General features: G+C 45.4%; 1 protein-coding gene across 2 annotated transcripts; it reads right to left on the reverse strand.

The window, feature by feature from the left end:
- Positions 1-2,849: 2,849 nt before the first annotated feature.
- POMGNT2 (protein O-linked mannose N-acetylglucosaminyltransferase 2 (beta 1,4-)) lies at positions 2,850-39,922 on the reverse strand. 2 transcript variants are annotated; one of them, XM_043966936.1, is made up of 2 exons: positions 39,794-39,922; positions 2,850-5,167 (listed from the first exon to the last, which is right to left on the reverse strand). In XM_043966936.1, the coding sequence occupies exon 2, from the start codon at positions 5,130-5,132 to the stop codon at positions 3,312-3,314; it is 1,821 nt and encodes a 606-aa protein (XP_043822871.1). In that variant the 5' UTR covers positions 5,133-5,167; positions 39,794-39,922; the 3' UTR covers positions 2,850-3,311. The 2 variants fall into 2 exon arrangements, with proteins under 2 accessions (XP_043822871.1, XP_043822872.1); XM_043966937.1 differs by lacking the exon at positions 39,794-39,922 and adding an exon at positions 12,853-12,957.
- Between the last annotated feature and the right edge of the window lie 32,167 nt (positions 39,923-72,089).

Consider the following 72,089-nt stretch of genomic DNA (forward strand, 5'->3'; position numbering starts at 1 on the left):
GAGGAAAAGAAGAGAAATCAGACTATGCGGAGGAAAGGAAGGTGTAAGAAGACTGGGGTGGTGGGAAGGGACCTGGTGACAAAGGACATTAAAAGCCAAAAAGAGAATTTTATATCTGATGCTGGAGACAACAGAACAGCCGGGATGTTTTGAATGGGGGCGGGGGGAGGAGAAGTCACAGGGTCAGACTTGAACTTCAGGAAATCACCTTGTTGGCTGGGTGGGGGGTGGATTGGAACAGAGAGAAGAGGCAGGGGCGCCAACCATCAAGCCATCATACCGATGAGCCGCGGGCATTGAGGCTGATTTCCAAGGATGATGGGCTCCCGGCGGGGTGACTGCGTCCAGTCCGAAGGAGAGCAGCTGGGTAGGAAAGCAGGAGGTACCAGAAAAGGCCGTTCAACAGTGCTTTTTATGTCTATTATCTGACTCGACCCTGACCCTGTGAGGTAGGTGGTGTCATTATCTTCCCATTACCAATGAGCAAACAGGCCCGGCAAGGGGACATGATTTCCTGACAGTGTCAGGATTCAAACTCGGGTCTTCTTGACTCCAAGCCCAACACCACGAGGCTACCTGTGCCTGACCCACAGCTTCTTGCTTCCACTGTCTCAGGTTGTATCACTGAGCAGGCTAGAGCTGCGGGCAGAGGACTCTGACCCCAGGCTGAAGCCTGCATGGGCACGGGGAAGACACAGCCTTAATTATTATGGCCAGGGCCCAGCTGGAGCTGTCGCCTGCATCTAATCTCCAGAATTAACCAAGTAGAAAATATCTCATGGCTCAGGAATCAGCGAGCCAAGGGATTCTCCCAGATATTGGAAATCAGCTCAAGCATAAAACTTCTGCTGAGAGCGCTCTCTGAGCAGCCGCCCATCTCCCTCTGCCTCGGTGGGGCCAGGCTGTCAGGAGGCGTCTGCTGCCCTCTCTCCAGTCACCCTCGGAAATCCCAGCTTGGGGCCATCCCTAACCCCCGCCCCTGCCCTCCAGCTCCCATTCTGGGTAAGAGAGCGGTGAATGAGACGGCTGCTGGGGACCAACAGAACCCACTCTGGGCCGGGAGTCTGAAGGCCTGGATTGATTCTGACACTTGCCAGCTGCCCACTCCCCTGGACAGGCCCCATACTGTGAGCCCCCAGACTCATTGCACATAAACAGGCTACGTTCCAAAGGTTCTTTTTAACTTGTAGCAAAGCTAAAGTGCCAGCTACCATTAATATTAACTCATAACAGATCCTAAGGATCCTCGCGGCTGAGGGGCATGTTCTAGGAAGTACGCCCATAAAGGATGGGGAAGGGTCTTGAGATTGTGTCAGATGAGGCCAAAGGACCAGGGAGCTTTATCCTGGTGAGCACAAGACTCGGGGGTGAAATGTTAGCTTCAAAAATACAAGGATTAGACTGTTCTGCTGGACAAGGTGTCCTGGGCGGAAGCTGCCGAGAGGGAGACTGTGGCTTGATGTCAGGAAAGGCTCCCCAGTTCTGGAGCAGAGGGGACAGCTTCCCTCTCCCTGAGGGTCACGGGCAGAAGCCGGATGGCCACTTATCAGGGATGTTGTAGAAAAGGGGAGTCTTGTTCGGGGATGGGTTTGACGAGGTGGCCTCTCACCTCCTTCCATCCTGAAATTCCCTCATGGCATGGAGGGGACTCAGCTCTTCAAGTTATTTAGGGGAACATGAGCCTGGATGAGCCAGACCTCCCACCCTCAAGGTCCAGTGACTACAAACTGGCTTCCCACGATCAGCCCCATGAAATACTCGACTCTGGTGGGGAGGGTTAGGATGGAGAGTCCGTGACCCCTCAGAACGCCTGAAGCATCGGGCTCATTTAGCCCTTGCAATAGTTGTCAGAGGAAAGAATTCTGGCTTTGGAGTCGGGGTTCCTGGGTTCAAACCCTGGCTCCACCATGTGTCCCTGTATGACTCTGGACAAGTCGCTTAAGCACCGTGGGCCTTGGTTTCCTCATGTGTAAAAGGGGTAGGATTAGGGGCCGCTCTAGCTCCAATCTATGGTCCTACTGCCAACAGGGGAAGGGCACCGTCCCCTCTACCTGTGCTGAGCTTCTCGTCCCATTCCTGGGCACGAAAGCCTTTGGCCCTGGAGGGACTGGCTCCGGTTCCCAGGCTCCCCACATGTGAGCTCTAAGAACCAGCACTGGTTCTGACAAAGCCCGCTTCCCAGACTCCTCCTCGGCTGTTCCCGAGGGACTCACAGCCCAGCTAGCAAAAGAAAGCCACTTCAATGAGGAAGGAAGACCGCCCGCCCCCTCGGGTGACAGCTCATCTCTAGGCACCACAGCCATGCAAGGGGCCGGCCGGGGAGGAAAAGGAGGCCTGATAGAAAAAGCCTCTGAGGCAAGACTGATACTGGGTCTCCTGTCCCTGAGGCCCGCAGCCTCCCCACTACGCCGCGCTCCAATGAGGAAAACAGGATCCTTCTTCCTGGGCTTCTGAGACCCCCGATGCTCTTGTCAAAGTTCCCTCCAAAGCTTGGCTCTAACGCCACCTCCTCCACGAAGCCTTTCTTGATGCCCTCCCCCAATGACTACCTTGTATGGACTCATGAATGTGCATGATGTCCCCCCCTCCACCCCCCAATGTGGACTGTCCAGTCGCTGGGGCAGGGATGATTTCATTTTTTTTTTTTTAGCAACCCTGGTGCCTGGCACTTAATCAATGCTGCTGATTGGAGGCAGTGTGGTTCAATGACTTTGGAGCCAAATCCCCCTCTGGGACTCGGGACAAAGGTCTGTGACTGCACCCGTCATCCCGGGGTGACCCAGCCGTAACCACTGGACATGGACGCACCGGCTTCCCTCCCAAGACCCCCAAAGCAAGGGACTCGTCGATGATGCTCACAACCATTTATTAACGTCTCAACAACATATCCTTGAAGTAGGATTTGGGTAAGTTTCACAATGAAGAAGCTAATGAAATATTCCACGTAACCACCCACAGTCCCCATAAACCTATGCAGGGCTTGAGCCCACCTACTCAATTCACAGTCACTTTTCCAGGACTACAGATACTCAATGGCAACGGTGGAGGGGACAGTCCGGGCTGGAAGGAGGGCTGGGGCGGGCTTGTTGCTGCTGAAAAGGTGGAGGGGCGGGCTGAGAGGAGGAGTATTGTCACAGTCAAGAATACACACACAGGAAATGCAATAAACAACCACTGAGGCACTAGTGGGGGTGGGAGTGGGCGGGCGGGGCTCGTTCTCTTCCACCTTCTCAATAAATACGAGATTCTCTGGACCGTCCTGGAAGGAAGTGAAGTGGACAGGCCTCCTCCTGCTGACTGTGCCCGCGGGGCTACGTGCTACACACGAGCACATCTGCAAAAGGTCCGAGGAGGCTTTTGCCAAAGATGCAGCGGATCCAGACCAGGTAGGTGGTGAAGGGCTTGATGTTCTCAGCGAACGTGTGGTTCTGGAGGGTCAGGATGTAGGGCGTGTACGCGTTCTCCCCCTGCTCCTGGATCCACACTTCGTACTTCACTTCCCTCACCTTCAGAAACCTGAGATTCCAGGGAATCTGCCAGGACACACTCAGCCGGGCCTCGGCGGCGCCCTGGACGGAGGCTTGACACTTGGCCCCTCTCACCTTGCTCGGGTACAGCCCGTTTGCCCGCTTCTGCCCGCCAAGCCCCAGGTTGGCTCTCACCACCCCTCGGATGGCCCGGAGGAGGGACGGGACGTCCACCTTGGTGTCCTGATAGATGCGGAACAGCCACTCGGGGTTGCGGCAGCACAGGTGCCTGGGGACCTCGCGGCTCTGCAGGATGCGCTCTTGCTCTGCCCGGTCCAGGTGGGCGATGCCGCCCTGGTCCCAGGGCCGGTCGGGGTAGGTGACCGTGTTCTCCTGCTTGGTGTTCTGCCACGCCACGTACCGCAGGTCCATGTTGGGCAGGTTGGCCAGCGTCTTGTAGGGGGTGTAATGGTCGGGGTTGACAGCGTAGGGGAAGAGCTCCACCACCACGGCGCCCCGGGGCAGGAAGAGGGCGGTGACCAGCTGGGCCCCGTGCATGCTGACCAGCATGGAGGCGTTGCTGACCAGCCGCACCACGTCCGAGAAGGCGTGATCCTCCAGCGACACGGTGACGGTCTTCATCTGGAACTCCTGGGCGAGAGCCAGCAGCAGCTCCGCCTCATTCAAGATGAGTCTGTTGAGGGTGCGGCTGAAGACCACGATGTACTCCTCCCCGGCGGGGCCCCGGCCCCCCGGCCCGCTGGCATTCAGCCTCTCCGTGAAGAAGCGCGTAAACCGCCGGATCTCGTCGCCCGACACTAGGATGTTGGCCTTGGGCCCCTGGGGCTGCACGAAGCCGTACTGGTACCAGGTGGTGACCTTGGAGAGCCCCACGTAGGCCTGCGAGAAGCACAGGAGGCTGCCCAGGCTCTTCAGCTGCTCGCGCACCAGGGGCACCTTGTGGCTGAGCAGCTGGTAGAGGTCGAAGTGCAGCCCGGGCCCCCAGCCCTCCATGAAGACGAGCCGGGCCTCCTGGTCGAGGTCGGGGAACTGCTGCATGGTGTAGAACATGGGCAGCAGGTCATCGTGGAAGATGTGCATGAGGTTGTCGGGGTTGAAGCGGTTGGCGATCAGCACCACCTCGGGCATGAAGAGTGGTGCGGGCAGGGAGCGCAGGGCGCTGGTGGGCAGCTCCACGAAGTTGAAGTACTGGGTGTTGTGGTCCTCCACGGAGGACAGGTCCAGGAGCGCAGGCTGGAAGCGGCGGGGGCCCAGGTTGGGCAGCATGAGCGAGGCGTTGCTGTGGAAGAAGATGAACTCCTCGGCCTCCACGGAGTAGCAGAGCTCCCGGAAGCGGCACACGCGGTCGGTGTGGGTGCGGCCCGTGCACACCATGCGCGTGCCCTCTTCCAGGAGGGTCTGCAGGGCCGCCTGGTAGTCGACGGTGGCCTGGGGGAACGCCTGGGCCTGGCGGCTGAGCGCCAGCTCCTCCTCCAGTGTGGACGCGTGCTCCCGGAGCCGGACATGCTTCCACAACACAGCCGCGAGGATGGACACCAGCAGGGCGTTGAATACAGCCGCGATGTTCATCCTGCCGCAGCCAGCTCCCGGGTTTCTAGTAAGACGGTGGGCACAGGGTGGAGCCGGGCAGTGGTGGGGCACCATCCATCTCCTCAGGCATGGCAAGAAGAAGCAGAGACCTGCGAGGGGAGACAAAGAAGAAAAACAAACAGGTTCAGAAACCCGATGTGGTCCTCGCCAGGCAGGGCGTCGAGGGCCCCGGGTCTGACGCCTGCCTTAGTGGGTGACCCTCGCTAAGTCACTACACTTTCCTCATCCGCAAAACAAGACAGCTGGCCGTGACGACGGCCCCTGCCAGCTCTGGGTCCATAATGCCACACGAGACAGTGCCAGCCACTGTTCTGCTGATTCTGGGCTGCCTGGGAAACCGCAATAAACAGACCTGACCTGACCCACCAGCCTCTAACACCGCCCAGGTGGGATGTTACACATGAAGTGTCCTCTCCGCCAGTCTCAGAAAGGGATCTGATTCCCAATCAGCAACGCCCGGCAGCTCTGACTCAGTGGTCAAGAAAGCGCCGTGTTCAGCGGCCTCGCCCCCAGGAGTCTGTTAACAAGAGAGGGAGGCACTTTATGCAGACATGCCAGAACCAGACTTTCAATCGGGGAAATGTATTCCAACCCACTCCAATAAATGGGAAGGATAATTTTTAACAACCCCCGAAAGAAACAGATATGCAAGTACCAGGTTCCTGAAAAGAAGGTGGAATTGGGTTATAAACCAGTCCTCTCTCCCAGGGCCCTGCACGGCTAACTCTGGAATGATGGAGAGGGAGAGGGGGAGAGGGGAGCCAGTGTGAGCACAGTGGGAGAGGTGTTGGGGGGGAGGGAAGCTGTGACCCGGCTTATGTTCAATACACACTGGCAACATCTGATTCTGGTGGGAGCTTTTGGGGGAAGAAAGGCAGGGCCTGGGCCTGGTGAGCTTTTGCCCTTGAAGAGTGGCTGGAAATGACCGGGGGGCCAGTCAGTGATGTCAGGGAATCTTCCTAGGTTCGGGGTCTATGGAGAGAAGTAACTGGACAAACTCCAGAGTCAGACTATGTTGGGAGTGCCCCTGCTTTTCACCATCTGAAGGAAAAGTCAGGGCCCATCTCATCCAAGAAAACACTTGTTCTGGAAGCAGCTTCTCCCCACCAAGTCTAACCAACCCTCTCACTAGACCATTGTCTGTAGGCAAAATGCAATGGGACGTTTGAAGCCCCCACCAATGGCTACTCCCGGGAAGCCGTTCCCATCTGTGTCGTTCTTTGGCTGCCTGTCCTCGATCCCAGCCTAGCAGAAAATCCCTGGGGCTGTGTTAGCCAACCTTCCTCCCCCGCGCCCAAACACTGGTCTTGTTCCCACTGTTGCTAGAAAAATATTTTGATGACAGTATGTCAAAATAACTGATTTCCTTTGTAATCTGTTGTGTTTTATTTTAGGCATTTAAAGACATGATTATGAGAAGGGGTCCATGGGCTTCCCCCAACTGCCAAAGGGCATGACAGCAAAAAGGTTCAGAACCGCCGGTTGGCAGAACTGGCCCAGGAAATGGCCTGTGACCAGTGACCGGGAAGGGCATTTACGAGCCCCATCAGCAGAGAGAATATTTATCTGCCACATAGACGCTGGGCTCCTCAACTGGATCTTCAGAGCTTCTCCCAACAACTACCTTCTGGCCCCATGCCAGGCCCAGACTCTCCCCTCATCCCAGAAGTGCCACACAGGGTGACAGATGCCCGGGAGTGGCTGGGCCTCCAGAAGCAACAAGCCTTGATTTCAACATGACAGGGAATCCTACATTTTAGAAGTGGAAGGGATCATGGGCCGATGGAGCTGGAGCTTTCCCCATCCCCCTTAATCCTGGTGCCTTCCCTCGGTTAATTATTCCCCATTTATCCTTCCTAGAACTTGCTTTGTCTGTATCTGTTTGCATGCTGTCTGCCCCTGAGACTGTGTCCTGGAGGGCGGACACCGTCTTTTGTCTCTTTTCATATTCCCAGTGTCTGGTACCCAGGAGGTGTTTGAGAAATCTTTGCTGAATGTTAGTTATCATCATTATTTCTTATTGACCATTAATTGCTAATTGTTAATAAATTATTATCAAATGACCTTAAATGTCACCGAGTCCAAGCCCCTAATGTGACAGACAAACAAACGGAGGCTCCAGGGCAGTGACCCACACGGGGCCCACAGGCCTCACACACTTCATCGATGGCGAGGCTGAGAGCGTATCCTCCAAACGTATGATTTTACAGGGGAGGAAGCCGAGGCCCAGAGAGCAGAAGTAGGGCACCTGAGGTCACAGGCTGAACCCAAACAGCCCGAATCCCCGCCCACTGCTCCACCCCAAAGGTCAAGGGAGTCCAGAGGCCGCTTGAAGGAAGGGAGAAGGTCTCCCGACACTCTTTCCAACTCCACGCGGAATCTTTTCTATGTTTCTTTTTAAGAATGGGGCAGACTGTTTCAGGAGTAAACAAGTCCTTCAGCAACAGTGCAAAGCAAATGATTCACTTCAGCCCACACTTGGCACTCGGACACATGCTGGGACTACAATGGAAAAAACAAACCGTTCCTGTCCTCAAGGGGCTTCCACTCTACTGGGAGCTATAATTTGTAACCGGAGAAGTCAAGATAAGGTGACCTGAGGAAAGAAGGTGGCACAGATGGCCAGGTGAAGCAGGGCGGGTTTCCTGTAGCAGACGACATGGAGGTAAGCCTGGACAGAAGCTAGGGATTCTAAGAGCCGGAGGTGTGGAGGGTCTGGGAGGGAAACGCCTTATGTAGCACCTACTGCGTGCCAGGCCCTGTGCCAGGTGCTTTCTGTATATTAACCCATCTGATCCTCAGGACAACCTGGGGGCAAGTGCTACCATTATCCCCATTTTGCAGGTGAGGAGACAGAGGTGAATGGCAAACTAAGCTAGAATAGCAAGAGCTTGCAGGGGCACCAACACCCAACAGTCTCTTGGGGAGGGACAGCCAGGGAAGGGAAGCTGGAGAGGGGTGAGCCATGACGAGAGGTCAGCTCTGTTGATGTTAGGAGACAGGACTGAAGGGAAGAAGATGGAGTGGGAGGAGGGAAGCTCAGAAGCTGTTCAAGCAGTCTCTTGCCAAAGACTCTGCTCTGTTTTAATAGTTGGGAGGGATGGGGGGAAGTGAAGAGGCCGTGGTCTGGAGTCACTCTTGAATGACCACTGGACTGCTTTATGCCATGAACAGCAGCCATTGCTAACAGGGAGGAACCGCTGCTAGGCTTCTATCCCAAAGATGTCCCCAAAAAGAGAAAAAGACCCATTTGGACAAACATATTTCTAGCAGCTCTTTTTGTGGTGGCTGAGAATTGGAAATCAAAGGCATGCCCATCAAATGGGGAAAGGCTAAACAAGCTGTGCTACATGATGGTGATGGAATATTATGGTGCTACAAGAAATGACAAGCAGCGTGACTTCAGAAAGGCCTGGAAAGACTCGTATGAACTAATGCATAGTGAAGTGAGCAGAACCAGGAGAATGTGCACAGAGACAGCAATATCGTTTGATGAAGAGCTGTGAAAGGCTTAACTATTCTCAACAATACAATGATCCAAGACAATCCCAAGGACTAATGATGAACTATATGATCCACCTCCAAAGAAAGAACTGATATTGATGGAACACAGGCTATTTTTCACTTTCTTTCATTTTTTCTGTTATTCAAGCTTTCTTATACAAAATGACTAATGTGGTCATGTTTTACATAATTGCACATGTATAACCTATATCTGATTGCTTACTGCCTTGGGGAGGGGGGAGGGAGGGAAGGAGAGATAAAAATTGGGGCCCCAAACTATAAATAAAAATGTTTATTACTTAAAAAAACGGGGGGGGGGGGAACCTCAGCCAGGGGCTTTTTTCAGATAGTTGAGGCATAAAGGTGGCTGAACTGTTAGCAATGACATCAACCTTCACAGGTGGAAAGAAAAAGGGGAATTTTAAACAGTACCTTTACAAGGGCCTGTTCCGTGTATGCACTTCATACAGAGAACCAGAACTCCTCAACAGCCCATGTTCCAGTATCCACGAATAAATGATAAACTGAGGCAGTTAAGGGAAATCCCCAGGTGGCTTCTGGAAACACAGGAATAACTGCCACTAAGAGAGGCCTCACCTGCAGGCATCAGGAGGTACTCATCCTGCCATCTCACTGCCCTGGTGAGACCAAATCTGGACTATGGTATCAAGTCAGATGACGGGGAGCAGCAAGCTACAGTGCAATGTGCTTTGGTCTGGGAGTGAGCTGGGGCTTGAGTTAGAATCCTTCCTCCAGCACTTCCTATCTACAGGTGACCCACTACCTTGGGGAAGTTGCACAAAACTGAAATAACTGCCTCTTTCATGCTTCTGATTTTCCTTTTTAATAAAGGAAGATTGGGGGCAGCTAGGTAGCATAGTGGATAAAGCACCGGCCCTGGATTCAGGAGGACCTGAGTTCAAATTTGGCCTTAGACACTTGACACTTACTAGCTGTGTGACCCTGGGCAAGTCACTTAACCCCCATTACCCCACCAAAAAAAATTAATTAATTAAAAAATAAAATAAATAAAGGAAGATTTCATGCTTCCTTAATAACAACACAGGACAAAAGCAGCAGTCGATTCCATTAACCGCTGGATAGGAAAGCTTGAGTCTAGTCCCAAGCTTGACCATACTTTGCTGTGTAGCTTCTGGAATGTTCTTTCCATCTCTGTGCTTCCTTTACAAGCAGGGGGAGTCTTGTGCACCCATGACATGCAGAGGTCTGACTACTGCTAATGGATGACTTTTTCCTCTACCTCTCTTCGTCTCCCCAAGACATACTTCAGATTTGGACAGCATGCTCTCTTGGAGGCAGGGAACAAGCACTTTGAGAGGAACAGAGGCTACACAGAAAAGAAAACAACTTTGCGGATCATCCACGATGAGAGGAAACCACGGGACGTCAATAGTAACAGCTGAGGTCAAAATCACCATCTGATGTGGTCCCCTGGACCCCGGATTTCTGTAGGGACCAAGGCCCCTGTGTTAACCAAACCCCAGACACACACTAAGGGGCTGCTATGGGCTAGCGGTGGCTCAACGGTAGGCAGTGCTGGGCATTGTTAAAAGCCTCAATACTGGGGCCACATCTCTCTTTTTTTTTTTTGGTCGGGGCAATGGGGGTTAAGTGACTTGCCCAGGGTCACACAGCTAGTAAGTGTCAAGTGTCTGAGGCCGGATTTGAACTCAGGTACTCCTGAATCCAGGCCGGTGCTTTATCCACTGTACCACCTAGCTGCCCCCTAGGGGCCACATCTCTTAACACTGTAAGCCATCCCCCACCCCCAAGCACCTACTAGACTTTGGCCAGAGCAGTGAGCATGTATTAAGTACCTACTATGTGCCGGGCACTGGGCTAAGTTCTGGGAATACAAAGATGAGCAAAATCAGCCCCTGCCCTCAAGGATCTCCCATTCCTCCAATGAGCCAGTATGGAGAGAGCAGGCTCTGAATCCCAACCATGATGCTTCCTGGCTCTGAGCAATTCAGTGCCTCAGAGTCTTCATCTATTAAACAGGGACAATCATGATCGTAATCTCCCCTTCACAGACTTGTGGTTAGAAATGGGCTTTGCAAGCCTCAAAGTTCTAGGGAATTGTCAGTCGATAAACATTTCTTAAGTGCGTTATTATTATTATCATCATTATTATGAATTCATGGAATAAGTCCTAAAGTGGGGTTTGCTTTTCTCCCTGATGTAATCTGCATGATTCATCAATCCACTGCAACATTGTTCATTAGAGGCAGCCAGTTGGGGAATGGAAATCAGTGACAAATGAACACAAATTCCTATTGATATGAAGCCCTTTCCATTCTTGCATTTGTTTCATCTTCACCGCAGTTCTGTGCGAGTATAATTACCCCTGTTACAGATGAAGAAGTTTGGGTGCAGAGAGGAAACCCCTTGCCCATGACCACACAGCCATCAAGTAGCAGATACAAGATTCAGATTCAGATTTTCTGATTACAAATTCCCCTCCCCCTCCCAGAGAGGTCAAACTCACCACAGATATGAGAGAAGGCTACTCTGCAAGTGGGGTAAGCAGATCAGAGGATCAAGGACCTTAGGAGTCATCCAGGTTCAACCCCCTAATTTTACAGATAAAAAAATGGGACTCTGAGGGGCTTCACGACTTTCCCAAGGTGACCCAGGGACTGTCAGTCAGGATTTGAACCCAAGTCTCTCCAGGCTCCATGCCTAGCATGCTGACTCCAACACCTCCATGTCTTTTCCATATTCTCTCAGTTCCTCCTCCCCTTTTAGTTTCTAGGATCCTGAGCTCCCAAGTTGAAGTGTCAGGTGGTGAATCCATCCCAGCTGGAGGCTGACACTCACTCCACAGACCACAGACCACAGACCCCAGACCTACACAGGGGGCAGCTGCCTATAGCAAAATCTTAAGAACTCAAAGAAGGGAGAGGGATTCAGTGAGGGGCAGTGTGGAAAGACCACAAGACCTGGAGTCAGAGGGTTTGGGTTCAAATCCAGCTCTGCTCCCTCTGCAACCTCTCTGGGCCTCTGTAAGCTCAGGGTTGGGTTACATGACCCATTGGGTCCTCCCAACTCCACACGCTTGCAGTTACAGCTGGAGGCAAGGGAGGGAGAAAACAGCTACAGATTAGGAGTCTATTTTAGGAGTTTAAAAGTCTGGCTGAGGAAGATCACAGTGGGTACACCTGAGAGCAGATGGGCACAGTTGGCCTGGTACACTGCTGTGATCATAGAGAAGCAGAATAAACCTAATATTGTTTTACTAAAAGCTCAGGCTACACACACTAACACTCACTCACTCACTCTCCTCCTTCTTGCAGGAACCAGCACGGGCAGGAGACAAGACAACAGCATTCCAGCCTCCCGTACTCGGGCAAATGGTTTTGGAAATCTCTTCCAACCTTATCTTTTCTTTACCCCTTGTCATCCCTCCCTCTGCCTCCCAGTATGCCCATTGTCCAAGAAAGATTTTCAAGAAGGCTGGAGAAATCTTGTTGGTGGCTATGTCTGGGCAGGAGACCCTGTTCCCAGCCCCTGATTGGGCTGGGGCTGTGCGTTGGAAATCCTAGCAAGAGCAGAAACAAACGGGCTAATCCATGTAGCCAATGAGAAGGGCTGGGTCATCTTTTTTAGCGGCGAGCTGGGCTGTGCAGAGTAAAACTGCACAGTGTAGGGGTTGAAAAGCTGCCCCATTCATTTCACACTCACACACACACACACACACACACACACACACCCCACCATGGGCTCCTCTACTCCCATCAGCACCCCTTGTACCCAGAGTATTATGTTTCCTTCATGATAAACCCAGAGAGTTTCCTGGATTCCACTTTATTCAGGCTGCAAACACCTCTCGGGGCAGCTCACCAGAAGCTTTGTGGTGAAAGGCCAGAACTGCTAAAAACCTAGGAGCCAAATGAGCCACCCGGAGAGCTGACCCGCCCCACCTCATGGAGCTAGAAAGGAAAATGTCTCTTAAGACAGATCTTCCCGCCCCCCACCCCATTCCTTCCTCCTCTAAGAGTCCTTGATCCAGGTGTTGTGTCCTCATGCAGTCATTTAACTGAAGCGGGAGCTAGGCAAGAGGCACACTTCAGCACACCAAGCGCTGGACAGCGCCAACCAACCCTGCCCAGAGACAAGGACCAGCAGCAAGAAAAAGGGTGCTTCTTCTTTCAAGTCCTCTCCTTAAACAAGGAGGGCTCGGAGCACATGCCCTGCCACCCCCACCCCCACCCCCACCCCCACCCCCCCACGCCCCATGCCTCCTTACTCTGCCAGGCGGCCAAGAAAACCCCCCTGGGCTCATCTCTCCAACGCCTGCCGTCCCTTCAGGCTCCTCTCCTTTGCACCATCTGCAGCCCCAGATACCTTTCCGCCCCCCTCCCCTCCAGCTCTGAGCATGCTCCGTCTGGCTACTGTCCTATCGCTCCAGCTGGCTCACCTCAATTTGTTAGCCTCCCAAAGGTCAGCGAAGCATTCAGGATGATTTGCTGCAGTATTCCTGCAAATGCCCGGCGGGGCAGCCACACAGAACCGGGAGACAATCAGAGGCAATTGGGATGGAATGCTGAGTAAACAGACTGATGGACAGACGCAGGGACGGACAGACACACAGACAGAAGCTCAAAGGGTGGGGGCTTCCCTTTTTGAAAGGAGAGAAAGCAGAATCTGGGAGAACGAAAGATCAGTGTAGGGCGCCGCTTCTCCCAACACTGGCTCTTGGTGCTAAAAACAGCCACACAAAAGGCAGGGGTGGTGGTGGGGAATAAAAGGGAGGGGGGAGAGAGGAAGAAAGGGGAAGGGAGGGAGAGAAGGAGGGAGAGAGCTCGCTCAATCACCAGAAAGAGAAACATGATTGTAAATGGCTTTTGGCAAGTCCCTGGGCTCAGTGGAAAGAGATTTCATGGCCAGAGGAGAGCCTGGGCAGGGGAGTCACTACGAAGGAGTCTGACAGCTTTCCCACCCTGAAGGGGTGAAGTTTCCTTCCCTGGGGCGGTTGTGTCCACTGGGCTGGATTCTAATCTTGGTAGGAGTGCTGGAATCTTGTCCCTCTCTGTTTAGCACTGATGCTGAGAAATAATCTTGCCCTAAGAAGGATGGGTTCAAAACGCCAATTACTGGGGCAGCTAGGTGGCGCAGTGGATAGAGCACCGGCCCTGGAGTCAGGAGGACCTGAGTTCAAATCCGGCCTCAGACACTTAACACTTACTAGCTGTGTGACCCTGGGCAAGTCATTTAACCCCAATTGCCTCACTAAAAAAATAAAACAAAACGCCGATTATTTAAGCATCCCCCTCTCGGTCCCACTCGTTTGGGGGGAGGCGAGGACGGAGAACTGCAGAAGGATAATCATGTTTGTCCCCTTAAAGAGCCCAAACCATCCTCAGAACAACCCTGAGGGTGGCATTACAGCTGTCAATGGGAAATGAAGAGGGTGGGTAGATTAATTCCAAGGCCCCTTTCAGGGGCATATGATAACCCTTTGCACAGCATTGTGATTTTATTGGTATGGATAGGGGAGTTCTAGGGGAGTAACTCCCTCCTCCAATGCCACCCACTCAGACACTGACAGGGGCCACTGATGGCTTAAGTGACTTGCCTAGTGACACCTAGCCAGAATGTCAGAGGAAGGCCTTGAACCCAGTTCTTCCTGACTGAGGCTAGCTCGCTCTCCATCCACATGATATGTTGCCTCTCGACTGGAATGAAATGTTGGGGGGGGGGGATGGCAAAGACTGAGTGCCCATCTCTCTACAGCTACGGTTCCAAGGTTCCCTCCAACCGACTTCTGGCTGTTCACATGAGCCTCCAGAGCAAAGATTAAGAGAAGTCCAGTGGAAATCAAGGCAACTCTGTTGTGGAAAACCCACCGAACTGGGAGGCCAGGACTGGATTTCTGAACATGAAAGGAAACGTCCACGATTCTCGGCAATGCTGACAGACAGCAGCCACCACTTCTCCTCTTTGTGGGAAAGGTACATTCACCTGCTCTTGCTGCAAAGGGCCAGAGAAGGGAAGTCTTCCTATCGTAGCACCAAGCAGAGCAACGGGGAATGCCCGCCCATCTGCAGGAGGCAGCCGGGTGGCGCCCCTGTAACCCCACTGCTCCCCCAGACTTTGGAAAGCAGTCTGTCACCAGGTCCGTGCTCTAGCAGGGCCCAGCGGGGTCACCACAAAGAGAAGGGCTTGGGTGGAGGAAGCATCCTTCACTCCCCAAACCTCCACAAAGGCAAATAAATCTGCCCCTCAGCCTGCATCTGACCTCATCCTTCCCCTCCCGGCAAATCTCCAGCCACTTTTCCACGGCCTCTGGGACACACACAAACTCTCAGCCTGGGTTTCACACCACAGCCCCCATTTAACACGTATGGTTTTTTTTGTTTTTTTTTGCGGGGCAATCGGGGTTAAGTGACTTGCCCAGGGTCACACAGCTAGTGTTAAGTGTCTGAGGCCGGATTTGAACTCAGGTCCTCCTGACTCCAGGGCCAATGCTCTATCCACTGTACCCCCTAGCTGCCCCTCAGGTATCTTTTTTTACATCACTGCCCTTCCCGGGGTCTCCATTCTAGTCACACTGGCCCCTCCCCTGGCAAGGGTGGCCCCTCTCCATCTCCCACCTACTCTGCACTCCTCTCTTAAGATCACTTTGGATATAGCCAATGAGGCAAAGTGGGTCGAGAGTCGGCTTGGAGTCAGGGAGACCTGAGTTTGAATTTTTCCTCTGACACAGACGGGCCAAGGAATCCTGTGCAAGTGACTTGACGTCTCAATACATCAGGCAACTCCCTAAGACTAGAAGGTTGGAGCAGATGACTGCATCTGTAGAGGGGGGCATCTTTACTCCAAGGAAATCACAAGTTCACGCAGCCCCCCCTTCTCCCCCCCAAATCTCCCCTTTACATATTCCTGGTATTTACTTCTTTGTGTAAAACCTGGGCCCCCACCCCCCACAGAATATCAACTTGTTGAAGGCAGCAGAGCATGTTTACTGGCTTTGTACCCTCCCCCCAGTCCCCCACTGCATCAAACACCAGGAAGAACTGAGCAAAAGCTTGTTGAACTGAGCTGAATTGAGCATCTTTATATTTCAGACAAGCTGAAGTAGTGTTTCCACACTGCCACTGTTGGCAGCATCTCCTCAGGAGTCCTGAGAAGCCAATAGTGAAATGTGGACTCTTCCCCTTCAAACAGACCAACAGTAACACAGAGCATCTCCTTCCTCTGCCCTCTTTTCCTGCACACCCCTGGAAATGATGAGGCTCCCTGGCTGGAAGGTGGGGGAAGCTCTGTGACAACTAGAGGAGGGAGGGGGCAGTGATGCTAACCAGTCTCCTCCTTCTGCCAGGTGTGACCCCCAGGACATAGGTATTCCCACCTGCTCTCTATGGGGAGGAGGTGGGGGTGTTGTCTGCTTGGTCCCCCTGCTGCAGTTCTACCTAGAGCCTCTGAGGAAAACTGTGAGGTTTGTGGCTGAAACTCCATTTATAGGATTTCAAAGAGAAGAAACACGAAGCCCAAAGACATTGGCAGTGTGAAACCTGGGCTCTCTTAAGGTTGGGGAAGAGGCAGGACTGCTGAGGGGACAATACGAGGTTGGAGAAATAAAAAGTTGTAGATAAAGCACTGACCTGGATTCAGGAGGACCTGAGTTCAAATCTGGCCTCAGACACTTGACACTCACTAGCTGCGTGACCCTGGACAAGTCACTTAACCCTCACTGCCCCACTCAAGAAACAAAACAAAAAGTTATGGGGCCCCATTTGGGTACCAGGAAGTGCTTCCCGGACCCCACTGTCCAATGATGCCGTTCTGATCAGGGCAGAGCATGCCTGAATTGTGGGGAAGACTCCGAGGGAGCCATCCCTGCTTAACCAAGGGGCAGAGTGAGCAGCTAAGCCTGGCACTGGATTGGGAACTAGAGGACCTGGGTTCTAACCCTATGTTACTGTGTAACCTTGAGCAGACCAGCCCGGGCTTGAGGGGGCTGGCCTCGATGGCCCCTAGAGTCCCTCCCGGCTCCAGATGACTGTGGTGCGCCAGCCCTGCAAACAGCAAAGGGCTAAGCGTCAGTCACCTCGGAAACAAAGCTCCCTGGGCCCCGCCAGCCAAGACAGGGGCTCGCAGGGGCTCCCGATCTCGGTGCCTCGGTCTCCACCTCGCGGTCCCCAAATACCCCGAGCTCAGCAGGGGCCACTGAGGAGATGGGAAGCTGGGACGGGTAGCAGCAGGAACTCAAGACAATCTGTTAAAGGTTTGGCTTTTTCTTCTTCAAAAAATACACAAACCCCGCGTCTCTCAATTGGTCGCTCTGCTACCACCAGCCACGGGACCTGAAGCACATGCCGCACTCGAGGGCATCACAGACGATCATTTTTTAAAAAGCTACGTTGGCAATGGGTCCAACAAACACCAAGATGCCAGGCCAGGTCCCCAGATAGAACGGGATGCTGGGGGACGATCCTGGCCCCAGCTTCCCAAAGGAGTCCTGCTAAGGGTCCTTCAGACCAAGGTTCTGAAAATGGTTTCAGGAACCCCAAGGCAACCTAAGTTGATGGGGTGGGGATGGGGGTCTCTATTTCTTCAATCAAGCAAGGAACACGCATTTATTAGGGGCCTGCTGTAGTCAGGGCAGTGGGGGAGCTAGAGAATTTAGATAGGGCAGAGTCCCTCCCATCAGCAGCTTATTTACAGTTTAATAGATGGCCGGAGGAATATGGATTATGCAGGCTTGGGGCAGCCTGTTGTGGATGACAGGATCACAGGTTCAGAGCTGTAAGGGATAATGGAGTCTGTCTAGTCCCTCCCCGACCCATCCAACCCATTTTATAGAGAAAGAAACTGAGGCCCATAGGAAGAGATCACCCAAGTAGTAAGTAGAAGGGCGATAATTTGGACCCAGGTCTTCTGATTCCAAACACAGTGCTCTTTCCACTCTGACACTCTGCCTCCCCCAAGGGGTAGGGAGGACATTAAGGGGACTTACAACTCGTGGAATGCCTGGGCCCCAAGAAGTCATTAACGGGACAGGGGCAGTTGAAGTTGCTAACGGAGCAGATCAACCTTTTTATTAATGACTTGAAGGGAGGTGAGAATGGCAGGCCTGGCGGTTTTTCGGATGATGCAGAGTTTGGAGGGATAAATAAAAAAACTAGGTAACATTTAGGCTTAAACAAAACTCAACAGCTCTGAACTGAATAAGAGGAAATCCCCTGGTGCTCTCTATGACCACATGGACGAAATGTCTCTTCCTTACAGCTCTTCACAACCTGATCCCTTCTTAGTCTTCCTGTCTTCTTGCACATCACTCCCCTCCAGGCACTTTTGGGTACAATTCTACCGGCCAGCTTCCTGCTCCTCAAATGAAACATTTCCTTTCTTCTGGCTCTACTTTGGTGCTGACTGTCCTCTGTGCCTGAGATGAATTCCTGACTCCCCTGTGCCTCTGAAAAAATCCCTGGCTTTACTTTCTACAGGATGCTTTTCCGGATTTCCCCAGCTGCTAGTAGGCTCCCTGGCAAAACTACTTTAGTCTGTATGTATTATGTTACTCTTCTTCATTTATTTCAGCCATGGCCGACTCTTCCTGACCCCATTGGGGGTTTTCTTGGCAGAGACACTGACTGGCGTGGTTGGCCATTTCCTTCTCCAGATCATTTGACAGATGAGGGAACTGAGGCAAACAGGGTGAAGTGACTTGCCCAGGGTCACACAGCTAGCAAGTGTCTGAGGCCAGATTTGAATTTAGGACTCCAGGTCCTGCACTCTATTCACTATGGCACCACCTAGCTGCCCACATCTTCTAACATAGAAGACCCTAAAAAATAATATGGGGGACAAAGCGTGTTGCTGGTCAGGAATGAGTGGGGCCCTTCAGGTCTCCTGAAGTGGAAAGACAGACCTTACAAGGAGGGGTTTTGGCTCAACTTCCCCATTTTTTGGCTTTGTGCCTCCCCACTCTGTTGGTCTCTTCTAGCTTCCATGGCTCTCCACCTCTATGCCCTCAGCCTAGGCTCCCTCCCAGGGGACAGCAGGCACCAGACACTTCCTTGGGAAGCAATAGGCTACAAACATGAGCAATGGAAGCCCTGGCCACCCCAGCCCTGGTGGGTTTCCTTTTCAAGCAGCCCCAGGGGGACATCAAACAGCCACATAACGCATGGTCTCATGCCTGCTACGTGACAGAAAAGCATTAACAAGTCACTGAATGTCCACATCAAAAGAGAGGGAAAGAAAGGGGAATGAGGGAAAATGAAAGCAGTCCTGTGCCTTCCTATTTCATCTTGGAGAAGGGGCTGGGTGGGTGGGGAGCAGGGCAGAACATGAGAGACGACAGGTGGAAGGCGGCAGCACAGGGGTACGGGAGCCCAAAGCTCGGTGCCTCAGAAGCTTGTCATAGTCCCAGCAACCCCCAATTAGAGCAACTGCAGGTGCAAGCCCCTCCCCCTCCGGCATACAGAGAATTGGGTGGGGCACCAAGAACACAAAGTGCTTAAGGTCCTGCCCTCAGGGTGCTCACCCTCTGCTAGAGGACGCAACATGTGAACAGGCTGGCAAACACAACAGGGATGCCAGGGTAGCAGAGGCCCAGGCCACAAACAGAGGGAGCAGATGGGCAGGCAGCGGGGACCCTGCTGACTCGTCAGAGCACACGTTCAAAGTCCCAGCCCCCAGGAGAACGAGCAGGAGGGCAGAGATGGCCTCTGAAGTCCCTGGGACCCAGCTCTCTAAGCAACCTCCCGGTTCTGGACGTCCTAGGAGATGGAGACAGCTCCACGCTGACCCCTGGTGGTGACACATTCCTTTACATGCTCAAGGGGCTGGACCCACAGATGCAGCCTGAGCTGGCAGGGATGGGAGGGGATTTTAACTCTGGAGAAGTCAGGAATGAGAACAAAGAGAACAGGCCCGGGGCAGATCTTGATGGGATTCACTTCAAAAAGAGGAACAGACCGGCCTGGGCAGAGTAAAGAGAGCACCGGACAGACTGTTCTGCCCTGAACGACCCCCTGGCCATGCCCCGGGGCCAGTCACATGACCCTAATGTTTGCCTTTGTTTCACCACCTGTGAAAAGGGATGAAAATGTCCTGCCAGAGCTGATGAGAACCACCTCTCCTGCACCTCCCTACCTGCAGTATTTTCCCTTCCTATCCACCCGCCAAACCGCCGCCAAATCGTCCTGATAAGGCCCCGCTGTCTTATTCCTGTCCTTTTGGGGGGAGGGGCAACCTGTGTGAAGCTTCCCTTCCCCAAAAAGTTTCCGAGGAAGAAAGAAAAACACAACTTTTAAAATTAATGTGCAAAGTCAAGCCGAGCAAACGCCCATATTGGGGGGCAAAGGACACAAGCTTGATGGTGCCGCCGCCTTGTTTTGAAGAGCAGGTACAAAGCATCCGGTGTCCTACACAACATCACTACTGGAGGAGAGAGGGACAGAGGGACGGACCATCCGGAGGGGCTCAGCGGAGGAGGGGGCGTGACCTTAGGCTGTTTTCTGTTCAGATTCCTCATTCTACCATGCAAGCACACGTTACTAGGCTGCATCTCTCCCTCCCTTTCAGAATCCACATGAATCAAATGGAGGGCACAAGCCCTGAGAAGCACGCAGGGCTTAGAATGAACAGACCTGCCCCTGCCCCTTCCACTTGTGTGATGTGCCCTTTCTGCCTCACTCTGCCTGGCGTTTACTCCTCTGGGTGTGCGCAGTATCCTCCAGTAAAGCTCTTTCAGGGCAGCCCTCCCTACCCTGGTGTCCTCGGAGCCTAGCACACAGCCTAGCAGAAGTGGGAGGTGGGCCCCAGGGCTCTCCTTTCCTTCTGTTGTGAAATAAAGGGGACAGGGTCAATTCCCAAAGGTTTCCTCTACCCAGGACCCTGCGTGACCTCAGACCAAAGGATTCTCCTGGGGAATTCTGAGTGGGGGGGCGGTGGGGAATGACCACCTATCCTTAGAGAGGCCTGGAGTGGAGGGTAGGAAACAAGCATTTACCCAGCACCTACTAAGTGCCAGACACTGTGCTAGGTGCTTTTTACAAATATTATAACAACACTGTGAGACAGGTGGTGCCATTGGCCCCATTTTACAGTTGAGGAAACTGAGGCAAACAGAGGTTAAGTGACTAGCTCAGGATCACTGAGCTATTAAGTCTTTGCGGCTGATTTTGAACTCAGGACTCCTTGACTCCAGGCCCAGTGCTTTATCCACTGTGCCATGGGCTGTCTCTGGAAATAGGTAGGTTTTTTTTTCCCCCTCTGGTACAATAATAGTCAACCTTTCTATGAAGAAGGATAATATGGGGTTGGGACATATCAAGGAATTCGGGACTATTAAAGTTTAAACTGGTCAGCTAAACCAAAGGATGGACACACCTTGAGAAGTGAGGGAGATGAGCCCGATGGGCGGGGCTGCTGCCTGGTCAGAGCCAGGGGACAGAGAGAACTCCAGAAGTGCGGACCACCACCTCTCACTGGAGCCTTCCCTCCCCACCCAAGGGAACTGTCCATGGTTAGGGGACAATCACCCCATCGACCATCTAGAAAAGCTTCTGCCTTTCTGCCACTGGAGGAGAATCATGTCTCTGAACCATCTCCCCTCGAGAGAGAAGTCAAGATTATTTTATTCTAATTGGATTTGTGTGTGAGCAGGTGTCATTCTTTAAAGAGGAATACTTAAGGACCCCACAACCAATTTCCCCTGTGACAGAGGAAGAGTGAGGTCCTAGAGGTCAGAGGCCATGGATTTAGGCTGGCATCTAGTCCAACACCCCTCATTTTACCAATGGAGAAGCTAAAGGTCACACAATTTTGCCCCAGGTCACTGACAAAGCTGCCTCTGGGTTTCTCAACATAGGCCTCAGGCCTCCCCACTCTCCTCCCCCCAATGTCCATCAAGGTTTGTGTGAGGTAGAGCGAGTTCTCCCTGCCCCCCCCCCACTCCCAGCAGTGCTGGTATCTAAAATGGCAAGGCCTCCCCAGGGATCAAAAGCTTTCAATCCCCACCTTCTGTGCCTCAGAGGTCCCCAGGGGACCCCACAGACTGAGGCATTCGGGTTTAAGCCCAATTACAGCCCTGTTGGCTGCATCCATAGAAAGCAGAGACAAGGTCAAGGAGCCTGGACACTGGCAATCCGGCCAGGGCACCCAAGATTTAGGGCAGGGTACCTGTCCTCAGCAGCGTTCCATGGCTGGGATGAGGCTTCTCTTAACGAGCCATTTGCCCCAAGAAAGCCATGCCCAGTCAGCCATTTTACATTCTGACAAGTGTTATAGGCCACCTACAATCCCCAACTCAATTTTTTTTTTAATTTTTATCTTTTTTTTAAGCATTTATTTTTTTAATTTTATTTTTAAGTGAGGCAACTGGGGTTGTGACTTGCCCAGGGTCACACAGCTAGTAAGTGTTAAGTGTCTGAGGCCGGATTTGAACTCAGGTACTCCTGACTCCAGGGCCGGTGCTCTATCCACTGCGCCACCTAGCTGCCCCAATTTTTATCTTTTTTGCGGGGCAATGGGGGTTAAATGACTTGCCCAGGGTCACACAGCTAGTAAGTGTCCAGTGTCTGAGGCTGCATTTGAACTCAGGTCTTCCTGAATCCAGGGCCAGTGCTTTATCCACTGCGCCACCTAGCTGCCCCTCCCAACTCAATTCTTTAAAGGTCTTCCTGTCCTTGAGAGAGAGAGAGAGAGAGGGGCAGAGACAGAGAAAGGGAGAAGGTGGGGGGAGAGGTGAGTCCTGGGAAGGGGAGGGAAGGGGAGGGAGGAGAAAGAGAGGCAGAGAAGGAAGGAAAGGGAGGGAGGAGAAGGAATAGAAAGCAGTAAATGTACCTGGCAAATCAGTTGCTGCCTTTGAAGTGAAGTCCCATAAATCAAAGGATAATGTTGGGAAGGTTAACTGCCGCCCCATCTCAGATGGGGTCAACTGAGATCACCAGGAGTGATTAGCACCAGTGAGAAATGACTTGACCCAATAATTGGGCCTGAAGGCCAATAAATCCAAAGGCGTACTGACATCTGGAAGGGAACGGGCTAGGCCTCGATGCGCCCCACCTGCTTTCCAAGAAGGGGGAGATGAGCCAGAGTCTGCCCACTCCCCTTCCATCCTCGCTTTGCCCATTTGGCAGTGACCGCCCCCCCCCCCATGCCCGTCCCAAGAATGCACAGATGATGCTTGTAGGAGGTGGCCACCCTGGGGCTCTGGAGGGCTCTCTTTACCCCCAATCTCTCCCCTTCCTAGTGGGGGTCCTTGGCTCTCTGGGTGTCCTCTGCCTCATCTGTAAAATGGAGGGCCGCTAGGTGGCGCAGTGGATAGAGCACCGGCCCTGAATTCAGGAGGACCTGAGTTCAAATCCAGCCTCAGACACTTGACACTTGCTGTGTGACCCTGGGCAAGTCACTTAACCCTCACTGCCTTACAAAAAAAAAAAAAAAAGAAGGAGGGGCTGCCCTCCGTGGCCTCTGATGTCCCTTCCGGCTTTGTTCTGTGATTCTATAGGAACGCTCAGAGTCTTGGTCAAGCAAGAAGGGGCAGGGACTTGGCGCCGGCAGGAACTTCAGAGACCTTTCAGTCCAACATATCATTTTACAGATGAGGAAACTGAGGCCAGGTGACTTGTGGAAGGCCATCAGAGCCGGGATTTGCACCCTGGACCTCTGCTTCCAGTGCTCTGCTGGGCTCTGGGGCAGCTGCCGAGCATGTCCTCGTCACCCCAGCCACCCTGGATGATTCTGGCCAGCTTCCCAGGGCTCGGTCCTGTGCCCTGCCTCAACCGGCAGGAGAAGAAAAGGAAAGCCACATGTCTCTCTGGCCCTCCCGCTGATGCAGTCACCCAGGGGGTGAGCAGAGGCTCAGAGAAGGGCAGTGGTCCACCCAGACCCCATGCCGCTTTGCTGAGAGCTTTCCTCAGGCCCCTCTCCAAGCTGCCCGGAGACTCCTAATTTCTTCAGCTAACTCAAATGAAGCCCAAATCATTATCACTTACACTAACACTAATTAAAAGGAAGAAATGCACCACTCACAGGCCTGATCTCTTTCTCTTGAAGTATCAAAGCTGCGTCCCGTTAGCATCTGAAGTTAGCCAGGGATAACAATCTCCATCTGTGGGTTTGAAAAGAGGCCCCTAAAAAGTCCTAGGGATGAATTCAATAATCAGGGATGATAGATCTGGAAGGAAACCCAGAGTTCATCTGACCACAGCCCCTTTAACTCACCAAGGGGTAAACTGAGGCCCAGAAAAGGGAACTGACTTAGAGCTGTGGGGACCCTTAGATAGCATCTTGTCTAGGGGTTCTTAGTCTGGAGGCATTAACTTGTTTTTTAGACAGCCACTGATATATTTTTTTAAATAAAAGGAAAAAATAGCTTAGAACAGAAAAACGATTTTGATGACTATTTCAACAACATGGGTTTCCTCTGAAATCCTCCGTATTTTGGTTTATGTATTTAAGAATGTGATTCTAAAAAAGGGCCTACAGGTTTCACAGGACTGCAGCCAAAAGGGGGCCGTGACACTCCATAATGGTTCCCCGCTATAGTCGAAAGTTAACCCTTTCTTAGGGGTCCAGGGGCTTCACCAGCCAGCTGACATGGGCCATGATAAAAAAAGAAAAAAAAAACACTAAGACCCCCCCCCCAATCCAGGCCAACCCTCCCATTTTACAGAGAAAGAAACCGAGGCCCAAAGCTATCATGGCCAAGGTTATGCCAGCTGTGAGTGGCAAAGTCTGGATTCAAACCCAGGCCCGTGACTTCCAGCAAGGCAGGGTTCTCTCAGACACTTAACCCTAAGAGAAGGATCTGAAGAGCTGAGTCCTGGGCAGATACCTCTCTCTGACTAAAGGACCTCCTGACCCCACCCCCCCACCCCTGACTGGACTGAGTCCCGGTTCTAATGGAAACGTGCCTCTAGGACCCATCTTCTCAACCCATTAGAGTTCATCCAAGACCAGGACTTTTGCTCTGGAGTCTGAGACCGGGTTCAAATCCCACCACTGTGTGACTTAATCTCTCTGAGCCTCAGTTTCCACGTCTGAAAAGGAGCTCAGAAGTCCCTCCCGGCCCTCACTCACAATAAAGTTCTGGGCTTGAAGTCAGGTGAATCTTGTCTCAGATACTTAATAGCTGGGTGACCCTGAGTGAGTCACTTAACCTCTGAAAACCTCAGTTTCCTTATCTGTAAAAGGGGGGCAATAATAACAATTTGATCCTCACCACATCTGTTAAGAGGATTAAATAAGATAATAATCGTAAAGCACTTATACAGTGTCTGGCGCATAGTCGGTGCTATTTAAATACTATCCGTTATTATTATTACCTTAAAGTGGTATGTAACGGCTAACTAGCTACGATGATTAGGGTGCTAGGAAAGAAACTCTGGGGGAGGGGGGAGCAGCAGCAGGGCCTTGTGGGATGTGCCCAGAGAAGGCAAAACTGTGTCCTTTAAACGTAAACTCATTACAGGAGAAAGATGCTCTTCGTTAGACCTTTATGGGGCCCTGCATCATTCACTTTAATCACCCTATTTTCCCATCTTCCCTACCAAGCCAGGGAAGGAGGTGATACAGAATTATAGGCCGGCACTCCCTTCCCTCAAATTACCCGTCCCCAGACAGATAAAATCCTTGCCTCAGGTCAGCAGGCTGTTGCTCCCCCTTCCAAGAGGAGCTAACAAGGCAGTGGGGGCTGGAGATGGGGAGTGGAGGACCATGACAAACCAGGTTCAGACCATCCTCTTTCTTTTCTTTTCTTTTTTTTTTGCAGGGCAATGAGGGTTAAGTGACTTGCCCAAGGTCACACAGCTAGTAAGTGTCTGAGGCTGGCTTTGAACTCAGGTCCTCCTGAATCCAGGGCCGATGCTCTATCTACTGTGCCACCTAGCTGCCCCAGACCACCCTCTTTCAAAGCTCAGAGCCAGAAGGCCCTGAGACCAGGGCAGCCATGCCATGATATCAATGCCGGTCCTGGTGTCAGAACGTCCATCTTCCAAAAGGGACAAAGGGCCAACGATGGACCTTTAGGAGAAAAAGGCATCTTTCCAAAAGAATTAGCTGAGGAGCCTGGCTGTGCCCGTGTAATAACCTCCAAAGAAGAAAAAAAACCCAACCCTGCCTCGCTCACTAGAATCCAAGCCAAATCTGGCCTGGTTCACTTAAATCCAGGGCCCATGAATTTAGGGGAAAAAAAGGTTGCTAACGATTTCACTGATTGGTTTCTTCCTTTATGACTCTCGTGCATTTGATTTTACAAACTTCAAAATGGGTGCGTTTCACAGGTAGATGCAAATCCCTTCCCTGTGTGGAAATGCCCTCTCCCAAAGCAGGTCTGCACCTTCTGTCCAGAGTTGCCTAAAGCAGGGAGAGGTTCAATGACTCACCCAGGGTCACACAGCCAGTGTCTGGCAGTCTAAGGCAAAACTTGAACTCAGGGCATATTGCCTTAGAGGCCAGCTCTCTACCTGCTTTTCATCTCAGGTTTGATGAGACAAACATAAATCTTTTTATCCCTCTAAGGCAAAAACGGAACTTGTGCAAAATATGGGGTCTTGATTGGCTCCTGTGGGATAAGGGCCCAAGTGAGCAGAGGATTAAGAAGGTGCCTGAAAAGAAATTTGCAACAGAAAAACACAGGATAAAAATGCCCTTGGAGAGTGGAGGTGGCAGAGGCCCTGCTGTCAATATATTTCCCCAGTACGGCTTCATTCAGCTCCCTGGGCAATTAAATCTTATCCAATTCCTACAGAGTTTATGGATCTTTTCTAGGATCCCATCTGTTCCCACCAGGAGCAGCAGGAAGTAGTAAATGAAGCTGCTGCCCCCAACTGAGACCCAAATCTGAGGGCTGGGATGGCCAGGAGGCCGCAGGCAGGCTCTAGGGGTGCCATGGCTCAGTGGCTGCCTGTTGGCCCTGCTCAGGCCCTGGGGGGTGAGAGAAGCTAGGGGGCCTCAGGGCAGAGAGAACAAAGGCAAGGCCGCTGCCCCATGGGTAGGACCAGACCCTGACGGAGGCCTCCCAACAATGAATCAAGGATTTCTTTAGTACCCACTATGTGCCCGGTACAAAAGAGCTGGCCAGGAGGGGCTCCTTCCCTCAAGGAGCTTACTTCCTATCCGGAGAGATGGGATAGAGAGGAGGACCACACAGAAAACTTAATCAAGAAGTCAAGTGAGTTGGCTAGGGTCACTCAGCCAGTGAAGGTCCAAGGCAGGACTCGAACCCAGAGCTTCCTGGCTTTGACTTCTATACAGAACCATCCTTCCTCTATCCCGTCACTGCCCTGAACTCCCAGGGACAGAACAAGGGAAGGCAATCACAGTGAGGTTTCCATTGAGGAAGAGGGAGAAGGTTAAGAACCGTTCTGTGCGGCCTTTACTGCCCTTATCTTTACTGCCCCAGCTTCCAGCACAGGGCCTAGAACTTGTTTTTGTGATTTTACTGCTATGAGGAGGTCCTGGTTGGTGACCATCCCAAGCATTTGGGAGGGTCAGGAATGGCCTAACTCCTCTGTGCCTCAGTTTACCTGTGTGTAAATTGGAGACAATAATATTTCTACTATTCAACCTCTTGAGGCCCTTGAGAGACCAACTGAGAGGATCCGAACAGAATCCTAAAACACCACGTACTTATTATTGTTATTGGGAATGTGCCACGGGAGCTGCCCAGCTGGCTTCAGAAGACCAGGGTTCACATAGTTCACATGATATATTGAATATGCTCATAATAGATATAAAATACACAAATATATGCACACATCTATATATACACACAAACACACACATGCTTAAAGCCACACACAGACTTTGGGGACAACATGTATATGTATGTATATGTGTGCGTGTGTATATACTTATTCATTCATCCATCTGTTCCTCTGTCTGTCTGGTCATTAACTTGTTTGCTTGCCTCGGTTAGGTAGAGAAGTGAGTGCTAAGTTCTCTTCCAGATTTAGGATTCTCTAATTCTCCTCTTCCTAAGAGCACAGACCAGGGAGGCAGGGAACCTTGGTCTCCACAATGGGCTGGGCCCTTTAGTGGCCATGATTCAGAAAGGTCGCATTCTCCCTCTAGTCGGAAAATGAAGCCATTTGGGCCAAAGGTGAGTTGAGGCCCCACAGCTACAGAGGCTGAGAGCTGTAGAGAGGAGCAGCCTGCCAGCGCAGACCGGGGCTGAGCTCCTTCATGGGCTGACTGTGTTCATGCAGCCGCATGTAGAGGAAGGCCTCCGGGGGAGGCCACGCCAGGCGGGGGACTGCTGGGCCGGAAGGCATCCTGCCTTGTTTCTGAAGTCTAGGACACAGGGCCCTCTCCTAGGGTTCATGGACAAGGGCTCAGTGGACTCAATCTCTAGGATGTTTGGGAGGCAGCTAGGTGGTGCAGTGGATAAAGCACCGGCCCTGGATTCGGGAGGACCCGAGTTCAAATCCAGCCTCAGACACTTGACACTTAACTAGCTAGCTGTGTGACCCTGGGCAAGTCACTTAACCCTCATTGCCCCTGACTCAAGTCAGGTAGGGACACTTCTCACATGCCACTTCTGACCCTCAGGAACTGGGTGACTCTGGGCCTCATCTAGAAAAGAGGGGAAATGACAGTTCCAAGGTCTCTATGCTGGTGTGAATCTCCACCTTTCAAACACCATGTGAAAGTTCATGATTAAGCTCAATCTCCTGTGCAAAGGGACCCAGACCCAGGGCCCAGCACCAAGTGAGCACTTGATAAATGCTTGTCAACCGGTAAGACCTTAAGATGCTGAGCAGCCCTAGGCCCATCCATCACTTCCCTCTCCCAAAGTCATGGCTCAGCTTGGACTGCTGCCTGGCCCCTCTTCACCTGATCCTCAATCCTCAGGAGGGGCCCCGGCTGTTTCACGTCTGTATGTCTCATTAATTATATTAACACCTGAATCCTACAGAGAACACCCACTGACAAGGGCCTCTGAGAGGACAAAATGAAGGTCACCAAAAAGACCCTAATCACACTTACTCTACAAATAATTTAACAAGCTTTGCCCCCAGCAACCACGCAGAATCCCATCGACAGAAAAGACCACTGAGATCATCTCGTCTGGTCCTTTCATTTTACAAATAAGGAAACTGAGGCCCAGAGAAGTTCGAAGATTTGCCTCAGCTAGGTGGCAAAGGGTGTAGATTGAGGGTCTGGAGTCCAGAAGATCTGAATTGAACCTGGCCTCAGAGATCAGTGGCTGCATGATACTGGGCAAGTCAAGCTTCCTGCCTCAGTTTTCTCAACTATCTAACAAGGACAATAAACTAAAATGAGATGGCATTTGTAAAGCACTTAGTACAGTGTCTGGCAAATAGTAGGTGCTTAATAAGTGCTTTTTTGTTCCCCTTCCTTCCCAAGATTCCCAATGAAAGTAATCAGAAAGCAGGAGAAGAGAGGCTGGAACTACTGCTCCTATGGGCTCCATTATCTGTTTTCAGATGAGGAAGAGAAGGTATGGAGAAGTAATTGTCAGGGGGAGGAGTATTTGAACCCAGGCTCTCCTGGCTCCAGGACAGTGCTCTAACCACTACACCACACTGCCTTGGCTTAGTTTGTCTGGACATTTCTTGATGTGTCTCTTGTATGTTTCTGATTAACTGCACATTGTTTCCCCCCATTAGAAGGTGAGCTCCTTGGGGGCAGGGACAGTGTCTGCCTTTCTTTGTGGTGCTGGGCACACAGCAGGTGCCTAATAAATGCATGATGATTGACAGTGAAATGAGGTATGGCTGAGTTTGACTAAACCAGTTCTCAGGTGGCCACGCCCTCTGGCTCTGCAGCATCTCTGAGAAAGAAGCTTCCTCCCTATACTCGGTGATGGTGGGAGGCTGAGTCTGTGACCACCCTGTCCTGCCCTCCTCTTGCCAGGACTCAGGCTGGAGGGAGTGGCTCTGTCTCTGGAGGAGAAACCAAACCCCCCCCCCCCCACTGTAACATGGCCGCAAAGGGCTTCACTTGCTAGGGCCACTTTTTGTATACACAGTAGGGCAGATGAATACACTGCCGCAGCTCACCACCGGCAGAGATGTCTGGAATTCTGCAGCATTTTGGGGGGGGACTGAACACATCTGGGAAGATCGCAGGGTGGTCTGGAAGCCTTGAAGGACCCACCTCAAACGACCTGATGTAGAATCATCTGAAGGCAGAGCAGAAGTCACTCAACCCACTCTTGGGCATTGAAAAGATGAGGAAACTGAGGCCCAGGCCACAGAGCTGGCTCTTCCCATTTACCCCACAAAGGGCACAGCACCCACCCCACTCTAACCAATGAGACCGGATATGCCAGCACAGCCTCATCTCTTCAGAAGAGATTAGCCTCAGGGGCTCTGAAACCCCCACCTCCTGTTCTTTCCTTAAATCCAGAGCACTCAGCACAGTGCCTGGCATACAGTCAGTGCTTAATAAGTGCTTGCTGACTGACTGACAGAACATCAACACTTGTAGCATCTTCCCAATCAGAGAGGCAACATGAGGGTGAGGCCATGGAAAATGGACAGGGGCCAGATTCAAAGGAGGCAGGTTTGAATCCTGTACCTGCCTCAGATAACTAGTCTGAGAAATGAGGGAGTGGATGGGGGCAGAGTGGGGAGAGAAAAGAAATAGCTGTTAACTGAAAATAGACCAAATTAAATGAAAAAATAAACAAATGAATGAACAAACAAACAAGCAAATAAATAAATAAATAAAGTGAGGTTGGGTTAGGTGAACTCTAAGGAACCTTCTGCACATCCTTACCTTTCTATGGCCCTGAGATTCTGGGAAATGGAAACAAACTGGAGAAGCACCAACCACACAAGATCAGACCACAAAAACTTGTTCAGATGCTGTGAAGCATTCTTAATATCTCATTCGTCAATGTGACGGCGTCCGACTCTCTTCCAACAACCGCATTACCTGTCCTCCCCTCAGCCCCATCTCAGACCAAGGAGACAAATGCCCAAAACCAAGGGAATGAGACCCATCAATCAATCCATCAACGAAAATGTGCTGATCACCTCCCAAATGCGAGGCCGATCTCAGGGGCACAAAGACAGCCAGCTCCTGGCTCAAGAAGGTTCCTTTCTACTGGGACACACTAAGTGGAGACAAAGTGAGGATCTACAGAATAAACACCATGTCAAATAGAAGGCGCTGATGAAGTGTCTCTTACCAGCTAGGCTCTGCCCTAAGTACTGGGGACACAGAAAAAGGAAACAGATAACAAAAACCAGACCCTGCTCTCAAAGGGCTCACAAACTACATGCAGGATAAGTGAGGCAGCATTACCAAGAAGGAGGCCCGGGAAGGTTCTGGAAGAACGACCCTGCTTTCCACAAAAATCAGGGTTTACAAGAAACACACCCACAGAGCACAGGTAAAGGCTGGAGCAGAGTCTATTATGCTTCAGCTGAGATGAAAAAAAAAAAAAGCAAGGGTAGCAATCATGATCTCAGACAAAACAAGAACAGACCTAATTAATTCAGGGAAACTACATTTTGCTAAAAGGTACCATAGAAAAAAGAAATAATATCGATACTAAACAGACTTGCACCAAATGGCACAACATCTAAATTCTGAAATGAAAAATTAAATGAAAATACATAAGAAAGAAGTTAAGGAGATGAATATAATTTTGGAAAAGTTAGATGTGACAGACCTCTGGAAAAATGAATGGAAATAGAAAGGAGAATACCTTTTTCTCGATAGTATATGACACCTACAAAAAAATTCACCATGGGCATAAAAACCTCAGAGATAAATAAGGAAAAGCAGAAATATTAAATGCATCATCCTTTTCAAGCAATAATGCCTTAAAAATTGCATTCAATAAAGAGGCATGTAAAAATTTTAAAATAATTGGAAATGAAATAATCTAATCCTACAGAATGAATGGGTCAAATAACAAATCATAGAAATAATAAGTAATTTCATTAAAGATAATGACAACAATCAGACAACATACCAAAATTTATGGTACTTAGAGAAAAATTTATATCTCTAAACACCTATATCAATAAAATAGAGAAAGAACAGATCAATTAATTGGGCATACAGTTAAAAAAAAAAACTAGAAAAAGAACAAATTAAAAATCCCCCATTAGGGGGCAGCTAGGTGGCGCAGTGGATAAAGCACCGGCCCTGGATTCAGGAGTACCTGAGTTCAAATCCGGCCTCAGACACTTGACACTTACTAGCTGTGTGTCCCTGGCAAGTTACTCAACCCCCATTGCCCTGCCAAAAAAAAATAATTAATTAATTCAAAAATCCCCCATTAAACAACAAATTGGAAATCCTGAAAAATCAAATAAGAGATTAGTAAAATTAAAATAAAACCACTGAACTAATAAATAAAACTAGGAGCTGACCTCATGGGGGGAAAACAATAAAATAAATAAGCCATTGATTAATTTGATTTTAAAAAAGAAAGAAGAAAAATAAATTACCAGTATCAAAAATGAAAAGGGTGAATTCACTATCAATGAAGAAGAAATTAAAGCAATTATTAGAAGCTATTTTGCCCAATTATATGCCTATAAGTCTAAAAATCTAAGTGAAATAGATGAATGTTTTAAAGGTTATATAAATAACATAAATTGCCCAAATTAACATAAGAGAATATTTCCTCTTACTTAATACTTAAATAACCCTATCTTAGATATAGAAATTGAAGAAGCCATCAATGATCTCCATAAGAAAAAATCCCTAGGACCAGATGAATTCACAAGTGAATTGTACCAAACATTTAAAGAACAATGAATTCCAATATTATATAAACTACTTGGAAAAATAGGCAAAGGAGTACTACCAAATTCCTTTTATGACACAAATATGGTGCTGTTACCTAAACCAGGAAGAGCAAAAACAGAGAAAGGAAACTGTAGACAAATTTCCCTAATGAATATTGATGAAAACATTTAAAATAAAATACTAGCAAGGAGATTACAACAATAAATCACAAAAATGATAATATATTATTACCAGGTTGGATTTATACCAGGAATGCAGGGCTGGTTCAGTATTTAAAAAGCTATCATCAGCATAATTGACCATATGAATAACAAAACTCACAAAAATCAGATGTAGAAAAAGGTTTTGATAAAATATAACTCATTCCTGTTAAAAACACTGGAAAGCACAGAAATAAATGGAGTTTGCCTTAATATTATAACTAGTACCTATCCCAAACCATCAGCAAGCATTATTTGTATCTGGAATAAGCTAGAAGCTTTCCCACTAAGGTCAGAGGTGAAACAAGGATACCCATTATCACCAATATTACTAGCTATAGCAATAAAACAAGAAAAAGAAATGGGAGAAATTGGAATAGGCAAAGAGGAAACAAAACTATCACTCTTTTCAGACCATATGATAGTATACATAAAGAATCCCAGAGAATCAACTAAAAAACTAGTTGAAATAATTTACTTCAGCAAAGTTGCAGGATATAAAGGAAATCAACAGCATTTCTACACATTAATCAACAAAGTGAAGCAGCAAAAGAGAGAAAGAGAAATTCCATGTAAAATAATTGTGGACAATATAAAATACTTGGGAGTCTATTTTCCAAGACCAACCCAGGAACTATAAAACACAATTAGAAAACACTTTTCACACAAATAAAGTCAGATCTAAATAACTGGAGAAATAGAAATTGCTCATGGGGAAGCAGAGCCAATATAATAAAAATTATAATTCTAACTAAATTAGTTTACCTATTCAATGCCATACCAACCAAACTACCAAAAAATTATTTCACAGAGCTAGAGAAAATAACAAAATTCATCTGGAAAAACAAAAGATCAAGAATATTAAGGGAACCAATGGGGGAAAAATATGAAGAAAAGTGGCCTAACTATATCAAATCTCAAAGTATATTACAAAGCAGTAATCATCAAAACAATCTAGCACTGGCCAAGAAATTGAGGGGTAGATCAGTAGAATAAATACGTAATACACAGTAGTAAATGATCATAGTAATCTAGTGTTTGATAAACCTAAAGATCCAAGTTTTGGGGGTAAGCACTCATTATATGACCAAAATCCCTGGGAAAACTGAAAAGCAGTTTGGCAGAAACTAAGTACACGCCAACATCACACGTTGTACATAGAAAGTCAAAATGGGTACCTGATGTCATAAACATATTAGGAAAACAGGGAATATTTTATCTGTCAGATCCATGGATAAGGGAAGAATTTATGCCCACACAAGAGACTGAGAAGATCACAGGAAGTAAATGGATGATTTTTGATTATAGGAAATTTAATAGGGTTTCCATGGCCAAGATTAGAAGGAAAAAAAGAAAAAAAAATTACAGAAAGTTTTTCTAATAAGGCTCTCATTTCTTAAATAGATGGATAAGTCAAATTTATAAGAACATGAGTCATTTTCCAATTGATAAATGGTCAGAGGATATAAATAGGTAGTTTTCAGGAAAAGAAATCAAAGCTATCTATAGCTATATGAAAAAATGCTCCAAATCACTATTAATTAGAGAAATACAAATTGAAACAACTCTGGGTTACCACCTCACATCTCTCAGAGGGGCTAATATGAAAGAAAAGGAAAATGGCAAGTGTTGGAGAGGATGTGGAAAAATTAGAACACTAATGCATTATTGATGGAGTTGTGAACTGATACAACCATTCTGGAAAACAATTTGGAATTATGCCCCAAAGGCTAGAAAACCGTGCATACCCTCTGATGTGGCAATACTACTACTACTACTAGGTCTGTATGCCAAAGAGATCTAAGAAAAAAGCAAAGGATCTATTTGTACAAAAATATTTATAGCAGCTCTTTTTGGGTGGCAAAGAATTGGAAATTGAGAGCATGCCCATTAATTGGGGAATGACTGAATAAGCTGTGATTTATGATTGTGACAGAATACTATTGTGCTATAAGAAATAATGAACAGGGGGCAGCTAGGTGCCACAGTAGATAAAGCACCGGCCCTGGATTCAGGAGGACCCAAGTTCAAATCCGACCTCAGACACTTGACACTTACTAGCTGTGTGACCCTGGGCAAGTCACTTAACCCTCACTGCCCCACCAAAAAGAAAGAGAGAGAGAGAGAGAGAAAAGAAATAATGAACAGGATGGTTTCAGGAAAACCTGAGAAGACTTATATGAAGTGATGCAAACTGAAGTGAGTAGAACCAGAATATTGTACATAGTAACAGCAATAATGTGCAAAGATCTACTGTTAATGACTTAGCTATTCTCAGCAATACAATTATTCTAGACAATTCTCAAGGACTTAGGATGAAAAATGCTATCCACCTCCACAGAAAGAACTGATGGAGTCTGAATGCAAATCAAAGTATAAGTGTTTCACCTTTTTTATTTTTCTTGCTTTTTTTTTAACAACATGGCTAATATGGAAACATGTTTTGCATGATTTCACATGTATAACTGATATCATTCTTATCTTTATAATGGGTGGGGGAAGGGGGCCAGGGGAAGAATTTGGAACTCAAATTTCATGAAGGATTAACATTGAGAGAAGACCATCTGACCTGGCAGTGAAGGGTGACTGTTCACTTTGAAGAGAGACATTCAGTTGAAATAAAAAGTTGTAAGGCAACCACAAAGGGTTCAGGAGTAAAAAACCGAGTTGAGATGAGCTGAGAAAGGGAGAAGAGATATGAGAAGATACCTTGAAGGGAAGGTCGGGTCTTTATGGATGGGGAGGACTTGGGTGTGTTTGAAGATGACTGGAATGAAACCAATGGATAGGAAGAGACTGAAGATGGCTGAAGGGGATGGTGGTAATAATTAAGGGGCCAATCTCACAGAGAAGACTGGAGGGGATAGAATCAGGGGCACATGTAGAGGGAGTGGCCTTGGCAAGGGGAGGGATATTATCAGAGAATGGAAGAAAGGCAATGAGAGTAGGGATGATGTCAAAGGGATTTTAAGATGAGAAGGAGAAAAGAGCTTACGGCGAATAGCCTGTTTTTTCAGGGGAGTATGTATGTGATGAAGTCATTGGCTAAGAAAGGTAACAAAGGGAAGGAGAGAAGGTTCAGCATAGCTTCTGTGGAGAATGAAATGGACTCAATTAGGAAAAAATAAAAGGAACCCTTGGATGCAGCACCTCGCCTAGATGAAAGAAAATGATTTGAGAGTGTACTCCACTGAGCCGGGTTGTGTGAATTCTTCCTGCTTCACGAGGAGGAAGAGAGGAGGCAGGTGGTAGATTAACCCAAGGCTGGCAAGTTCTGGCAAGAAATGAGTGTTGGCAGGAGGAAGGAACAAGGGATTTGAGCTCAGAGGATGCTGTAGAGCTGAAAAGGCTCACTCTGAGGCTGAAAATGGGAAAAGCAGAGGGGGGAGAATGACCAAGAAAGGGCTGAGAGGTGGAGGGACTGGTGATCGGGCAAAGAGCAGAGTTGATGTGTAACACTAGGGGCAAAGCTGGCTTAGGACGGCAGCAGCAGGGGAATTCTACCCCATAATGTGTCCTTGGGTCCACAAGCTATAAAATCTCAGTAACCCAGAATGCCTAGGGAACAATAATCTGGTTAAGTGAATTTTCTGGTCTGATTAGTCAGAACCTCCTTTGTCTTGGGGAGAATTTTTTTTCTTTTTTCTTTTCTTTTTTTGGTGAGGCAACTGGGGTTAAGTGACTTGCCCAAGGTCACACAGCTAGTAAGTGTTAAGTGTCTGAGGCTGGAGGAGAATTTCTCAACAGTTTTTACCACTAAAACCTCTGATGTCTCAACATGAGACTGGAGTGACCCTGGCTCTGGAAGGCTGGGCCAATGGGGACCCTGGCAGGCAGGTCCCCAAGCTGGAAAGGCTAAGCATGAAAACATGGCAACAGAAAAAAAAAGAAAAAAAAGAAAATATGGCAACAGCCTCTCTATTCTCTGATACTCGGGAACCCCATCGCCTAAGTCAAGGAGGCTCAGCATCACAGACTCTTTCAGAGACCACCTACTACAATGGTAGGGGCTGGGCTGAGATCTAGGCTGGTGGATGGAGCATCCAAATGAATGAAATTACAGATCCCTGAGGTCTTATTCTATTTTACCTCATCTTTCCCATCTGTAAAGTGGAGAAGATGGTAATTACTATAATACCTACCTCATGGGGTGGTTGTGGGTCAACATGCTAATGTGTGTAAAGTTCTTTGCAAACCTTAAAGCATTATATATATATATCTCCAATTATTATTACTATCATACATTACAGGTTTACACACGTAGTCTTAGTGAGTTGCTTGGGACGTTGAGAGGTTGAGTGATTGGCCCATGGTCACCTAGGCCGTTATGTCAGAGCTAAGACTTGAACCCAGGGCTTCCTGATTCCAAGTCTGGTGCTCTACCCACTTTCTTGCACTGTGGTTAACCTCAGTAAATAGATAAATTCTGCTTTCGTAATTTAAATTTGGGTAACCCCCCTTCCCCCTAGCCCCTATGCCCAATCATTTCCTGAGATTTCCAGACAAGGGGAGTGAGACAGCCCACAGCAGCCCACTGCCATCCCCTAAGAGTCTTTGCTATCACCACATCCCCTCCTCCCCAGAAAGTTGCATGTAAATTCTGCCTCTAATACCAGCTTTGTAACCTGGCAAGTCACTCAACCTATGGGAGGCTGCGTTTCACCACCTGAAAAATGAGGACCTCCTCTCCTCAGTTCAGGGCCCCTGATAGAGACACTTGGCACTCCCCACCCCTCCCAGCTTGAGGCTGTGGGGGAAACAAACCCGACCTCCATAGGCTCTCAGCTTGGTCATTAACCCAGCCTGCAATGACCTCTCTGGGCTTTTGATTCGTCGTTTAGAAAAGGAGGTGGGGGCACATGGTCTCTAAGGTCCCTCCCGGTGCTAACAGACTAGGATAATTTAATCTTTCCTCGATGACTCAGGAGCTGGGGGAGGGGGGGAGCTCAGGACCGGCATCTGGAACATTAGTGCTCAATGAACAGAGGCGGGGAGCTAAGAGAGGCATCTGCAGGGGCCTCTGGAGTCACACAGGGAATTAAAAAAAATAAAGGCGATCCCTAACATCAGCCTGCTTTCCTAGCGACTGTCTTTGCCACTTAATGTATGTGTGACTTGGGGGAAAATCTCTTAACTTTTTTTCTGTAAAATGAGGGAACTGAACTGCACGTGGGATCCCTCCTGCTCAAGAGCAATGAACCTGCGCCAATTTGCCTCTTTTTCCTAAAAATCTGGTGAATTGATCATGGCAGGTAACCAGGTCTCTTGTCAGCAGGTCTCATACTGCCCCCCCTTATTCTTTTTCAATCGGCTTCAATTCTGTCCATGCAATCCACTAGAATAATGAACCGTGTCTAAACAGCAGAGGAGACCAGGGAGTCAGAAGCAAGGTCAGGTGGAACAATGGATTTGAAGCAATGTCTAACAGGGCTGGGGTCCTCGGCCACTTTACCACCTTGGGTGCCCCACGGGCAAGTCAATTAACTCAGTTTCCTCATCTGTAGAAAAGGGAGGTGGCACCAGGATGATCTGTAAACCCGGAACCTCGGTTTTCAAGTCCTAACATATTGTCATTCATATAAACAAAGGAAAACATGTTGGGACGCTGCCCCGAATCGTGGAAAGAGCCCCCCCCCCTATCAAGACTAAGAAGGCAGGGGTGCAAATCTAGGTCTTCCTACCCCGGTGAACTAGTCCAAATACATTTGCTTTGCAAATCGCCAATTCCCTCCAGGGCATCAGTTTGCTCGCCTGTAAAAAGGGCAGGGTTGCAGCAGAAGAGCGCTAAGATACCGTAATAACTCCATTAGGAAGCTGCGGGGCACTAGAAAAGGGCGGGAGATTTGGAATAAGAGGAGCTAGGTTTTACTTTCCACCCGCGTGACCTTGGCCAAGCCATTTAACCCAGAAGGCACCTAAGGTAGGGGTCATCTGTCTAGTCCAGATCCCATAGTGGAACCCAGGTCCTCTCATTCCAAATTCGGCCTGACTGCCCTGTGCAAGGCTAAGAACCCCTAAGCTGAACCATAGATTATGGGCTGGAAGGGGAGTGTCCAAGTGAGCTAGTCCAAGCCCCCCATTTTACAGACGAGGAAACTGAGGCAGGCAGCGGGTCCCACCCCTGACCCCAGGCTCCGGGCTGGGAGGGGAGCCCGGGCCTCGGGGTGCAGCATCGGTCTTGGGGGGGGGCGTCTTCGTTACAAGGCTGGGAGTGCCCGCAGCCGGCCCTGCGCGCGCACAGGGGCGCCCCTAGTGTCCAGCTCTCACAGCAGCGTCCCCCATTCAAAGACCACCCCCCGCCCCTTTTGCTGCGGAGAGAGCTGGCACCGAGGCCAAGCTTTCAAGAACAGCCCCCCTCCCAACAAGCTTGGAAGTGTGAGCCCCGGCTGGCCCCCCCCCATGTGCTATCAGCCCCTTCCCCGCCCCCCGCAGTGCTTTCCCCGGTTCTTGGAGCTCGGCCGCCCCAGAACCGAGTCTCTGGGTCATCCAGTCCGGGGCCCTGCCCAGTGCAGGGACCACCGCCGGCCGCTCCTTTTGTCCTCCCGCAGACATGCCCCCCCCCCCCGGGACGTTTCCGGCAAGGTGCATGCGCACTTCGGGAGACCTCCTTCCTTCCATCGCCAACCTCGACACCGACAGTCACCTAAAGCCGAGATGGCGTCACCCCACCCCCACCCCCCACCCCCCGCGGGCTTCGCGGTGCGGGAGCTGCGCCTGGCAGGCCGGAGGGGTGGGGGCGGTGGGGAGGGAGAGTGCGAAGAGAGCCCCTGCCCCGCCCTCTCCCTCCTCCTTCTCCTCTTCCTCCCCCCCTTCTCCTCTTCCTCCCCCACCTCCCCTTCTCCTCTTCCTCCTCCTTCTCCTCTTCCTCCCCCCCTTCTCCTCTTCCTCCCCCACCTCCCCTTCTCCTCTTCCTCCCCCCTTCTCCTCTTGCCCCCCCTCTTCCTCCTTCCCTCTTCCTCCTCCTCCTCCCCCTCCTCCTCCTCCCCCTTCCCCTCTTCCTCCCCTCTTCCTCCTCCCCCTCCTCCTCTTCCTCCTCCCTCTTCCTCCTCCTCTTCTTCCCCTCTCCCTCCTCCCCCTCCTCCTCTCCCTCCCCTCCTCCCCCCCTCCCCTCCTCCCCCTCCTCCTCCCCCCCCTCCCCTCCTCCCCCTCCTCCTCCTCCTCTCCCTCCCCCTCTCCCCCTCCTCCTTCTCCTCTCCCTTCCCTCCTCCCCCTCTCCCTCCCCTCCTCCCCCTCTCCCTCCCCTCCTCCCCCTCTCCCTCCCCTCCTCCTCCTCCGCCACCGCAAGCTCACCTGCTGATGCGCGGGGTGGAGCCGGGGCAGGTGGCCGGATCGCCGTCGTGCACGTAGGCTGCCCACGGCCAAGGCCAGGGCCAGGACCAGGGCCGCCGCCGCCGCAGCCGCCGCTGCCGCTGCTCCTGCTGTTGCTGCTGCTGCTGCTGCTGCTGCTCCCGCTCCAGCTGCTCCCGCGGCTCCCGCAGCTGCTGCTGCGGCTGCTCCCGCTCCAGCTGCTCCCGCAGCTGCTGCTGCTCCCGTGGCTGCTCCAGCTTCCACTGCTGCGGCCGCCGGCGCGGCCCCTCCTCCTGCACCGGCTTCAGCTCCTGCTCCAGCCTCAGCTGCGGCGGCCGAGCTCCAGCCGAGTCCCCGCCCCGGGTGGAACCTGGCAGAGTCCCCGCCGAGGCCGCGTTCCGAGATCCGAACGCCGCCCCACCCTCCCCCCGCTGCACAGACCCCCTCCCGCGCACCCCCAGCGGCTCAGGCTCGCTCACGCCGTCCGGCCAGCCGGCCCCAACGGCCCCGCTGCTGCCCACAGCTAGCGCCAGCTGCCTCTGCTCATGCTCAGTGGGCGCAGGGCTGTTCCTCGGCAGAGTCGCGAACAGCACTCTGGGAGCTGTAGTTCTCCTCTCTGGGAGTTGTAGTTCTCGCTGCGTCTGGCGAAGCAAGGGAAGAGGTTGGGTTGCTAGGGAGAAGATGAGGCGGTGCTCCAAAGCAAACCTAGAAAAGCCTCGGAGCGCTGGCGGGGCCCCGGGTCCTCCCTTCTTTCTTTCTTTCTTCTTCTTCTTTTTTTTTTTTTTTTGCGGGGCAATTGGGGTTAAGTGACTTGCACAGGGTCACACAGCTAGTAAGTGTTAAGTGTCTGAGGTCGGATTTGAACTCAGGTCTTCGTGAATCCAGGGCCGGTGCTCTATCCACTGCGCCACCTAGCTGCCGGTCCTCCTGACACTGTCCGAACGAGATCCCTGAGCCCGGCCCCTTTATGGTATAGGGGGGGAAACCGAGTCCAGAGACTCAGGCTAGAGGAGTGAGGGGGTCTTGTGATGCTCCACTTTGGGTGGGAAGGAGAAAGAGTCGGAGCTGAGATACTCAGACCTCTTTTCTTTTCAGAATTGTTCTAGGGTTCGCCATAGTATTAGACCAAGTTCTCCCTGATGCATTTTCTTTTTTTGTTGTTGTTTTTGGTTTTGGTATTTTGGTTTTTGGTTTTTTTTGGGGAGGGGGGCAATTGGAGTTGAGTGATTTGCCCAGGGTCACACAGCTAGTAAGTGTTAAGTGTCTGAGGCCATTTTTGAACTCAGGTCCTCCTGAATCCAGGGCCGGTGCTCTATCCACTGCGCCACTTAGCTGCCCCTCCCTGATGCATTTTCAATAACTTTTATGTAAAATTTAACTTTAAAGTGCTTTCTAAAGCGATTCATAACTGCCCTTGTTTAAAATTACATTTGAGGGGGACAACTAGGTGGAGCAGTGGATAAAGCACCAGCCCTGGATTCAGGAGGACCTGAGTTCAAATGTGACCTCAGACACTTGACACTTACTAGCTGTGTGACCCTGGGCAAGTCACTTAACCCTCATTGCCCCGCAAAAAAAAAAAAAATTACATTTGAACATGGAAGCACGTAATTCCTTTCAGCTGTCAGTGTTTATTCTGCATCCACCGGTGGAAAGGACTGTGTACCATAGTACATAGAGAGTTGCAAGGAATAGCTAGAACTAAACTTGGAGTAATGACTAATAATAATAATAGCCCACATACATCATAACAGCACTCCGTGCTGGGCACTGTACTAAGTGCATTACAATCATTGACTCATCTTATCCTCCCAACAGCCCTGGGAAAGAGGAGCTAGTTTATGCGCATTTGACAAATGAAGAAACTGAGGCAAGCAGAAGTTAAGAGACTTGGCCAGGGTCACACAGCTACTTATTGTCTGAGGCTGAATGTTAAGGTCTTCCTGACTCCAGGTCCAGAGCTCCATTCGCTTGGGCATTGAGCTGGAAGAACAAGCTTCAAGTTCTAACACTGCTGTGTGACTGCTTAGGGCGCTTCGCTTCTCTGAGGTCAAGTTCCTGGTATGTATAAGGGCCATAAGAATATCGGGAGCACTTACCTCACAAAGGTGTCCTGTGGTTCAAATGAGTTGGTGTATATTAATACTATAGTCACGTCACTTGGCATCGTGTGAGATCATGCTTGAATCAGTCTATGAGAAAGTACTGAAAAGTGCATCTTGACCTGTACAATTTCCTTATTACCTTCCTCCACTTACTACAGTAGCCCTGGCCTCCTTGGGTCCTGGCCTCTGGCATTTCCCTGGCTGCTCCCCCCCCCCAATGCTCTCCCTCCTCATCTCCTGGCTCCTTTAAGTGCCAGCAAAAATCCCACCTCCTACAAGAAGCCTTCCTGATCCACTTGACTGCTAATGCCTCCCTTCTGTTGATTATCTCTGGTTTATCCTGGCTATGCTTATTGTACATAGTTATTTACATGTTGCTTCCCTCACTAAACTGTGAATTCCTTGAGAGCAGAGACTGTTTTTTTTTTATTTTTATTTGTTATTTTTGTATTCCCAGTGCTTAGTACAGTGCCTGGCTTACAGTGGGTGCTTAACAAATTCTTCTTGCCTGACCTTTGTTGACTGATTGCATCTAGTGCTAGGGTAGGAGATTGCTGGCCTTAATGAATTTATAATGTAGTCTGCCACTGTTGCCAAGGCAACCACTTAAAGACATTTTAAAAGCAATTTATCAACAAATAGATATTTTTTCAACAAATATATTTTTAAAAATTAAATGTATTTTTCTGTATCAGAGACAGAAAATAAAAGACAAATCATTAGATTTAAAGCTGGCACAGGCTGAGAGAACATTTAGACCAGAGCTTTTATTTTACCAACGAGAAACTGAAACCTCAGGATGGGAAGGGACTTGGCCATGGTCAAATAATCAACAAGTATTTATTTAAATTCTTTATTATGTGGCTGGTGGACTGGCTGGGAGGGGACAGGGGAAGGGGTAGGGGAAATTTAGACAATGCAAAATCAAAAGCTATCAATAAAATGTATTTTCAAAAAAATCAAATAGTAAACACCTATTAGAATATTATATAAGTACTATGTTCTAGGCAATGGGCATGCAAAGACAAAAGTGAAACAATGCCTGCCCTCAAAAGACATATTCTTTTTTTTTTTACATATAAGGTATTTTATTTTTTCCGTTACATGTAAAGATAGTTCTCAACTTTTGTTTATACAAGCTTTACAATTTCAGATTTTTCTCCCTCCCTCCCCTCCCTCCCCCCTCCCCTAGACAGCAGGCAATCTGATATAGGTTATATCTATTATATATTTATATACATATACATATATATACACACATATATATATACACATAATAACATTAATCCTATTTCTGCATTAATCCTGTTACAAGAGAAAAAATCAGAGCAGTGATACAAAACCTCAAAATAGAAAAAAAAAAACAGCACCCAAAACAAAAGAAATAGTATGGTTCAATCAGCATCCATACTCCACAGTTCTTTCTCCCTTCAAAAGACATATTCTACTGGGGGAGATGTATGCACATATATAAGTATATATACAAAGATAACAGCTAGCAAAGGGTAGAAGGTTATGGGAAATGCAAGCACCAGACCCTAAGAATATATGCACCAAATGGCATAGTATCCAAATTCTGAAAGGAAAAGTTAAATGAATTGCAAGAGGAATTACACAATAAAACTATACTAGTATGGAGACCTCAACTTCTTCCTTTTGGAGCTAGATAAATCTAAGCATAAAATAAATAAGAAGTTAAGGAGATGAATAGAATCTTAGAAAATTAGATATGATAAACCTCTGGAGAAAAGTAAATATGGATAGAAAAGAGTTTATCATTTTCTCCACTGTACATGCTACCTTCACAAAAATTGAACATGTATTAGGGCATAAAAACCTCACAAACAAATGCAGAAAAGCATAAGTATTAGATGCATAGGTTAAAAATGAATTGAAAAGGAAAAATCTAATCCTAAAGAATGAGTAGGTCAAAGAACAAATCATGGAAACAATTAATTTAATTGAAGAGAATGATAACAATGAAACAACATACCAAAATTTAAAGGATGCAGTGAGACCAACACTTAGGAAAAAATTTATATCTCTAAACACATCAATAAAATAAAGAAAGAGCAGATCAATGAATTGGGTATGTAACCAAAAAAACCCAACAACCTAGAAAAAGAACACATTTTAAATCCCCAATTAAATACCAAATTGGGAATCCTAAAATTCAAGGGAGGGACAACTAGGTGGCGCAGTGGATAGAGCACCAGCCCTGGAGTCAGGAGGACCTGAGTTCAAATTCGGTCTCAGACACTTAACACTTACTAGCTGTATGACCCTGGGCAAGTCACTTAACCCCAGTTGCCTCACTTAAAAAAAAATCAAGGGAGAGATTAATAAAATCAATAAATAAAACTAATTGAACTAATAAATAAAACCGGGAGCTGGTTTTATGGGGGGGATGATAAAATGGATAAACTGTTGGTTAATTTAATTTTTTAAAAAGGAAGAAAACCAAATTACCAGTGTCAAAAATTTTTAAAAAGGTAAATTCACTACCAATGAAGGGAAATTAAACATTATTATTAGGAGTTATTTGGCCCAAATATATACCAATAAATGTGACAATCTAAGTAAAATGTATGAATAATTACCAAATTATAAATTGCCAAGATTAACATGGGGAAATAGAATACCTACATAACCCTGCCTTAAAAAAAAAGATATTGAATGAGCCATCAATGAGCTCCCTAAGAAAAAAATACCCAGGATCATATGGATTCACAAGTGAATTCTACTACACATTTAAAGAACAATTCATTCCAATACTGTATAAACTACTTGGAAAAATAGGCAAAGAAGGAGTGCTACCAAATTCCTTTTATGACACAAATATGGTACTGATATTTAAACCAGGAAGAGCAAAAAAAAAAAAAAAAAGAAGAAAACTATAGACCAATTTCCCTAATGGATATTGATTCAAAAATTTTAAATAAAATATTAGCAAGAAGCTTAGAGCAACATATCACAAAGATCTTTCATTATGACCAGGTGGGATTTCTGCCAGGAATGCAGAGTTCGTTCAAAAATAGGAAAACTATCCCGACCATATCAATAACTGATCAACAAAAGTCATATGATTATCTCAATAGATGCAGAAAAAGCTTTTGACAAAATATTATACTAACTCCAATTAAAAACACTAGAAAACGCAGGAATAAATGGAGCTTGCCTTAAAATTATAAGCAGTACCTATGTAAAACCATCAGAAAGTATTATCTATATTGGGGATAAGCTAGAAGCCTTTCCAATAAGATCAGGAGTGAAACAAGGATGCCCTTTGTCACCTCTATATTTAATATTTACTAAAAATACTAGCTATATCAATGAAAAGAAAAAGAAGTTGACTGAACTAGATTAGGCAATGAGGAAACAAAACTATCACTCTTTTCAGATAATATGATGGTATACTTAGAAAATCCTAGAGAACCAACTAAAAAAAGCCAGTTGAAATAATGAACAACTTTAGCAAAGTTGCAAGACATAAGATAACCCCACATAAATCATTAGCATTACTAGAAGTCCAGCAGCAAGAGATAGAGAAATTTCATTTTAAAAAACTGTAAAACACTTGGGATTCTACCTGCCAAGACAAACACAGGAACTATATAAACACAATTACAAAACGCTTTTCTTTTTTTTTCCTTTTTTTTTAATTAAAAAAAAAATTTATTTTTGTGGGGCAATGAGGATTAAGTGACTTCCCAGGGTCACACAGCTAGTATCAAGTGTCTGAGGCAGGATTTGAACTCAGGTCCTCCTGAATCTAGGGCCAGTGCTTTATCCACTGCTCCACCTAGCTGCCCCCACAAAACACTTTTCACACAAATAAAGTCAGATCTAAACAACTGGAGAAATATAAATTGCTCATGAATAGGCTGAGCCAATGTAATAAAAATGACCATTCTACTAAATTAATTTACTTATTCAGTGCCATGCCAATTAAACTACCAAAATTTCTTTTATAGAATAAAAACAACAATAATAAAATTAATCTGGAAAAACAAAAAATCAAGAATATCAAGGGAATAATTTTTTTTAATATGAAGGAAGGTGACCTACCTGTACCGGATCTCAGACTGTATTATGAAATGGTAATCATCACACAATATGTACTGGGTAAGAAATTGGTAGCAAATGACTATAGTAATCTAGTGTTTGATAACCTAAAGATCCAAGCTTTTGGGATAAGAACTCATTATTTGACAAAAATTACTGGGAAAACTGAAAAGCAATCTGGCAGAAACTAGGTATACACCAACACCTCATATTGTAAGATAAAGTCAAAGTGGGTACATAATTTATACATAAAAGGTAATGTCATAAGCAAATTAGCTGATCATGGAATAGTTTACCTGTTAGATCTATAGACAAGAGAAGAATTTATTATAAAATAAGAGACAGAGAGGATCACAGAAAGTAAAATGGAGAATTTTGATTACAGGAAATTAAAAAGGTTTTGCAAAAAGAAAACCAATGCTGCCAAAATTAGAAGGAAAGCAGACAACTGGGGGAAATTTTTTACAGTAAATTTCTCTGGCAAAGGCCTCATTTCTCAAATACATAGAAAACTGAGTCAAATTAACAATATGAGTCATTCCCCAGTTGATAAATGGTCGGAGAATGTGAATAGACAATTTTCAGAAGAAATTAAAGCTATCTAAATCATATGAAAAAATGCTCTAAATTGCTATTGATTAGAGAAATGTAAATTAAAATAACTCTGAGGTACTACCTCACACCTATCAGATTGGCTAATATAGCAAAAAAGGAAAATGATGGATGTTGGAAGGGATGTGGGGAAACTGGGACACTAATACATTGTTGATGGAGCTGAGAACTGATCCGATCATTTAGGAAAACAATTTGGAATTATGGCCAAAGAGCTTTAAAATTGTGCATACCCTTTGATCCAGAAATACCACTTCTAGGTCTATATCCCAGATACATGGAAAAGGGAGAGAAAGGACCTATTTGTACAAAAATATTTATAGCATCTCTTTTTTTGTTGGCAAAGAATTGGAAATTGAGGGCATACCTGTCAATTGAGGGATGGCTAAACAAGTTGTGATTTATGATTATGATGGAATACTATTGTGCTATAAGAAATGATGAGCAAGATGACTTCAGAAAAACCCTGGGAAGACTTGTATGAATTGATGCAAATTAAAGTGAGCAGAACCTGGAGAATATTGTACACAGTAACAGCAATATTGTTCAAAGACCAACTATGAATGACTTAACTATTCTCAGCAATACAGTAATCCTAGACAATTCTGAAGGGCTTATGATGAAAAACGCTATCTGTCTCCAGAGAAAGAATTGATGGGGGGACAGCTAGGTGGCACAGTGGATAAAGCACCAGCCCTGGATTCAGGAGTACCTGAGTTCAAATCCAGCCTCGGACACTTGACACTTACTAGCTGTGTGACCCTGGGTAAGTCACTTAACCCCCATTGCCCCACAAAAAACAAAAAACAAAAAAAAAGAATTGATGGAGTCTGAATGCAGACTGAAGCATACTTTAAAAAAAAACTTTCTTAATTTTTCTTGGTCTTTTTTTTTTGGTCTTTGTTTTCTTTCACAACATGGATAATATTGAAATGTGTTTTGCATAACTAACCTGTATAACTATATCAAATTACTTGCCTTCTCAAGGAAGGGGAAGGGGATAAAAGGATGGAGGGAGAGGATTTGGAATTTAAACTTTTTTAAATGTTAAAAATTGTTTTTAAATGTTATTGGAAAAATAAAACATAAAACTTTTCCTATAAGAAAAAAGATTAAAAAAAAGAAAAAAGATCACCTTGAAAGTTGATGGAATGGAGAAAGCAAGACTCGGGCTAAACATGATAGCTGTTTTCAAGTATATGAATCTATGCAGCAGCTAGAGCTCTGGACCTGGCATCAGGAAGACCTGAGTTAAAGTCTAGCCTCGGACAATAACTAGCTGTGTGACCCTGGACAAGTCATTTAACCTCTGTTTTCCTCACTTTCCTCGATTTTAAAATGGAGATAATAAAAGCACCTACCTAGCAAGGCTGTTGTGAAGATCAGATGAGAGTTTAGAGTTAGAGATTAAGGTTATTTGTTAAAAAGCATTTAAGACAGTGCTTGGTGCAAAGTAGGTTCTATATTCATGATTATTCCCTTCCCACTACCATGTGCAGGAGGACTAGATTTGTTCTGTCTCCCCCTAGAAAGTAGCACTAGGAAAAAAGGGATGAAGTTTCAGAGGGGCAAATTTGGATTCAATATAAGGAAAAACTGAAAAATAAAAGCTATGCAAAAGCAGAATGAGGTGCTTTGGGATGTAGTGGGTTCCCCTCCATCCCTCTTCTGTCCCCCCCCCCGCCCTCCCCCATACACACACTGGAGAACCTCCAGCACAAGCTGTATCACCATTTGTCAAGGATGTTGTAGGGAGCACGCTTGTTCAGATGCAGGTTGGACCAGTTGGAGGCAACTCAGAGATTCTATGGTTCTGTGATTCCTGTTTGAAAAACCCAGAGATGACCTAGAACCATAGCCTGGAATAAGCTAGAGAGATGGAAAGGAAAACAGCCTATCAGGAATGTGCAAGCCAATTGTGGACAGGAAAGGGAGGGGAAAGAGCGCTGGAAAGAAGGAAAAAAGGTCATAGATAGGATTATAACACAGAGAATCCAGCTCTTATTTCTCAAGATTTGGCTGATCTGGGTTTTCAAAATGCTTTTAAAACATAACGACAAGGGGCAGCTAGGTGGCGCAGTGGATAGAACACCGGCCCTGGAGTCAGGAGTACCTGAGTTCAAATCCAACTTCAGACACTCAACACTTACTAGCTGTGTGACCCTGGGCAAGTCACTTAACCCCAATTGCCTCACTAAAAAAAAAAACACAAAACATAACGACGACTTCCCTAAAAAAGATCTATTCTACCCATCCTACAAATTCAAATTCATATTTGCACTGATAGCATAATAGATCTTTGAGTTAGCAAAGAAACTTACAAAACCTGTTTTCCATGGGAACACCCCTTCACAGCACGGGTACAACACATATGTCTGAATGAACTGGGAAACTAACTAATGCTTCACTAATGGCTCTGTTCTGTGTTGGCTTTGGGATAGATAATTAAACACTACCTGGGGAAGGGTTTAAATTATAAAAGATACAGTAATTTGCTGAAACTGAAGCTTAACCTATTGAAATGCTTCTAATAAGTAGAGTTATTAGGGGAAGAAATGAACATTTCTGATGGATTAACTTTTTGTACGGTTCAGATTGCTTGCCTGCTCCCCTCGCTGCTTCTGCCCAGTCCTCCCATGAACCTCTTTGTAATTATTATTCAATGTACCACAATCTCAGTACAATGAAAGACAAAGTCCCAGTGGTCTAAAATCTCAGGAATTCTGAAAGCCAAGAGGGAAGGAAAACACCTTCTAGTGGCAAATACTTAGGAGTTACAGGTAGAGAAGAGCAAAGATTTCACAGCTGGGGAGTTGTACATGGTGGGACCCCTCTCCTGAGGTATGAGGTATGATCATACTGATCATAGAGTTGGAGATGGGAGGAACTTTAGAAATCATCTGATCCAACCACCTCATTTTATAGATGAGGAAATGGAGAACAGAGGGATAGGTGGATGAATGGATAGATGGATGAATGGATAGATGGATAAATGAATGAATGAACATTTATTAATCACTGCATGGAGTGTTGGGAAAACACATAAAAAAGTTAGTCCCTGATCTAAAGGAACTCAAATTTTAATTAGGGAAGACAAGTTTTCCACAGAAATGAGAAAAGATTTTGCTCCAAGTTTCCAACAACATAAATAGTAGAACTGGATTTAAAACTTTTAATGACTTAAAGGAGATAGCCAGGTACTATGGAAAGACCAACTGTTCTGGAAGCTGAGAACCTGAGTTAAAATTCTGTTACAGATACTACCTTCCTTCCTATCTTGGCTAAAATCCCACCTTCTAAACAAAGTCTCTCCCATTCCTCTCCCCGCTAGTGCATTTTCTCTGAGATTACTTCCAAGTTATCTTGTATAAGTCCTGTTTGCACATAGTTATTTGCAGGTTGTCTCTCGTATTAGATTGTGATCTTTTTGAGTGCAGGGGATTGATTGTTCTTGCCTTTCTTTGTATTCTCTGTGGTTAGCATGGTACCTTGTACATAGTAAATGATTAATAAATATTTGTTGACTTGACTTGACTTTGGTGGCAGAAGGTAAAACTAAGATCCTTGGGTGGAAATTGAAAATTTAAACTTGATAACTGGAAAAAACCCAACAACTCTCTAACCATCAGAACTATCTAAAGTGGAATGGACTATCTTCAGGGCTGGTGGGGTCCTCCCTTCCCCCCAATTTTGTAAAGAGTGGATGATCATTTTTCTTCATGTTATATTGGGGATTCCTTTTGTATGTGGGGCTCTACTAAAAGATTGCTCAATTCCCTTCCAACTCTTCAATTTGGTGATTATTTAATTTTTTGTTTTGTTTTTGTACCCTTGGTGCCTGCCATGGCACCTTGAATGACGTAGAGACTTAATAAATGTTTATTGACTCAGATTCAGCTGCCACATAACTCTGGATGTCCTTAAAAAGTCCATCTCTAGGGCCAGTCTCACAGCTTCTTTCCAGCCCCATTCTGCAACTACCTTGTTGGATAATTACATTTGAAATATTAAAAAGCCCAAAGCAATGATCATCCCCTTCCTTCCTAAAAACCCTTTCCAGCTTCTTGACACTGGCCAAGGCATGTTCTCCCCTTTTGCCCTGTCTCCCACAGCTTGGAGTCTTCAATCCTTCTTTTTCCATTACTTTCATACCCATTCTCACACCCATTCCTCTTGGGTCTTTCCACAAACTAGCTCTCAGAGAATTGCCCCCACTTCTCTTTCTCTCCATTTCTATAGCCAGGACACATCATTGGAAGGGAGAAATAATTACCCCCTCCCCAACTCCACCTCAGGTTCCGGAGGGAATCATAGCTTATGCACACATAGATATAGGTATGATTCCTATCTTTTCTTGTCTTCTGAGGAATTAAAAAAAACAACAATAACAACCTGTCACTATGAGTTTATCCAATCAGAGTCCTCAATGGGGCTGCATCAATTGCCATGATCCTTATATAAATATAATGAATTGATTCAAATTACTGAAGTAAGCAGGACCAAAGTCTAAGTGGGTTGAAGCAGTCTTTAAATCATCTACCAGTCAATAAACAAGCATTTATTATGTGGTAAAAAAAAAAATGAAAGTTTTTTAACAGTCAGTTAGATAATGGAGAGACGCCAGTTTTTTTTAGGACCACCCTTTTGGGGAGGAGACCAACAGCATGAGCTACGCACACCAGTCTGCCTGTGACGCACGCCAGATTGCCTGCTGAGCACTCGACTTCCGGGGTGCGAGCTTAAAAGGCAAGGAAAGAACTGAAGTGGGGCCTTTTTTTCCTGCTCTGCTGGTCTCCTGACTGTGCTGCACAGACAGACGCTGACTGGAGTTCGACTCGGCCCGGCTCTTGGTTAACAGCACGCGCTTGACTCGGTCTCTCTCTCTCCCCAAAGGTGGTCTTGGGTTTTGGTGAGTTTTATACGGAATATAGACCAAGCTTAGACTTAAGATGATTTGCTTTGTATTTCTACTTTCCTATCCCTCTAATCAACATCACCTTGTAACTACCATACAATAAAAGCTCTAACTAGAAAACCAGAAGCTTCTTCCATTTACTAGTCTGGGAGATAAATTTAGGGAAAAGTTAAGTAGGGGAGATTTATGATCTAATATCCAATTTTAAATCTCACAATTAGATACTCACTATGTGCCAGACATTTGTGCTAGTAGGAAACGAAGAATACATAAACAAACAAACAAAAAATTAAACAGTACCTACTCTCTGGGAACTTCCATTCTATAAAAAAAAAGTTGTCATCTTTTGTTCTTAACATCACCTACCCCCCCTCAATATATCCCACTCCCCTACTCAGAGAGCCATTCCTTATTACAAAGAATACAAAAGAAAGAGAAAAACAAGCCACTCAGTAAAACTAATCAGCAATCAATCAAATTTAACAGTATGAATAATGAATGAATGAATGAATGAATGAATGAATGAATGAATGAATGAATGAATGAATGAATGAATGAATGTCATACCACACCTCCATAATTCCCCTTTTCCTGCTGCAAAGATGGCAGGAGAAACATTCCCATATCTCTTCTTTGGGGTGAAACTTGGTCTATATAATTACATAGCATTCTGTTTTTATTTCTGTTGTTGTCATTGTTCTTTGCATTTATATTGTGGCAGTTCATGTGTATCTTATCTTCCAGGTTCTGCTTACTTCACCTTGCATCAGTTCATTGAAATTTTCCCATGCCAAAGAATTTACATTCTACTGCCCCAACTGAGCATCATATGATGGTAGACTTACTGCCCCCTCTCGATACACCCACTCCCTGAAGGATGAGTAAGAGGCTCTCGGCCTCTGAATTAGGGGACTGTGAATACTGGTAGGCCCAACACTTATGCTTGATTGGACTGGGGAGTGGGGGAATTAAACCAAGGGAGACTAGTTCTTCTCTCTCCAAGTTTGGAAGAAGAAATGAAATGAAAGATTCCCTAGGCTCTAGATCACATATGCCAGAAAAATAACTCTAATTCTATCCTTTGAGATTTCATGTTAGAATATGTTTGTTGTAGGCTGTTGCTTGTGTCTAAAGAGAATCCTCTAATATAAGGTTAAATACATACATATATAAATTATAAATCTCAACAGAACAGAAGGCCTTCCACTAAAAGAAACCTTCAGAATCCTAATCTACACTACTCTAGCTTGGGTTCTCTTCCCTCCAGTCAAACGGTTCCACATATGTTTTTTATTTTCCTGTCTCTATGACTTTGCTGTTGTTTTTCTGTATATCTCTGAATGATATTCTCCCTCACTTTCTGCTAGCTACTATGGGGATAGAGAAGATTTGAATTCATATTCAGAAGAAGGTAGTTATATTTAAAAAGCCACTCCTACTTCAAAGAAAAATGTCAAATGACCACACAGCCAAAAAGAGTTCTTGGAAGAACTCTAAAAGAACATTAACACTTGACACTTACTAGCTCCGCGACCCAGGGCAAGTCACATAACCCCAATTGCCTCACCAAAAAAAGGACATTACAAATCAAATAATAGAGGTTGAGGAAAATTAAGGAAAAGAAATAAGAGCAATCCAAGAAAATCAAGAACAATATGAAAAGAAAGTCAACAATTGGAAAAAGAGATCCAGAAACTTGAGAAAATAACTCCTTAAAAACTAGAATTGGGGGGCAGCTCGGTGGCGCAGTGGAGAGAGCACTGGCCCTGAAGTCAGGAGTACCTGAGTTCAAATCTGGTCTCAGACATTTAACACTTACTAGCTGTGTGACCCTGGGCAAGTCACTTAACCCCAATTGCCTTGCTAAAAAACAAACAAAAAAATAGAATTGGGCAAGGGGAAGGTAGTAGCATTATGAGATACCAAAAAATAATAAAACAAAGTCAAGAGAATGAAAAAATAGAAGAGAATATGAAACATCTCATTAGGAAAACAACTGATCTAGAGAAGAGATTAAGGAGAGAAATATGAAAATTGTTGGACTAACTGAGAGTTATGACTAAAAAAGAATCCTGATATAATATTATAGGAAATTATTAAGGAAAATTTCTCTTAAGTTCTAGAACAAGAGGATAAAATGGAAATAGGAAAAAAAATCCATCAACCACCTGAAAGAAGTTCCAAGATGAAAAGTCACAGGAATATCATCCAAGTTTTGAAGCTCCTAGGTCAAGGAGAAAATGCTACAAGCCGCAAGGAAAAAACAATGAAAATACTATGGAGTTACAGTCAGGATGGCATAGCACCTTCTACATTAAAAGACTGAAAGGCTTGGAACATATTTTGAAGACAAAAGGAGATCGGTTTTCTAACCAAGAATAACTTATCCAGAAAAGCTGAGTATAATCCTGAATGGAGGGAAAAATGGACACTTAATTAATTGAACAACTTTCAGGTATCTGTAACAAAAAGACCAGAACTCAATGGAAAATATTACATATAAGACCCAAAAGAAACATAAGATAAACAATAAAGACCAATTATAAGGGAATTAATAAGGTCAAACTGTTTATTTCATATATGTACTTTTATGAATGTTATCATTACTTGGGTGGTTTGAAAGAAAAAACAGATAGAAGGCTTGGGGTTGAGTTGAGTGTGGTGGGATAATTCTAAAAAATAAAATTGGTTAGAGAGAGATAAAATGGAGCAATTATTGCATGCAAATCAAGCATAAATGGGAAAACGGTTACAATGGAAACAGGTAGGGGATGGAGGGCTGGTAGTGCTGGAACCTTATTCTCATTGGAACTGGGTTAAAGAGAGAATAACATATACATTTAAAAGGGTATGAAAGACTTCTAAATATATAAAGAAATAGGAGAGGGAACATGCAGGATAAGAGAGGGAAGAGTGTATAGATCAAGAAGCAGGAGGGTGTGGGAGGAAGGGATTCTTTATAAGAGTGAAGATTAGGAAGGTTGTGATAAAAAGTAAATCAGACTGCAAAAAGAGGGTAAAAAGAGGAGGTGAGAAGGATAATAGAGAGGAAAAAGAGGATGGAGGGAAATACAGAACTAGTCGTTATAACTTTGAATGTGAATTGGATGAACTCACCCATAAAATGGAAAGGGCTAGCAGAATGGATTAAAGATAAGAATCTGGCAATATGTTGTTTGCCAGAAATATACTTTAAAATGACAGATACACACAGAGTTAAAATAAAAGGTTGGAGTAGAATTTATTATGTTTCAGCTGAGGTTAAAAAAAAGCAGGAGTAGCAATCATAATCTCCAAGTTAAAGCTAACAGATTTAAATAAAAAGAGATAAACATGGAATTTACATAATTATTTAAGATACCATAGAAAATGAAGCTATATCAATACTAAATCTATATGCACCAAATGTTATAGCATCTACATTTTTTTTAATGTATGAGGTATTTTATTTTTTCCGTTACATGTAAAGATAGTTCTCAACTTTTGTTTATACATGCTTTACAATTTCAGATTTTTCTCCCTCCCTCCCCTCCCTCCCCCCTCCCCTAGACAGCAGGTAATCTGATATAGGTTATATCTATATATCTCTATACATATACATATAGATATATATACACACACACACATATATATATACACATAATAACATTAATCCTATTTCTGCATTAATCTGTTACAAGAGAAAGAATCAGAGCAGTGATACAAAACCTCAAAATAGAAAAAAAACCACAACAGCACCCAAAACAAAAGAAATAATATGGTTCAATCAGCATCTATACTCCACAGTTCTTTCTTTCTTTTTTTTTCTTGGATTTGGAGATCCTCTTCTATCATGAGTTCCCTGGAACTCTTCTGTACCATTGCATTGGTGAGAAGAATATAGTCCATCACAGTAGGTCAACACTCAATGTTGATGATACTGTGTACAATGTTCTTCTGGTTCTGCTCATCTCACTCATCATCAGCTCATGTAAGACCCTCCAGGTTTCTCTGAACTCTTCCTGCTCATCACTTCTTACATCACAATAGTATTCCATTGTATTCATATACCACAACTTGTCCAGCCATTCCCCAATTGATGGGCACCCCCTCAACTTCCTTTCTTCTTCTTTTTTTTTTCTTTTTTTTTGAACGCTTGGCCGTCACAAGCCAGTTATCCCTGTGGTAACTTTTCTGACACCTCCTGCTTCAAACCCCGAAGGTCAGAAGGATCGTGAGGCCCCGCTTTCATGGTCTGTATTCATACTGCCCCCTCAACTTCCAATTCCTTGCTACCACGTAAAGAACAGCTATAAATATTTTTGTACATGTGGGTCCCTTTCCCCCTTCCATGATTTCTTTGGGCAAAAGACCTAAAAGTGGGATTGCTGGGTCAAAGAGTATAGCATCTACATTTTTAAAGGAAAAGTTAAATGAATTACAGGAAGAAATAATAATAGAATAATAGTGGAGAACTTGAAGCTTTCCCTCTCAGAACTAGATACATCTAACCAAAAAATAAATAAGAAATAAGAAGGTGAATAGAACTTAGATATGATAGATATCTGGAGGGAGTTGAATGGGAATAGAAAGGAATACACCTTTTTCTGAGTATACCTGGTACACCATACCTTTACAAAAATTGACCATATATTAGGGCTTTAAAAACCTCATAGTTAAATGAAGAAAAGAAGAAATATTAAATGCATCTTTTTCAGATCGAAATGAAATAAAAATATATTCAATAAGGGACCATGGAAACACAGATTAAAAACTGATTGGGGACTAAACAACCTAATCTTAAAGAATAAGTGGGTTAAAGAACAAATTATAGAAATAATCAATAATTTCATTAAAGAGAATGATGATGAGATGGTATATTAAAACTTATAGGATGTAGCAAAAACAGTAATCAGAGGAAATGTATATCTTTGTGTTTTTGTTTTGTTTTCTTTTGTTTTGGTGAGGAAATTGGGGTTAAATGACTTGCCCAGAGTCACAAAGCTCGGATTTGAATTCAGGTCCTCCTGAATCCAGGGCCAGTGCTCTATCCAATGCATCACCTAGCTGCCCCTGGAAATTTATATCTTTAAAAGCCTATATTAATAAAATAAAGAGCAGGCCAATCAATTGGGTATGCAATTTTTAAAACTAGAAAAAGAACAAATTAACAATCCCCAAATAAACACCAAATTGGAAATCTTAAAAAATAAAGGTGAAATTGAATTAATAAAATTGAATGTAAGAAAAGCATTGACTTAATAAATAAAATTAGGAGTTGTTTTTATGAAAAATCAACAAAATAGATAAACCATTGGTTAATATGATTTTTAAAAAGAGAAGAAAATCAAATCAGTAATATTGAAAATGAAAAGGGGGAATATACTACTAATTAAAATGAAATTGAAGCAATAATGAGTTATTTTGTCCAATTATATGCCAATAAATTTAACAATTTAAGTTAAATGGAAGGATATTTACAAAAATATAATCTGCCTACATTAACAGGAAAAGAAATAGAATATCTAAATAAACCTGCTTTAGAAAAAGAGAGTGAACAGGTCATAAATGAATTTCCTAAGAAAAAAGCATCAGGACCAATGGATTAACAAGTGAATTCTACCAAACACTTAAAGATCAACTAACTCCAATGTTAAATAAATGATTTGGGATAATAGACAAAGAAGGAATCTGCCAAATTCCTTTTAAGAAACAGATATGGTACTGATACCTAAACCAGGAAGAACAAAAACAGAAAAGGAAAATTGTAAACCAGTTTCATTAATGAATATGGATGCAAAAATCCTGAGTAAAATACTACACAGGAAACTACAACAATATATTACAAAGATTATGCATTGTGGCCAAGTGGGATTTATACCAGGAATACAGTGATGGTTTAACATAAGGAAAACTATCAACATAATTAGTGGCATCGATAACAAAAGCAACCCAAAAAAACCATATGATTTTATCAATAGATGCAGAAAAAAGCTTTTGATAAAATACAACATTCATTCCTATTAAAAACACTTGAAAGCATAGGTATAAATGGATTTTTCCTTAAAATGATGCAGAGCACTACCTAAAACCATCAGCAAGTATAATTTGTAATTAGGATAAAGTAGAAGCCTTCCCAATAAGATCAGGAGTGAAACAAAAATGCCTATATCGCCGTTATTTCTCAATATTCTATTAGAAATGCCAGCAATAGGGGCAGCTAAGTGGCGCAGTGGATAAAGCATTGGCCCTGGATTCAGGAGGACCTGAGTTCAAAGCTGGCCTCAGACACTTAACACTTAATAGCTGTGTGACCCTGGGCAAATCACTTAATCCCCATTGCCTCTCAAAAAAACCCCAAAAAAACAAAAAACAAAAATAGAAATGCCAGCAATAGCAATAAGAGAAGAAAAAGAAATTGAAGGAATCAGAATGGGTAATGAAGCAAAAAAAAATATATTTAAGCTTTGAGGATAAGAATTAATTATTTGGTAAAAACTTGAGAAAGTTGGAAAGCAGTCAGGAAGAAATTGGACATAGATTAATTTATCAAGATACGGTCAAAATAGATACATGACCTAGATATAAAGGGAAATACCATAAGAAAATTAGGAGAATATGGAACCCATTAGCTGTCAGACTTATGGATAGGATGAAAATTAATGAATAAACAAGAGATAGAGAGCATTATAAAGGTGTATAATGGATAATTTTGATTACATTAAATTAAAAGAGGTTTGTACAAATAAAACCAGTGTAGCCAAATTAGAAAGAAAACAGAAAATTTGGAGAAAATGTTTATGGACAGTTTCTCAGATAAAGGTCTCATGTCTCAAATATATGAAGAACTTTGTCAAATTTATAAGATTACAAGTCATTCTACAATTGATAAATGGTCAAAGGATATGAACAAGTAGTTTTTTGATAAAGAAATAAAAATTACATATAGTCATATGAAAAAATGCTCTAAATCACTGTTCATTAGAGACATGTAAATTAAAACAATTCTAAGGTACCACCTCAGACCTGCCAGATTGTCTAAAATGATAGAAGGAGAAAGTGACAAATGTTGGAGGGGATGTGAAAAAATTGGGACACACTGTTGGTGGAACTGTGAACTGATCCAACTATTTTGGAGAGCAATCTGGAATTATGCCCAAAGAGTTATAAAACTGTGTATACCCTTTGACCCATCAATGCCACTATAAGGTTTGTTTCCCGAGGTGATTAAGGAAAAAGGAAAAGAACCTATATGTTCTAAAATATTTATAGCAGCTCCCTTTTTGGTAGCAACAAAACTGGAAATTGAGGGAATGTTCATCAATTGTAAAATGGCTAAAGAATTTGTGGTACATGACTGTGATGATATGATAGCACTACTGTGCTATAAGAAATGATGAGCTAATTGATTTTAGAAAAACATGGAAAGACTTACATGAAATAATGAAAAATGAAATGAGCATAACCAAGAGAAGGTTATACAAAGTAACAGCAATATTGTTCTAAAATAAATACTCAAAATTAACTACAAAGGACCTATGAAGGAAGATGCTGTGTCCCCCAAAAAAACTGATAAACAGAAATATGTACAGTATGGTTACACACACACACATTTATATATTTGTGTCAGATGGTAACCTTCTCTAGGGAGAGGTGTAGAGGGGGAGGGAAAACAATTAAAAGTCCACGGCAGAGAACAAAAGAAAACTTCAATGGAAACACAGAAAAGCAGGGTAGCTTTGAAAATGGTGTGTAGTATTTATTACATAGTTTCCCCCAAAAAAAGGAAACAGTTTGAAATGGAAATTTATGGTTTTATATTGAGTCCTCTTTTTATGTTGTGTGTCATGGAAATTTTCTTTTTTTTTTTTCTTTTTGTATTTAAGTTCAAAATGAATTTTAAAAGGTTTTTTGTTTTGTTTTGTTTTAATTGCTTCCTTCACTAAGGCAATAGACCTGAGTGTGGATCCTGTTTCAGATACTTACTACCTGTGTGACCCTGGGCAAGTCATAACTTCTCTTGACTTCATTTTCTTCTTCTATAAAAATGAGGGACATATATTATATCACTCCCAAGGTTCCTTCCAGTTCTAAACCTTATCTTCTTATGATCTTAGATTCCACTGCTTGACTCATTCACCCATTCTAGGGCTTTACCACCCTCATTGTCAAGAAATCCTTCCTTATATAACTCAACAATTTCCTTTGTGCCATCCAGAGGTAAAGAATAGACACGAGAGAGAAAAGTCTTATCTTATGTCACATGAGGAATCCTTTCTTTCCCCTTATCTCTGCCCAAGTATCTTTTCTGGATTCAGGACGTATGTTTGAGAGACACCCCCTCTATATGCATACTTTGTGAAATAGTTGCCTCAGGAGATTCTGTATCAGCAAATATCTGACTGTAGAAAATGGAAACCGAGGCATCTCCCACCACTTTGGAAATGAAGGGAGCTATCCCAAGAAAGGGGGAACTTCCATTCCAACCAACTCCCAAGGCTCCAGGTGGGGATGGGACATCACTGATTATCCTGATGATAATATCAGTTTGTATTTTGGCACCCCATGAATAGTCACTGCCAGTGGCCCAATCCTTCCCTCCCACTGTGGATGGGGAAAATTAATGATAATAGGAGGGGATTATTCATCATTGCTAATACTTCATGTCAGTCCAAGATTTGCGGATGACGCCTGGCGTTTTCCACCCACGTCCTCCTTCTCTTTATTTTTCACATTTGACAATCTGTTTAAAATGTCTAACCATCTATATGGAGAGATAAAGGAGCGGAGGATAAAAAGGGGGAAGAGGTGAAAATTGTCATCAGAGTTTCAATAGCTACCATATGATTCGAAGAAGAGAGATTTCTGGCAGTGGGAAGGGCTAGTGATTCATTCGTTTCTTCCTCCTCAGGTTTTGCAGAGCACTTTGTTGTGAAATTCTTGACTATACTTTTCACGGAATATTGTGTAATGGTTATTTTTATTTTTATTTATTTTAGGTTAATCTACTAGATTAGAAGCCCATGATGATAAGGATCATGTCTTACCTAAACCTTGGCTTTTCCCCTGGTACCTAGTACCTTTGCATTCAGTAGGTGTTTAATTAGCCCAGATTGTTTACTAAAGCCTTGTATATAAGGAACACTGTTTTAGGTACAAGAAAAGATAATTATACTATGATAATAATACTTAGCATTTCTATAGCTCTTTAGGGTTTGCGAAGTGCTTTAAAAATACTATCTCATTTTATCCTCACAACAACCCTGGGAGGTAGGTGATATTTTCATCCCCATTTTATAGTGGAGGAAACTGAGGCAGAGAGAGGTTAAATGACTTTCCCAGTGTCACAAGCTCATAAGCATCTGAGGCTGGATTTGAATTGTAGTCTTTCTAACTCTACGTTCAGCACTCTATCCACTGTGCCACTTAGCTATCCCATATACTATGTCTACCACCATGCAGTCCTCTAGGGAATAAAAAACTCAAGACATGCAATTCAGAGAGGGAGCATAGGTTGGATATGAGACTCAGGTTCATCACCACTTAACACCTTCAGTTCAAATGCATGCCATGTGTGAGTCCCAGAACAAAATTAGCCTTTACCCAAGACCAGCCAATATTCATGAACATTATTGCTCACCCTAATAATGACTCATGGGATTGGAAGAAAAATCTCATGGCTACTAAAATATTCATAGCAGAAATCTTGTGGTAGTAAAACTTGCCAACAAAACAAGTATCCATCGCTTAGGGAAAGCTGACCAAATCATAGCATATGAATGTTATTTATGTTATTATGCTGGAAGAAATGGTAAATAGGACGATTTAGAGAAGTATGAGAAGACTGTATGAACTGATGCAGTGAAATGAGAAGAAAGAAGAAAATACAGACAACGATTATCATGACGTAAATGAAGATAACACTAAAATGAAGGCAGACACCATGCAATTGTCATGGTGAATCTTGGCACTGGAGAAGAAAGAAGAAAATACCTCTTGCTCCTTTTGTTGGAGAAGCATGCAGCAGAATACAGCAAGAGTGCCAGACATTATCACCATGTCACCATGTTACTTAACTTTTTGTTTCTTACCCTACAAACTAGAATAAGAATCTCATATGAAGAAGGTGTCCAGTGGATCTTTGGAAATGCAAAAATCCATCCAAATTATGCACCCTATGTGGGGCTACTCACCACCTCCTCACAGGTTGAGGTCCCCAGAGATTGCAGCTGCTACTCTTCTGAGGAGATAGGGTTTCTACTATTGTTGCTCCCAAGACCCTCACCCAAGGTGTTTTTCCCATTATCAATAAAACAGTTGAACTCCATTAACTTGTTTTTTAAATTTTTATTTATTTATGTTTAGTGAGGCAATTGGGGTTAAGTGACTTGCCCAGGGTCACACAGCTAGTAAATGTCAAGTGTCTAAGACTGGATTTGAACTCAGGTACTCCTGACTCCAGGGCCAGTGCTCTATCCACTGCACCACCTAGCTGCCCCCCTCCATTAACTTGTAAGAAAGAGAATTACTGAGAAAGTACAAGTGAGAATAGTAGCTACACAAATGTGAGGCATCCCTTCCCATTTTCTGTAGACACAAATTCCTTGGGGGTAATGGGCTCAGACTTAAACGGTAGTGAGGCACATGGATAGAGAAGACATTGCAAAGTGGTACCCTATCTGTCCTGGTTAGTAGAAGCCCTTCTCCCCCTTCACAGAGTTCTCATGAAGTTCTTTTTAGGTGTAGCTCTCTGCTGAGTCTACTTTTCTCTTCCCCGAGGGCCTTAGTCCCGAAGGATATTATCATCCGCAGGTGATTGTCTTTACATATCCATTATAAGCACTTCTTCTGACACTGACTCCTGCAACTTCAACCCTCCACATTACCACCTCCAGTCTCTAGTCAGACATCCAAAGAGACCTCTGGATCTCCGTGACTCACCAGGTTGTCCAGAGTCTCCAATGTTGGAGCATCCATTTGCTTAAGATCAGGAAAGAATAAACTCAAAGTGACTACACGTGTATAATCTATATCAAATTGCTTGCCTTCTCAAGAAGGAGGGAGTTGAGGGAGGGGAGGGGAGAATTAGGAACTCAAAATTTAAAAGAATGTAAAAATTTTTTGTTTGAATGTAATTGAGAAAAAAGAAAGAAAGAAAGAATAAATGCAAAGGCCGTGTGCTCACAGACACATGGAGGTCAAGAGGAAGGCAATCAATCATCCTTTTTTCCCCTTAGAATCTTGTCAGACAGGAAGTGGAAGAGTAGGGGGACAGCCTCTCCTTTTCTTGGGAAGCCTTGTTTGTCTTCCATATACCTCTCTCTGCTTCCAGCTCCTTGCATGGTCTCCCTCTGGTCCTGTTTCTCCAGTAACAAAATGGATGAAAGAGGAGAGGGGAAGGAGCTGGAAACTCTCTATATTCCTCTCCCCCCCCCCACTCCAGAAGAGTCCCTCTAACTCACCCTCTGAGTGACTTCCTGTTCTTATACAAGCCCAAGGGTGTGACTTGATCTAAAAAAGCACAAGATGGATTATCCCGATGACATCATCTGCCTTTCATCCAATGGCCCAGAGTCCTCCAAGCTTGTCCCAGATAACAGTTGTAAAGTACTTAGCACGGGGCCTGGCACATAGTAGGTGCTTAATGAAGGCTCGTTCTCTTCCTCTCCTTTTTGCTCCTTCCCCCAACAGACTGTTAGCTCCTTGAGAGCAAGAATTATTTCATTTTTGTATCCCTAGCAATGCTTGGCACACATAAAACCCTTACTAAATGCTTACTAAGTGAGTGATTGCCTAGGGTTACAAAGCTAGCAAATCTGAAGCAGGATTTGAATTCAAGACCTCGTACTCCAACTATGGACTTCTATCCACTCTGCCCCCAACTCTCAATCCTCTGATATCTATGATTTGAATTCAGTCTAAGTTAGGAAAACCTCTTTAAATATATGTTGTCCAAAAATGGAATGAGCCTGGCACTTGCTGCCTGCAACACTTATTTGCAAGTGCTCATTCTTGAGAGAATGGTAATAAAAGAGCCTTTGACACTTAAAAAAATAAAAATAATTTTTTTAAAAATGGAATGAGCCACCTGGGGAGAGAGGGGAATGGGTGAGTTCTTTATCCCTGGAGGTTTTGAGATTTATGTTGAATAACCATTTACCAGGGAACTTGTAGACCAGGTCCCTATTAATGGTATATTGATTCTATTGTAGGGACCAATTTTTAATTGGGGAGTGTTAGCTAGGCAGCTTGCCACAATATTGGGGCAAGGAAGGAGACTGGCAGCCTCCCTCAAAACAGAGCAGGATTTATTTAACAAGAACGAACTTAAAAAACCACACAAACAGGATCAGTAGGATCAAGGGAAAGGAAATAAAATGGGGAAAGGGAAATTATACAACCTGAACAACACCACAGCCCAGGAATCAGCTGAGAACACAGAGCAGCGTCCTGTCGCCTTCCAGCTTCAAGCTAGAATGGCAAATTTCCTCCCTTCTTCCCAGCAGACCCCAGGCTGACCACACACAGCCCCCAGTCAATTGGCTGGCTGCTCTGACAGTCACCTGACTGCCCTCACTAGGCTTCCAATCATTATCATTTTGCCAGGCCCATGTAGGCATCAGCGAGTGGTGATGATGTGAGGTGCCAGCGCCATGGTGACAGCTACAACCAGTGGGTGGAGCACCGTGCCGTTTGCAGAGCCCCAGAGGCCAGTGAGTGCGCTGAGGTGTTTTTTTTTTTTAATTCTAGTCAAAAGATGGGGTCATAAAGACCTCAAACAACTATTAATTCTTTACACTATGAACTTCATAATTACTGTGACTATCCACATCATGAGGCTTATATTTTCAATTGTTTCTTCCCTAAAAAGTAACCCAACTAACTTGGGAATTGGTCCAATTACTCTGGAGAAAAAGGGGCTAGAAAACTGCATATCCTTTGACTCAGCAATACCATATCCCAAAGGGATCAAAGAAAAGGGAACAGGATGCATACGTAGAACAATATTTGTAGCAGCTTTTTTGCTAATTCTGAGAGCATAAGGGCACTGGCAAGTGAAGGGATTAGGAGAGGGCTTCATGTAGAACATGTCATTTGTGCAGAGCTTTAATGGGAATGAGGAATTCAGAGTCAGAGGTGAGGCGGGGAGGGCATTCCTGGCTTGTGCAAAAGCAAAGAGGTGGGAGATGGCGTGTTTGGCAAGAAGGTTAGTCTGCCTGAACCGTAAAGGGGAGTAATGCATTGGGAAAGATGGTTTGTGAATAATTCTAAAAGCTAATCAAAGGAGCTTATATCTAATCCCAGAGTCCACAGAGACCTCTGGGGTTTACTGACAATGACACAGTCAGATTTTTCATTTAGGGAAGTCATTTTGGTAGCAGTGTAGAGGATAGATTGTCATGGGGAGACCAATCAGTGCCCACTTTGACGAGCTCGCAAATCCCCGGAGGTATTACTTATCTGTGAACATGACATAGCCCTAGTAAATTGAGAATCCCCAAGGGCAAGGCCTTTCATTCCTGTCTTTGTAGTCCAGAACAGTGCATAGATCATAGTAGGCCCTTAACAAATTAATGGAGCTACACCTCAGTGAAATCGCTGCTCCTCCTGAGACTCTGGTCCATTGCCGAGACACAACAAGGCTGCATTCAGCACTTCTTGGGGGGCATGCTACACATTCAGAGTGAGCAGCGTGAGAGCCCATGGTGTCATGTTGGGTGGCACTCTGAGCATGGCGGATCATAACAACCATACGATTCTCTTGTCCCGCACTGGGTCTCCTCCATGCCTGCTGTGCCTCCAGGAGACCCCAAAAAGGCTCTTATCTAGAGAACATCTGCAGATTAGTGGAGCAATTAGCGTCTAGATGAACAGCTGCTGGTGAGAAGACTTTCATCTGGGATCCCTGTGAAAGAGTGCTGCTCGACCCGGCTCTGGGAATCCTTGCACTGAAGCCAGGGAGGTTCCCAGGATCACTACCCCTGGCAGGAGGGTGTCTGCTCTGTCTCTTCCTTTGGCAAACCCTGGACAACATACAGACAAAGAGGCTTAGACTGGCTTGGGAGGGAGGGGTGGGAAGGACGACATATATTCTCTGCATGTCTTACTGCAGATGAGGCTGTCTGCTTGGGAAGGGCTGACCGGAGCAGCCTGTGATCACATCCACCCTCCCTAGCATTGTCCCTCCTCTGTCCAGAGGACAGCTGGGGTCCAGTGAGACCTGCACAGCACTGATGTGAAGTGTAATGGAGAAGGGCCAGTTCTCTTTTTCAAAATGCATGTCCAAAGCTAGCATGGGCCTGTGGTCAGAAGACTGGATTTGGTGCCAGGAAGACTTGGTTGTGTGACTCTGGATCAATCAATTCCCTTCTGCAGGTCTCTCTTTCCTCATCCGTACAATGAGGTATAGGACTCTATAGTCTTCAAGGACCTTTCTGGCCCCAAATCTATGTTCCTATGTTTCTACATCCTAATGGCCACCAGTTAATGTGGGATGAAGTGAAATCTGCTTTTTATCCTTCTTGCTCCAGGTCCTGGGCGTTCCCAGTTCAAGTTCTCTGGACAAATGCTTACCCTCACCAAGGCTCTGCCTGCTGGGTAGAGCTGGCCTTCACCTTACTTTAAGGGACTGTCTGCGGTTTTTGCAAAGCCTGACTTCCAGCAGCTCCACCCTTTGTTGCTAGTTACACCATCTAGGACCCTGTACAACAAATCGCATCCCTCTCCCATGGAACAATCCTTCAGCTGCACTGAGGCAGTTCTTGAGGTTCCTGCCCCTTTTTGTCTATGTATATAGGCCATATCCCCCAGATAATTTAAACTCATTGAGGACAAGGACTCTTTCATTCCTGTCCTTGGATCCCCACCACCCACCACGGTGCCTAGAACACAGTAAGCACTTAACAAATACCCCCCACTCCAGGCCTTCTCTTCCCCAGACTAGACATCCCAGCTCCTCTAAGGAGCCCTCATCTATGATGGGGTCTCCAGTCCCCCCACTACCCTGGATTTCTATCCTCCTCTACATATATATATGGACCTGCTTGGCAACATCCATCATGAAATGTCCTGACCAGATCGCCAAGCAGGGTGGCAGACAGTGGGACTCCATCATCTCCCTAGACCTGGGAACCTTGTCTTGGTGGACAAAGGGACCATACATTGTCTCTGCCACTCCATGCGTCGAGTGCATCAAAGAACTAATCTCCAAAAGGTAGAGACAAGGTAGTTCTGGGCACTTTTTTTTTTTTTTAGTGAGGCAATTGGGGTTAAGTGACTTGCCCAGGGTCACACAGCTGTTAAGTGTCTGAGGGCAGATTTGAACTCAGGTCCTCCTGACTCCAAGGCCAGTGCTCTATCCACTGTACCACCTAGCTGCCCCTCTGGGCACTTTTATTTTGAAATTTAGCATGTCCTGTGATATAAAGATCAATGAAATGGCTTTGGATTTTGTAATTAAATGCTATATGGAAACAGACTCCACCTGCTTATTTGAATACACAGAAGACTGCAAGCACTGGGGGCACGTGTATCTTTGTTTTTCTTCTTTCCCCCAAAGAGATGCCTATTGGGCAGATGTATTGAGGAGGGGCAAGAGGAGGGAGGTAGAGATGTGACAGCTTGACATCTCAGCTCCTCAGGAAACTGCCACTGCTCAGATTGAGTATCACTATCGCTTTGATGATGAACAAATACATCTGTTCCCAGATCTTCTTTCTGAAAGACATAGGCTCCCTAGGGCTTTGGAGTTTGCAAATGAGAGCTTTACAAATGACTTCATAGGAAGGGCCAGGCAGCAGGAGCTTGGGGGAAAAGAGGTTTGAAGGCCTCTTTGCTCTCAAGAAGGGCCCTACTAAATGTGAGCCAGAAACTGAAGGGCAGTGACCCCAAACTCATCTGCAAGTCAGTGTCCCTAATGCAGATGCACACAGGCGTTCTTCAGCTCTCTGGTTCTTAGGCATCCTCATTTTCCTTTATGTTCAGCCTCAGGTGGTTAAGAAGCTGGTACTGGAGAAGGTCAAAGACAGAAATAAATTTCCCATGTATAGAAAAAATAGTTCATAACAGCATTTTTGTAGTGGCTAGGGAAGAAGGTGGGTGCCCATTGATTAGGGAATAGCTAGACAAATTGTGGTTTATAAATACAGTAAAATATGACTATGCCATAAGAAAACACAAATCCTGGGAGACTCAGAGAAACCTAGGAGGACTTGTGTGAACTGATGCATGCTGAAGTAGAACTAGGAAAACAATATATACAAAGTAAGGTTAAAAACACACACTAGAAAGAAGTGGAGCCTTTTGCAATTGGGATGAACATCTTTGGACCCAAAAAAGAGGTATGGAAATGTGCACCTCCCTCCTTTCGCCGGAGAGGTGAATGCGTTTTACACACACATTCTGTTCCGTTCCTTTCTTCAGCAAATTTTTTGTATAGCATATCTAGTGAGGGACTTAGTTTGGGGAAAGACAGGTTAGGAAACATTTTCTGGATGTCCTTGGTATCTTGTTGATGGGCAAAGCACACATACTCACACATGTATGCAAATATACATTACATATATGTACACATATATTTGTATGTGCATATACACATCTCTGTGTATGTGTGCACATGCATAGATACACATACAAATACAGGGTATCTCAAAAGTCTTAGTATAATTTTAAGTTTTATTATTTATTATTAGCTTTAAGGTGTACTGAGACTTTTGGGATACCATAAGTAGATAGATGATAGATAGATAGATAGATAGATAGATAGATAGATAGATAGATAGATAGATAGATAGATAGACAGACAGAGATGGAGATAGAGATATGTGTGTGTGCATACACACATTACATACTCCCCATCTATACTTTACCATCATCTGGGAGCCTTCACTTATAATAAAGAAAAACAGTCAAGCAAAATAATTGGCAATAAACTTATTTGATGATATACATACACATACACATACACATACACGTGTTCAGATTAAGATTATTAGGAAGCTAGCATCAGAGAAGGTCAAAGATAGAAATAAATTTCCCATATATAGAAAAAAATTCATAATAGCATTTTTTTAATATCAAGGGAACAACACATTTGATGATAAACACATACACATGTGTATGTGTATATCCCCAAATGTATTTGCCAAAGGCTCATTGGGTAGTGGTAAGGTACAAACGGCAAATATATTTGTAAATTACTGTGGTGGAAAAACAAAAGGCACCAAATGGACTTTTAAAAAGAAGAAATAAACCAGGCTTTCCTTTGATGATAGGGTGACACTGGCTAAAGAATTGGTATCTGAAAGTGAGATTTGGGTTCCTGGGTTATGGCAGAGACTTAACAGGCTTGTGGCCAGGAATGGGTTGCAGCTAACAAAACGTGGCCAGAATGCATTTGCCTACAATCTTGAAAATCGAATCAAAATGTCTTTGAACTAAGGAGGAAGGAGGGGAGGAGAAAACTGCATGTGTGTAGCTATCAAGCTGGATATCAGAGATGGTAGCTCTAACACAGCTAGAAGAGTAATTGAAACGCGTACGAGTTCACGGGAGACAAAATCTAAGAAAGGAGCCGGCATGAGCCAGCCGTGGAAAGGCCTCTCTGAGTGTTGTTATCCACAAATCATGCTGTGCCAGTCATGGCCCCTGGCAGCATCTTGAAGTCACTCGGCTCTGATCATTGTGGAGAAAACCGAACATAAGAGCAAGAGGTCCCTGGCCAAAGGGTGTCTGGGAAACATTCATCAGCTTATTTTCGCATGGCTCATACAACACCCCTTTATGAAACAGCTGGTGCAGAGGAAGGAGCCCTGCATTTGGAGTCTGAAGAACTCAGTTTGAACCCTGCCTCTGATATTTAATCCCTACGTGACCGTGATCAGGACCTTTAACCTTCTTAATAATAACACCATTTATGTAGCACTTTATTTTTCTAAAGTAATAAACTTTTTATTTATAGTTTTGGGTTCCAATTTTTATACCACCTTCCCTCCCCCCCCGCCCCCCCCCCCCCCCCCCGCTCCCTGAGGTGGTAAGCAATCAGATTTGAGTCATATATGTACCATTATGTAAAACATTTATGTAGCACTTTAACATTTGTATTTACTCCTCTTGACAAGTCTGGGAGGAGAGTTCTGTTATTGTCCCCATTTAACAGAGGAGGAAACTGAGCCAGGCAGAGGTTAAGTGACTTGCCCAGGGTCACATGGCTAGTGACTGAGGAAGCATTTGAAGGTAAATTTTCCTAGCTGCAAGTCCAGCACTCTATAAGATATGCCACGTAGCTAGCCCAGTATAAAAAAACAATCATTTCCATGCCACTTTCATCTTGGGCACCGGCTCCCACCCACTCCTTGTGTACACCATTATCCTGTTCCTGAACACTGACTCCAGATTCTGCTGTCAAAGGAGTTGGTAATCATTTGTTATTTAATAGAGGTACATATTGGGTAATGAGCAGGCTGTAACCTATTATAAACAAAGAATTATTCAAGAGGAGAGAGGTAAAGGACGGCATCAAAGAAATATTTTACCAGGAATAAACAAAACAGAACAAGCTGTGAGCTAGCCGTGTAGCAAGAGTGTGAGACAGACAATGGGCAGACCAGTGCCATTGGCATTGGCATGATGTGAACTCAAGGAAGGCCCCCAGCACATTGGGTAGACCCTGTGCAGAAAACTTATGGGAGAACATGTGAGTCATGTAGGTTGGGCAGGCATGAGTAAAATGTGGTCATCGATGGTATCACAATTCCTCTGGAATAGTAGGGAACCCCTGGGACAGTCATTTTGCCACTTTGAGAGTAAAATGTGTGAAATGATGCTTGAACTGCCCACCTCACAAAGGAGTTGGGGTTTTTCGTTTCATTTTGTTTTGTTTTTAATTAATTCTTTTATTTGTGATCTGCAATTGAATTTTATACATATGTCAAACATAGATATAATACACACATATATGACATATAATGTATATTATGAGTTATTAAGGACTTATTTATAAGTAGTTGGGTTTTTAAATTTTTCATTGAATTTAATTTTTCTAATGAACAAAAATCTGCTTTCTCTTTTCCCCACCTCTCCCATCCCCTTGGAGAAGAAATAAAAAGAAGAAAACCCCTTGTAATGAATATGCAGAGTCAAGCAAAGTATGGTTTTTTATTGGCTGTGTCCAGAAATGCCTGCACGGGGACTACTCCTGCTTTACCGGGAGGTGGGTGGCAGGCTTCATTATGGGCTCTCTGGAATCAGGGGTGGGCACTGCCTTCTCAAATCTTTCGAAGTTGTTGTTACAATGTTGTTCTTATTGTGTGTCAGGCCTCTGTGTTCCGGGTCACTATGCCTCTGCCTCATGCACAGTGGGCACTCAACAAATGGCTGGGCAATTGGAATGGGCTAAAGAGGAATCTGGAGAATTTGGAGAGGGTCCAAAGGGAAAACCGAAGAGATGATTAGAGGGCTACTGAGGGAAAGCCGTTGTTAAGCAACCGCTGTTATTAAATGACTGGGGAGGAGGTCACGGGGTGATTTAATGAAGGCATTCAAGTCTCCGAAAAACCTTCACAGGCAGCATGAGGCCTTTAACTTCACAGAATGTTGGGGTCAAAAGGAACCATCACGTCTAACCTTTTCATTCTACAGAGGAGGGAACAGATTAGAACACGATTCTCCTGACACCCCCCTCCCTTTATTGTTCGTTTTAGCAAACATGTATTAAACCACTGCTCTGTGCAGGAGCTATGCTAAATACCGGGGATACAAACACCCTGGGGGCAAGTCCTTTAACTTCCCTAGGACTCAGTTTTCTTATTTATAAAATGAGGAGATTGGGCTAGAGTGTCTCTGAAGCCCCTTCTAGCTCAAAATCTATAATCATAATAAAATATAATCATTATCTCTATACAATCATAATAAAAACGAAAGTCTCTTCCCCAAAGAATTTATATTTGGGGAGGGGGGAGACAACGTGTATATATAGATGAAGAAAATACAAAGTAAAATGGGGGGAGGAGCACCACTAAGTGGGGGCTCAAGATGGCTTCATGTTGGCTTTCAGGTGGCACTGGGTCGGAGCCTTGAAGTAAGCCTGGTGTTCTGTGAGTTGGCAGCAAGGAGGATTGCATTCCAGGCATGGGGGACTGACTGACTCTGCAAAAGGAAATTGGTGGGAGATGTGCCACATATGGAGAAAAGCAAATAAGCTGGTTTAATCTAGAATAGAGAGCACCTGAAAGAGATTAATGGGTAATAAGCCTAGAAAGATTAGAAAGCCTTTATAACAAGTCATGGTTTAAGGAAGAATTTTCCAAAGGAGGGAATGTTGACTTGGGCCAGGTTAGTGGGGAAGGTGATAGGATCTCCTTCTTGAAGATCTTAAAGCCTGGGAGATTCTTTGAGGTCTAATACTTGGGCTTATACTTGGCTACTATGCTGGCTGGGAAGAGCCATAGAACTGCTCAAGGTCTCTGAATCTAGGCAGTGGGGAACAGTATGGAGCAAACTCATCAGGGAGGGGGCAAAAATCAGCCCCCTTGTTGAAAACTGGACCTTGAATCCTGGCTGACCATGAGAGTTGGATTCTGGGACGTTCCAGGTATGAGCTCAGTGAAGCTGCCACCTCTTTGGT

Source organism: Dromiciops gliroides, chromosome 5 (assembly GCF_019393635.1).
Source record: "Dromiciops gliroides isolate mDroGli1 chromosome 5, mDroGli1.pri, whole genome shotgun sequence".
NCBI lineage: Eukaryota > Metazoa > Chordata > Mammalia > Microbiotheria > Microbiotheriidae > Dromiciops > Dromiciops gliroides.

Bases quoted from the DNA above. Each gene is read 5' to 3' on its own strand.
- POMGNT2 (XM_043966936.1), bottom strand. From the start codon at position 5,132: ATGGTGCCCCACCACTGCCCGGCTCCACCCTGTGCCCACCGTCTTACT.